This window comes from Euprymna scolopes, chromosome 27 (genome assembly GCF_053919585.1).
Source record: "Euprymna scolopes isolate OS-2025 chromosome 27, ASM5391958v1, whole genome shotgun sequence".
NCBI lineage: Eukaryota > Metazoa > Mollusca > Cephalopoda > Sepiida > Sepiolidae > Euprymna > Euprymna scolopes.
The window spans coordinates 105,951,016-106,023,104 of NC_136508.1; the positions used below are offsets into that span (position 1 = coordinate 105,951,016).

The 72,089-nt window shown below is 34.9% G+C and overlaps 1 long non-coding RNA gene across 1 annotated transcript; it reads right to left on the bottom strand.

Moving 5' to 3' along the window:
• Window positions 1-5,630: 5,630 nt before the first annotated feature.
• On the bottom strand, window positions 5,631-25,548 carry LOC145248669 (uncharacterized). Its single transcript, XR_013863387.1, has 2 exons — window positions 25,301-25,548; window positions 5,631-8,241 (listed from the first exon to the last, which is right to left on the bottom strand). It is a non-coding gene; the product is annotated as an uncharacterized LOC145248669 (long non-coding RNA).
• Window positions 25,549-72,089: the final 46,541 nt, after the last annotated feature.

The window sequence follows — 72,089 nt, forward strand, 5'->3', positions numbered from 1 at the left end:
ACATCATGTCCATCACACATCATGTCCATCACCCATCATGTTCATCACCCATCGTCCATCACACGTCCATCACATCATGTCCATCACCCATCATGTCCATCACCCATCATGTCCATCACACAACTGATGTCTGATTTCCCAATTTTCTCAGTTTTACAGGATAGAAAATTTTAGTGGGACTGCCAAACTCTTACTGAAGGAAGGTGCCGAGCCTTTCATTAATCCTCCACGGAAAAGCAGCATCCACCTCAAGGATAAAATAAAGGAGGAAATCAATAGGCTCATTGAGGAATATGTGCTCATGAAGGTCGAAGAACACACAGATTGGTACTCCAGCCTCGTGTACAGCACAAAGAAAGATGGGTTACTTCGAATATGCATGGATCCACAAACGCTTACTGCAAGTCTCAATACCTGCTTTTGTCCCGTGGGGTGTGTTGCTGTTAATTTCATTGGTTTTGCCCTCAGTCTTTGTTTCCTCTGGCTTGATCATATCATGTGGGGTATCAGGTTCAGGGATTTGAAAACGTACTTTATTAGTTGCTGGAAAAAGTTTGCCCACAGGTGGGTGCGGCTGCGACGGAGTCTTGCGCCATTAGGCGTCTCGACTATATAACTACTGGGTCCCTCATCATTTTTGAGGATGGTCCCCGGGTGCCATGTGAGATCCGTCCTGTTGAGTATCTGCACACATTGGGCTGGATATAGTGGTGGTAGTGGTCTTGCTCCGCTGTGCTGATCATGGTGGGTTTTCATGTTTGACAATGTTGCCTGTAGTTGGTCGTGGTGGTCTTCTTTGCCTGGTTCTGACCGGCTGAGTAGAGTGGTAGCTATTGGTCTGTCAAACAGCATTTTGGCTGGCGAAGGAGTTTGGTATCTATTGGTGTTGCTCTGGCTTGAAGCAAAGGTGGATATCAGTTCTCTCCCTTTTGCACTTCTTTATGATCGACTTGATATGTCTCACATGTCCTTCCACAAAGCCATTGCTTCTAGCATAGTGGGGTGAGCCTGTCACATGCCTTATTCCCCAGGATTTTATGAAGTTTTGGAAGGCCTGTCCAGAGTACTGGGGGCCATTGTCGGACATAATTTCGTCTGCACGACCAAAAAGTGAGGCATAGTATTTTATTTAGTCTGCCACTGCCTTGCTGGTTATAGGCAATGTCATTTCTTCGACGATGGGATATTTAGAGTATCTGTCGATAGTGAGTAGGTATTGTTGTCCATCAATTTTGAATATGTCAAATGCGATGAGCTTCCAAGGCTGGGATAGAATGTCGTGTAGGAGCAGTGATTCGTGCCTGTGCACGACCTGCAAATCCTTTCAATGTCCTTATTGATATTGATCAAGTACACACATTCTCTTGCAAATCGGCATGTTTTTTTCAATACCTTGATGGGTCGGTGGAGCTGGTCAAGAATGCCTTCTCTCATTGTTTCTGGGATGAGAACTTGTCTGCCTTTAAATAAAATTCCTGATTCGACAGCAAGTGCATTGTGGAAAGACCAGTATGGGCGGATCCCTGCAGGTAAATCACGGATGGTGTCAGGCCATCTTTGGTGTATGACCTGCTTGATGAGATTCATGATTGGGTCTCTGATAGTTTCCATCCGTAGCATCTTCTGCTTTTCCTGTGAGAAGTTGATGGTTGAGATCGTTTGGTTTTTGTTGACCTCTGTGTTTAGGTTGTCAACCCTAACCCCATCCAGCTCAATTGATTTGTTGTTGTCAGGGTTAGGTAGCTGGCTTAGGGTGTCAGCGAGGATCAATACACTGCTTGGTCTATAAATTATGTTGTAGCTTTACCCCTGGGTCTTTAGCAGCATGTGCTGTAACCGGTGTGGCGCTGAATGCAGTGGCTTGGCACAGATTGTTACCAGTGGCTTATGGTCAGTTGAATACCATGCACCACGGCCAACATTTCCCGTTCAATATTGCTAAACCAGGTTTGGGCATCGGTAAGCATCATGGATCAAAATGCAATTCTTGATTAGCGCTACTCCGAGACTCTTCTGCGAAGCATCAAACTCAAGCGTTATAGGTTTGGCCTGGTCGTAGTATGACAGGCATGTGTCTTGGGAAATCATCTCTTTAAGCTGGCCGTAGCACCTTTGGTGTTGAAGGTCCCAAGCCCATGGTGCTTGGGATTTAAGAAGACCGCATAGTGGGTGTGCCTTCTCAGCAGAATTGGGAATGCCTGTACATTCAACCCAAGAAGCGTTGCAGTTAGAGACGAGACTCGTTTCAGCTGTTTGCATCATGAGATGTTGTGGTCTTCGTCATTCTGGCCAAATACTGCTACGTCATCAGCAATACTGGCCACACCATCCAGAATGGACCAATTATTAAAAAAGAAAATCAACTTCTTAAAGAACAATGAATTTAAGTAATCATAAAACGGTGTATCAATTATTTCGTTCCTCGTGTAAATATGTCTGTTCATTAATTAATTGTGCCGAATTGTTTTTCGATCACGTTTTGATTATATTTGCCAATACTTACGTTTTGTTAGGATTCATTTCCTAAAATTATTTTTTATATACAATTTATAAAAAATAAAAAATATATATGAAGACATTCATTTTTTTAAAATTAACTTTTTAAATACAATTTATTAAAAAATAAAACACATATGAAGATACAAAACCAGGTTTGTTTTCTAAGATCGATCATTTCGGTGCTGATCTAGAGTTGGACCTATAAAAAAATATTTTTCAAGAAAAATCTTTTAAAATATTTATGATGTATGTACCTGCCACTACACGAAGATGTCATATTCCAAAAATCACGTAAATAAATCAAGTAGATTTTTCTATTTTAGAAAATCAAATATTATGACACATTTTATTGAAGAATCAATGACGCCATCTTCCATTTCTAATAATACGATGCTAGCGACACCTCTTGGGAATGTAGCATCAACAAGGGCAGATAATCGACTTTATACCCGCTAGAAAAAATCCTTTTAAATTAACACATTTACAGATTTTCGGGCATGGTGAAAATGAAAATAACGTTTACAATTACAACCAAGAAGTAGTTTCCTAGATATGAAATGTTAGTTTTAAAAAGTGGGGGATCACTTTTCTATAATAATTTAACATACACTGACTACTCACTTTATGGACATCTGTTTTTATGCGGGGGGGGGGGGGGCAACGTACAATGAACACCATTTTATGTAAAATGAGCACCCCCCCCCCCCCGAGAACCTTTGTGAAAAAAAAGCCTAAGTCAATATTGGATCTTTGATGTTCGGTCGTTACCATGTTGGTTTCTCGGATTTTCTTGTCAGGCAGAGTCCAACCTCACTTTAGAGGGAGAAAATAAAATACTAGCACCAAAAAGCCCAGTTTGGAAATCAAATTTAGATTCCAAATCGTCATGGCGAGAAGGTAACATTTGATAATTGATTCATCGTTCAATCCAATGTTTTGACATAAGAATATAATTTCTCTGATTTATTATCGTTTTGTCTTGTAGGCACCGCCAAAACTGGGGGGGGGGATAAGTACTTTTTGACGGACCGTCTTTTTAAAAATCTACCAAAAATCAGATAATTATCCAATCAATACGAAATTTTCAGCGATTATTAAGAGAAGAATGAACTTTATAACAGTGTACTTATTTTTCATAAACTTTATATATATATATTGCTTACAACCCCCACCCCTTGTTTTGAGGGGGATCCAAATATGCTTAAAATAATCATCTGAAACTGAACACAACATATTGTGTTGTTGTAAGAGACAGAATTATAGATTAAAAAAAAAAAAACTTGTTTGCATACCTTATTTTGACGTCTGAATATCAGAACTTCGATTGTGTTTAATTATCCCGCTTTTGAGTTTTGAAGTGTGAAATTCGGTGAATATGTTAAGTAAAATAATTAATTTAAGTTAAGCAAAACAAAAATTTTTTTTTAATATTTATACGAAAAAAAGCCATTTTAAAATCTTTGATAAATAAATTAACAATTTTTTTTTAGCGAGCCGAATAATGCCTTACCATTATTAAACAGGGCATGCTGCGCTGCATGCTCTGATAAATCGATACAAAAAAATTCGATAAATATTGTGCCCTTTGTGTTAAAAATATAATTATTTTTTCGATCCAGTTTGGAAACGTTTGCCACTTTTCGACTACGATGGACCAAACGCGCTGAAATAATTTTTTTATTCTGCTTCAAATTGCCCCCTCCCCATTTTGGAGAGCCTGGCCCCCACACACATACACATTAAAAACCAAACTCATACAAATGGTCACTCATCTGGTACTGCCTAGCCTCAGCGTTAATAATACATGGAAATTTTCGTCACTGAAAAATAAGTTTTTTTTTCTTTTTGGTCTTCCGTAATTTGCTTTTTTATCAAGTACAAATGTAAACAGTAATCAAATCGACTCGAAGTAACTGGTTGCCTATATGAAAAAGTAGAATTATTTGAAATCCAAGTACTTATATTATAATATTTTTGCATATTCTCATAGAAAATCACCCTAAATCTTAGTTAGACAAGAAATAAAAAAATTAATTATTTCAAAAACCTTCTTTTTATTTTTTTAAAACTATTTATATACGTTTTGTCTGCAAAATAAAAAAACGCTAATTGTTATATTTTGGGGAAAATTTAACATTTAAAATTTAATTAAAAATAGAAGAAAAAAGTTTTACATTATTCTGCTTTCTATATGATAAAATTAAGAGTTTTATCTTTCTGGAAATAAAGTTACTCAGAAATAATGGATTTTAATAAATGTAATTTCGTTTTAAAAAAACAGCAACTTGATTTTTCGGCCATTTCTGGCGGTGCCTAGTCTTTAGAGGTCATGTTGAATAGTGGCGTCGAACATTTATTTATACTAAGTCGAACGTCTATTTCTTATATCAAATCTAGCTTCATTAAGTCGTTAACGATAGGATGATTGTTTTGTTTGTATGGAAAGAAACTATACATGAAAATGTTGGAATGTTCAGTTTCTCGTCAAACTACAGACGTTACGTCTTCAAAGAGAAGTTACAATGGTGGTGGGAAGGTGAAATATGTGGAAGGAGTTAGCTTGGTGTGTATTGTCCTGACCGGAAAAGTGTGGAAGGCAATTTTCTAATCATTTACGTACACAGTTTGACTGAGATTGCCTCTGACTGGGCAAGCAATGAATTTCAAATGCTTGAACCAGACTTGCATTCAGACATCATATAAAGTAAACAAAAAGATAATATTCTAATTCTGTGTATGTCATTTAATGAAAGATTTTATTCGTGAGTCTCTTGATCTCACTCATTCAAACTACCTTTAAATGCACCTTAAAATATTTTTATTTTATTACATCTTACATATTTTTAAAGGGATAACTTTTTCTTCACATTATATGAATCATACAACTTATGTAAATGATAGTTAATTTAACATGTAATTATCTTTGTATTCGTTGGTATTGTAATATATCTCATTCGTAATATTTATTTTATCTTCAAATTATCTTAACATGTAATTTATTATCTTTGTATTCGTTTTGTTATTGTAATGAATCTCATTCACAATATGTTTATTTAGTAATTGAGCATAGCATCAAAATCGTAATAGTAGTTTATTGATGGAGAGACATGACTTGTAACACAACAAAGGGAAATTGCAATATTTATTTTATTTTCATATTGGGATTGATTGTAAAACGGAAAGACATGGTCACATATTACAGCTGAATCCACTTATTTCACAAATGAGTGAATCCAACGTAATGTTAAAATAATTTGGTTGATATATTTATATGCAATTTCAACAACTAGAAATATATTCTGGATGTCACTCGGGGACATTTGTACAAAAACTGGAAAACTGATGAAGCAAACAATTACCCAAGAACACCAGAGAAAAAGTATTGCTCGTTTTAAAAATGGTAGACACGTACATACGGAGTAATTACTTTATATTCGTTGATTAGCTTGTAGTGCAAATGTAGGGAAAATTTTGGTGTGACTCCAGTCATAAAGGCGAACTGCTAGGGGTGGCATGTGTAAACTTGAAACCCGACTGATGGGACACAGAAAGGCGACAAATCAGGATGTTTGTCGCTCTTAATTTGCATGTATGAGATAATATAAGGCGGACAGTGAAGAGGTTGGGATCGAGTTGAGTTCTCGAGAACTGGACTGAACGTGTTAGAGTGGAAAATGTTGCAAAGAATCTAGTCCAGGTTTTTTTCTATTAGATATATTAAGTCAGAAGTAAATTAGTCGCAAAGACATAATATATCATACTTTATTGAAAATCATCATTTTGCAAGTAAATGATACATTACAGTAATTAAATATTTATATATATATATGGATTATGAAAGTTAATATGTAAAGTATTCCGTTCAAGAAAATATGAATTCTATTAGGAGTTTAATCTCGGCGAGAAAAACGTTATTATAAATCCAACATATTTGTCTTCTGCACTTCATACACGTTTGGCTCCCGTGTGTATACCAATATGATTAATTAAAGTTAACTTTTGTATGAATGTGATTTTTCTTCAGTATGTGTTTGCATATGTTTCAACATATTTACCTTCCGTGAAAAAAAAGAACCACATTCTACGCAAGAATATTGTTTCTCTCCTGTATGTGTTCCCATATGTGTCACCAAATGTGATCTTTGTGCAAAAGAAGAACCACATACTTCACAAGAATGTGGTTTGTCTCCTGTATGTGTTCGTATATGTCGCAACAAAGACGACTTCTGTGCAAAAGAAAAACCACATACTTCACAAGAATGTGGTTTGTCTCCTGTATGTGTAAACATATGTTGCAACAAATATGATTTTTGTGCAAAAGAAGAACCACATACTTCACAAGAATGTGGTTTGTCTCCCGTATGTGTAAGCATATGTCGCAACAAATTTGACTGACATGTAAAAGAAGAACCACAAACTTCACAAGAATGTGGTTTTTCTCCTGTATGTGTTAACATATGTATCAACAAAGATGACTTTTCTGTAAAAGAACAACCACATACTTTACAAGAATGTGGTTTGTCTCCTGTATGTATTAACCTATGTCGCAGCAAATGTGACTTACATGTAAAAGAAGAACCACATACTTCACAAGAATGTGGCTTCTCCCCTGTATGTCTAAATCTATGTCGCAACAAAGTTGACTTCTGTGAAAAGGAAGAACCACATACTTCACAATAATGTGGTTTGTCTCCTGTATGTGTAAACATATGTTGCAACAAAGTAGACTTCCGTATAAAAGAAGACCCACATACTTCACAAGAATGTGGTTTGTCTCCTGTATGTGTTGACATATGTCGCAACAAATGTGACTTTTGTGAAAAAGAAGAACCGCATACTTCACAAGAATGTGGTTTTTCTCCTGTATGTGTAAACATATGTCGCAACAAATGTGACTTCTGTTTAAAAGAAGAACCACATACTTCACAAGAATGTGGTTTGTCTCCCGTGTGTATTCGCATATGTTGCAATAAATGTGACTTCTTTGTAAAACAGGAACTACATACTTTACAAGAATGTATTTTGTGTTCCATATTACTTTGCTTATAGTAAAACAAAATTTCTATGAGAAAAACACAATTTACTGAAAGTACGTGTTTCAATGTTCCACAATATAAATGATTTTCACTAATAAAAACAACCTACCTTTATTAAACAATTTTAGTTTTTTCTTTGTTTCTATTTTACTTAACCGTTGGTCTTTGATACACCAGATTTTTACCGACATATTTTTCGTGTTTCGCTTTAGACTTCAAGTTTTCTTTTATAGTAAACATATGATTTTTGCATAATTATTTTTCATGCATTTTTCGATTTAAAAAAAAAACAAACTCTAAAACATTAATATTTGTATTAATTTTGTTTGTAAAATATGTTTTCATTTATCAACTCTAATTTTTACTGATTTCAATTAAGCAGGTGGTTTCTTCTGTCTGAAATTTGTATTTTTTAAACATCATAGATGTAGGATTTTTTGCATTTTTTAATTTTCCATGTATTTTTTACATTGATGGTAATGCAATGTAAAAGAAATAATGCACGTAACAAGAACAATGTTTTGAACTTCTTTGCATCAAATTTGATGCCAAGTGTTTCATAAGATAATGATTTCTTTGCTTTCTGATATTTTCACAAAATTTATATGTGGACATTTCCAAATATGTTATGAGTTTCTTCTATCATCAGCGGAAAATGAAGATCCATTCTTATCAAATACTTGATTTCTGTTGATTGCTGCAAACTCTGAAAATATAAAATAGATTTCATGCGATAATATTTCATTTTTCAATGTATTCTTATAATACTTCTTTATGTAATACTTCTTAAAAAGTAAACAAATCTGTTATTGTTGAAAAAACAAAATATAATTTGTACTTCATGTAATACTTGTTTGTAAACAGAATATAATTTTTCATTTAATATTTGTGAGTAAACAAAATATAAGTAATAGTTTTTTGTGTAATATTTGTTTGTAAACAATATATAGTAAGTATTTCTTTTGTAATATTTGTTTATAAAAATATAATTAGTATTTCTTTATGTAATATATGTTTATAAAATATAATTAGTATTTCTTTATGTAATATTTGTTTGTAAAAATATAATTAGTATTTATTTATGTAATATTTGTTTATAAAATATAATTGGTATTTCTTTATGTAATATTTGTTTGTACAAATATAATAAGTATTTATGTAGTATTTGTTCATAGAAATATAATTAGTATTTCTTTATGTAATATTTGTTTGGAAAAATATAATTAGTATTTTTTTATGTAATATTTGGTTATAAAAATATAATTTGAATTTCTTTATGTTATATTTGTTTGTACAAATATAATTAGTACTTCTTTATGTAATATTTGTTTATAAAAATATAATTATTATTTCTTTATGTAATGTTATGTAGCGGATGTCTGGGAAAATCCGATACATAACGGTTAAAATAAACCCCCTTTAAGAAACTCGAAAGGAGGGCATCGAATATCGATTGTCCACCAGTACAAAGTGACAAAAATAATTATGGCGTAAACAGAAAAATCAGACGACGATTTTTTGTTTACAAAGTAAAGTGATTGTGGGGGAGATCGCATATTTTGCTGGAATGGCACATTCCTTTGCAAGAACAAAGAAAGCTTGCAATGTCCTGGAAAAACAATTATTGTCAAGGCTGGAAACGTGTTGTAAAGACACGTGCAATAAACAAAAACAATAGTCGCCCAGCTAAGAAAAAATGGGTTACTGGAGATCTGGGTCAAATGCAAGCAATGCATTTGTAAACAACGCTAAAACTTGCCTGGGAATTGAAGAATCAATTATCGACAATATAAATGAATTAATCAATCAGTGGCAAGCAAGCGGAGATCGTAATAGTGGAAAAATACTGGAACAAAAAATCCTGTCAATATAACTACGTGATTTTTAGAGTCAAGAGGAGAAGAAGTAGGTCTGAGGACCGCCGAAGGACGTGCGATTGTCAAAGTGAAATCGCGTTCTCCCCCCCCTCCAATCGCTCAATGAAAGGAAAGCCAAGCCACAGAGATGAACTATTTGATAACACTGTATGTACGGCTTTAGTTAAAAATACATTTTTATACGAAAAGCAATCACAACTTACATCTTTGATTTATGTTCTGAGTTACGCCTGATCGTTATGTGCATGTCAAAACTTTGTTTCAGATACTGTCGTTGTTGTGACCAGCTTGACAATTGATAAGTCAGCGCAAGTGAAAAATGCCCGGTTAAAGGGAAATCATCATGTTGTCTTAGCAGTTGCCATGACAACTGTTTAGCTTGAGTCGTAAACAAGTTAAACTAGCGGACAATCAATGAAATTAATGGCTACTTCATTTTGTTACAACCGGGGAAACCTACTAACTACTACCGTTTCCAACCTGGGGTCTGGCGCAACATAACAAAATCTAATTTGCGCCGTATGACCAGTTCACTCCTCAAGCCTGATAAGTAAGAACTTTTTTAAACAAAAAAAAAGAAAAGAACTCTTACACAAATAAAACTTGGGTACCACACAAACAAAAACAACGAGAACTATTCAATGAAGAGGAAACGCGCATGCAGGAGGAAGGGAGGAAGCAGAAAGGAAGGAAGGACACGGGACCTGAGGAAAAGGCAAGGTCAGTTGATTTTCCAATATTTTTCTAAACCTTGGCTCTAAAGAAAAGTTGTGTTGAAAAAAAAATTGGTGGGTAACAAGTGGATATAATTTTAGAAGATGGAACAGCAGTTCTTCACAGATTTCGCTCAGATCCTAGGGGCTGAACTACACAACGTAGGGAAGGCCATTTCGAACTCTCTGAGAGAGGAGGCGTTATTACCAAAGATAAGAACATTAGACTCTCGAAAATCGCACGAATATAGAAGATGGCTTAGCAATTTAGATAAATATACTAAAATAATTAGACAAACAGATGAGGAAAAATTCCAAACAGCATTAATAACGACGGCTGACCCAATAGAACAGTCTGTTTCAAGACTACTAGCCAACAATGCGAGTTTGGCATGGGTAGACTTGAAACGAGCTTTAGATAGTTATTTTGGAGTTCAGGCAGATCCTACCAAGTTTGTTAGACAGGGTAGGAGCGAAACTCTGAAGGACTACATGCAGAGGTTAGTGCACTTGGCTGAAGGTTCGTATGGTAGCTTAGATACGAACAATGTAGTAATAAAAAGCCAAGTGATAGGTTTCTTCATCGAAGGTTATATGACAGAGAAGTCAAAATCGCTGTCATGAGGGAGGAACCATCGGACCTCAAAGTAGCCTATGAAAAGGCCCTAATCGAGGAACGGTAGCAAACCCGTATAAGAGTCAATGACCAAGAAGAAGAACCTATGGAGATTAATTGTAGTAGGCGCCAGAGAAACATAGAAGCAATAAGGGAAAAGAGATTCCCAGAGCCAGATAGGGGGCATGGGAATTATAGAGGATTTAATAGGGGACCCGGCTTCAAGGCAAGAGAAACAGAGGGCCCTTGGCCAGGGATTAAGTGTTTCAATTGCAGCAGAAAAGGCCATATAGCCAGGAACTGCACCTACCCTAAGTCGGGAAACGAGCCGACCCCACTCGCAAGATGCCCAGCGAGAGGGAGAGGGGTGAACAGTCGAAGATAATAGGACATATGAGCGCCGCTAATTGCACCCCTATCAAAATAGAGAAAAACAAGTTTAGAGCATTAGTAGATACTGGCACAGAAATTTCGGTAATAAAAAGTACCGTGTTAGAAGGTCTCAGACAGAAGCCTAAGATAAAGAAAATAGAGATTAATTTAAGGACTGCAAACGGGTCACCTCTCTTAGTGCAAGGAGTGGCGGGTTTGTGGATTAAAGTAGGAAGCCAGTACATTCAACATGATTTTGTAGTGACGGAAAACCTTAATAGGAACGTCATATTGGGCCGAGACTGGCTCAAGCAAAATGGTGTTAGAATGTACTTTGATTTAGGAGCAATCCGATTAGGCAGCAAGTACATAGCACTGCAAGAAGAGGCTCATATTTCTAGTATAGTTAGATTAAGACACGATGTCACCCTGAAACTGCAGCATTTACATGAGTGCACAGCTGCTGCCGGAATGAGAAACGGTCAGGGTTTAGACTACGAATTAGTACAGATAGATAAGGGCTTCCTAAGTGATTTAACTGGTGTATCAGTAGCGAACACAGTAGTCACAATAAAACGTAGGAAAAGCTTTCCCTTGCTAATCATGAATAGTACAAATCAGACAGTAAAAATAAGGAAAAGTTACAAGATAGGTACATGTAGTAGAACAGAAGTAGTAATGGCGATATCAAAGCCAAATAAAGAAAGGAAGTCGGGAAACAAGAGAAACCTCGAGGGCATAAAGGTGCCGGAGGAATTTAGGAAAGATGTAGATAAAATCCTGCGACGAAATACGGATTTATTCGTCACAGAGGATAAATACTTAGGCCGGACTTACACAGTAGAGATGAGGATCGATACAGAAAAAAAGGATCCCATAAAGAAAAACCCTTACAAAACACCTCTCAAGCAGCGGGAAGAAGTTAATATAGCACTAGAGGAAATGCTACAGGCAGGGGTTATAGAGAGGTCAAACAGTCCATGGAGTTTCCCGATAGTATTAGTAAAAAAGAAGGACGGAACGAAGAGGTTCTGTCTGGATTTTAGGGCCCTGAACAAGATAACAAAGAAGTATGCCCGAGCGCTACCAGTAATTGATTATATACTAACCTCGCTTGGGTCAGCAAAATACTTCTCAAAGTTGGACTTGAAATCAGGGTATTGGCAGGTAAAGTTGAATGAAAAGGATAAAGAGAAAACCACGTTCACCTGTCATAGAGGACTGTTCCAATTTAATGTAATGCCATTCGGACTTGCTAACGCTCCAGGAGTGTTCCAGGAGCTAATGTCCGTAGTATTACAGGGACAGGAAGAATTCGCCGTGCCTTATTTGGATGATATTTTAATATTCTCCAAAACAAAGAAGGAACATGTTTAGCATATAGAAAAGGTGCAAGGTAGCTTACGTAAGCATAACTTAAGGTTAAAGGCGGTGAAGTGTGAGTTTTTCAGCAAGGAAGTGCAATATCTGGAATTCCGCGTGAGTGAGAAAGGTATCCAGCCGGATGGGGACAAAGTTAAAGCGATTCAAGCAATTTCGACCCCTACCACTGTGAAGCAGGTTCGATCCTTTATAGGCATGACATCCTATTACAGGCGGTTTATCAAGGATTTTTCCGTAATTGCCGAACCATTAATTCGGTTAACTAGGAAGCATGCACATTTCTTTTGGGACGATGCATGTCAGTCTGCTTTTAATCGATTGAAATCGAAGCTTGCAGAGATGGTGACGCTGGCATACCCGGACACTAGCAAAGGATACAGATTATACACAGATGCCTCAGATTATATCATCGGAGTATCCTTGTCTCAAATGGTCTACGACCCAGAGGAGGGTCGGGAGATAGAGAAACCCATTTATTTTCTATCTCAGAGGTTGTCAGATACCCAGACTAGATGGTAAACGATAGAGAAGGAAGCATATGCGATTCACTATGCCTTAAACAAGTTGAATAACTACTTGCACAGTGCTACGTTCACCATCTATGCGGATCACAGACCATTGGAGTACTTGCTGAAATCTCTGATACAGAATAGAAAAATACAGACGTGGGCTTTAAGTATGGCTGGCTACGATTGCACCATACAGTACCTGAAAGGAAAGGATAACATCTGTGCAGATCTCTTATCCTGTGCGGTAAATGCGAGTCGGGATGAAGACGATCCTCCAGTAAAGACAGACGATAGGAATTATATGGTGAGTGCGATAAACTCGAATTGTTTTGAGCCAAGAGAGTTTGTATCGCATAGGGATGATGAAGACTCACCAGTAGAAAGCGAGCGTCCTACACTATCAGGTTTGGATATGTGTAAAGAACAAGATGCCAAGAGTCAGATCATTGAATTAAAGAAATAGATGAGGAGCGGTAAAATGTCCAAGATAGAAAAGAAAAAGTACATCATAATGGACGATATCGTATATTATTCATCGCAACCCGACAACGATCCAGTAGTTAGATTATAAACGTCCAAGATGGAAAAAAGTACAACATAATGGACGATATCGTATATTATTTATCGCCACATGATGACGACCCAGTAGTTAGATTATATATCCCGTCACATTTGAGGATGAAGATATTGTAATCAATACCATGATGAGAATGGTCGTATGGGCGTGGAGAAAACATTCCACGCAATTAAACAGAAGTATTTCTGGCCTGGTTTGTTCAAGAAGGTGAACAAACACATAGGGAAATGCATCCCATGCCAGACCAGAAATTTGAGGAAGCAACAACCTCAAATGCAGGAGACCGGCATGCCTTCTTTTCCTTTTGCTAAGATTGCATTGGATATTTCCGGACCCTATCCGAGGACTTTGTCAGGCAATCAATACATGTATAGTGTTTGGCCTGAGGCTTTTGCTGTGCCTAATAAAAAGGCAGAGGCAGTGGTGCATCTCTTAATAGAGGAAATATTTCTCAGATTTCGTGCACCATTGCAGTTACTTATGGATAACGGACCGGAGAACATTAATGGAATCATGAAAAAGGCTTTAGAAGAGCTTAATGTTGATCACGTGACCACCTCATTTTACCACCTGCAAAGTAATGGGAAAATAGAAAGATTCCATAGGACGATGCATGACGTATTAGCAAAGAAAATAGGGGATAATGACCGTTCTTGGGGCATGTACTTGAACCAGATGCTGGCTGCTGTAAGGTTTCATGTCAGCGAAACAACAAAGTTCTCCCCCTATTACTTGCTTTATAATAGAGACGTTTTCTTGCCATTAGACAACATACTGACGCCTTGTAGAATTTACTACGGGGAAGAGGATCACGAGATCGCTCTGCAGGACACGCATCGGACCTTTACATTAGTCAGAAACAATGTAAAGAGAGCAAGGAAGAAAATGGTAGATAGGGCCAACGAGAAAACGAAAGCAGTCGATTTTCAAGTTGGCGATTTAGTTTATTATAGAAATCATAGGAAAAGGGGAAAGGTAGACGTAAAATGGTCTCCATATTATGTAGCAATAGAGAAGATGGGGCCAGTCTCGTATAGGATTAGAAGTAAACTGACAGCGGCAGTAACAAAAGCCCATGGGGAACACCTTCGAAAAGCAGAACTGGAGGAATGGAATATCCCCAACGAGCAAGAGGGCTGTAGAAAAAACTACCCTGTCAGCATCGGTAGAGGAAAGTAGTTCCAGTAGTGAATCCTCTAGTCGGGAGGAAGAAAATTATCCCCAACAGAGCTGTCGCCATCAACGGAAATCCCCAAGTCAGGAAAACAGGGTCCCGTTGATGGAACGGAAAATAATAACACGCAGCATGATGGCTGAAAGGGCTAAGGAAGTTAACGAAATATCTAAGGACGATATATTAAACTTAGTTCCCAGGTCATGCGGTGTTGATTATGATAATAGGGACCAGCCAACCATAGCTAGGGCTAGCACGGAGGTTGGCAACTCAGATTATAATCAATCTGCAGGTCGGGAGTGTGAAACAGGATGTTTAGACTGGGTAAGGAAGTTACTCTGTGGATTTTAGACAAAATCCTTATTATTAACTACTAATGGGGGTGTCTTCTCATTGCAGGAAAATGGAAAAAATTATATGGTGGCTGGTGTGACTTCCAATATAAACCGGGGCCATGGAAAGGTATCAGAACGTGGCCTTCCAGGAGCGTGACGAAATATCGCTCGTAAGGGCGAGATGGTTAGTCGCTTTTATGATAGACCTCACACCCTACGATCGGGCCTTCGAGTTCCTGGAAATAAGAAACGTGCAAAATAGAGCAAAAGAGGATTTTCCACAAGAATGTTAAATGAGCAATTTTTAGAAGGAAACGTGAAGAGCTGTTCCGGAAATATAAGGACTATCGCTCAATGAAGGGAAAAGTGAAAAGAGCGATTTTACCGATTATTGGAGACGCATTGAGTTTCCTTTTTGGAACAGCATCAGGAAGGGATTTAGAGGAAGTACAGAAAGCGGTAAGCAAACTAGGTAGAACTCAGGCCCTCCTGCTCCATGCGGTGAGGATAGTGTGTCAATAATAAACCTAACACGGAAGGGGGTTAAGGATAATAGGAGGAAATAAATGAGCTTATCAGGGGCCTCCGCAGCATAGAGTCTTCAGTGAGAAAGGTGACAAGGGGTACTGGCTGTATAAAATGTTGGTTGACAAGTTGTGGGATTATTTTTTTGACGTTCACTTGTCACTCAACCATCTGGAACTGCAGCTTAACCTGTTGTCGTTGGGACATCTGTCACCAAGCATAATAGCCCCACATGACTTAGGAATGATGCTGGGATAAGTACAAGCTGGCGAGCAATGCCGAAAAGGATATCTGGCATTCGACGACAAATCAATTGTGATAGTGTTGGAAGTACCGTTGTTGGATAGGGATCACTCCTACATGCAGAAATGATCACGGTGAATAGGGCTGGAATGGAGTATATTCTATTAAGCCGCGAAGAAGCAAATCTATGTGCCGAAAACACGGGAAAGGTATGCGAGGTCTCTAGTCCCCTTTACACTGCCAGCTCAGGGAGCAGTAAAAATAATGATGATGGGCAGTAAGGAAGAACAATTACAAGCTTCTAGAGGGATCGGGACAGGGTTAGGTCAGGAAGTAGAGCGGCAAATCCTAATGAGAGAAACGCTCCAAAGTCCGGTAGCAAGTAGGGGGATTGGCCGGGGGACAGTAGGGAGCGGGGATTGTAAGGAATTGTACTTATGGGAAAAACAGTTGTGTAGGGAGTTCGAAGTTGCCACCAACATTTAGGATCCTGGCGTTCTGGTCGAAATTTTGTACTATATGCTGCCCACATTTTAAACAAGTAATTAAAATGTAAGAATCACATTTAATTAATTAGTCATTATTAATTAAAGGGCCGAGGTAGTGGAGAATATTGGACAAATTGACCACTACAGTAAAATTCGTAAATTTGCAGCGTATATTTCGCTGTAAAGTGCGGCCGATGCACTTATACCGAAGAGAGACCTTATGCTTTCTTGTGTTGCTGTTTTATTATTTTTTTTCTTTTTCTTTTTTTCCGTATGGAATCAATCGGAAAAATTTGTGACATTTGTTAAAGAACGTTGTATTCGGATATCGATGGACCGACAGACAGACAGGGGAAGGAAAAAGGAAAAGGAAAGAAAAACAAAATTAAAAAAAACAATAAAAATAAATGATGATAAGGGAGGAGTGTTATGTAGCGGATGTCTGGGAAAATCCGATACATAACGGTTAAAATAAACCCCCTTTAAGAAACTCGAAAGGAGGGCATTGAATATCGATTGTCCACCAGTACAAAGTGACAAAAATAATTACGGCGTAAACAGAAAAATCGGACGACGATTTTTTGTTTACAAAGTGAAGTGATTGTGGGGGAGATCGCATATTTTGTTGGAATGGGACATTCCTTTGCGAGAACAAAGAAAGATTGATATGTCCTGGAAAAACAATCATTGTCAAGGCTGGAAACGTGTTGTAAAGGCACGTGCAATAAACAAAAACAATAGTCGCCCGACTAAGAAAAAAATGGGTTACTGGAGATCTGGGTCAAATGCAAGCAATGCATTTGTAAACAAAGCTAAAACTTGCCTGGGAATTGAAGAATTAATTATCGAAAATAGAAATGAATTAATCAATCAGCGGCAAGCAAGCGGAGATCGTAATAGTGGAAAAATACTGGAACAAAAAATCCTGTCAATATAACTACGTTATTTTTAGAGTCAAGAGGAGAAGAAGTAGGTCTGAGGTCTGCCGAAGGACGTGCAATTGTTGAAGTGAAATCGCGTTCTCCCCCCCCCTCCAATCGCTCAATGAAAGGAAAGCCAAGCCACAGAGATGAACTATTTGAGAACACTGTATTTACGGCTTTAGTTAGAAATACATTTTTATACGAAAAGCAATCACGACTTACGTCTTTGATTTACGTTCTGAGTTACGCCTGATCGTTATGTGCATGTCAAAACTTTGTTTCAGATACTGTCGTTGTTGTGACAAGCTTGACAATTGATAAGTCAGCGCGAGTGAAAAATGCCCGGTTAAAGGGAAATAACCATGCTATCTTAGCAGTTGCCATGACAACCGTTTAGCTCGAGTCGTAAACAAGTCAAACTAGTGGACAATCAATGAAATTAACGGCTACTGCATTTTGTTACAACCGGGGAAACCTACTAACTACTACCGTTCCCAACCTGGGGTCCGGTGCAACATGACAGTAATATTTGTTTTTAAAAATGTAATTAGTATTTATTTATGTAATATTTGTTTGTAAAAATATAATTAGTATTTCTTTATGTTATATCTGTTTATAAAATATAATTAGTATTTCTTTATGTAATATTTGTTTATAAAGATATAATTAGTATTTATTTATGTAATATTTGTTTATAAAATATAATTAGTATTTTTATGTAATATTTGTTTATAAAATATAATTAGTATTTCTTTATGTTATATTTGTTTATAAAATATAATTAGTATTTCTTTGCAATATTTGTGTGTAAAAATATAATTAGTATTTCTTCATGTAATATTTGTTTATAGAAATATAATTAGTATTTATTTATGTAATATTTGTTTGTAAAAATATAATTAGTATTTCTTTATGTAATATTTGTTTATAAAAATATAATTAGAACTTCTGCATGTAATATTTGTTAATAAATATAATTAGTATATCTTGATGTAATTTTTGTTTATAAAAATATAATTAGTATTTCTTTATGTAATATGTGTTTGTACAAATATAATTAGTATTTCTTTATGTAATATTTGTTTTATAAAAATATAATTAGAACTTCTGCATGTAATATTTGTTTATAAATATAATTAGTATTTCTTTATGTAATATTTGTTTGTAAAAATATAATTAGTATTTCTTTATGTAATATTTGTTTATAAAAATATAATTAGAACTTCTGCATGTAATATTTGTTTATAAATATAATTAGTATATCTTCATGTAATATTTGTTTATAAAAATATAATTAGTATTTATTTATGCAATATTTGTTTGCAAAAATATAATTAGTAGTCATTTATGTAATATTTGTTTATAAAAATATAATTGGTATTTCTGTATGTAATATTCGTTTGTAAAAATATAATTAGTATTTCTTTATGTAATATTTGTTTATAAATAAAATATAATTAGTATTTATTTATGTAATATGTGTTTATACAAATATAATTAGTATTTCTTTATGTAATATTTGTTTATAAAATATAATTAGTATTTCTTTGTAATATTTGTTTGTAAAAATATAATTAGTATTTCTTTATGTAATATTTGTTTGTAAAAATATAATTAGTATTTCTTTATGTAATATTTGTTTATAAATAAAATATAATTAGTATTTCTTTATGTAATATTTGTTTGTAAACAAAATATAATTAGTATTTCTTTATGTAATATTTGTTTGTAAAAATATAATTAGTATTTCTTTATGTAATTTTTGTTTATAAAAATATAATTAGTATTTCTGCATGTAATATTTGTGTATAAATATAATTAGTATATCTTTATGTAATATTTGTTTGTAAATAGAATTAGTATTTATTTATGCAATACTTGTTTGTAAAAATATAATTAGTATTTCTTTATGTAATATTTGTTTATAAAAATATAATTAGTATTTGTTTATGTAATATTTGTTTGTAAAGAAAATGAATAAACCATTCTGAATATTTGCTTGTGTTATTCTGATTAATTAGGCTATTATTCTCATCAGGTGTTGAAAGCTTCTTTTACTCTTTGGTCAATATTTCTAAAACAGGCAGAGGGATGAAACATTTCTTGAATGACACAGCGGTTAAAACCTAGCTGATAGATTGCCTACTTTGTTGCATCGCATTCAAGTAATATTATGTTCTATTATGTTCAAGTCATATCACGTTCTATTACGTTCACATCATATCACGTTCTATTACGTTCAAGTCATATCACATTCTATTACGTTCAAGTCATATCACGTTCTATTACGTTCAAGTCATATTAATTTCTATTACGTTCACGTCATATCACATTCTATTACGTTCACGTCATATCACATTCTATTACGTTCAAATCATATTATGTTCTATTATGTTCAAGTCATATTACGTTCTATTACGTTCAAGTCATATCACATTCTATTACATTCAAGTCATATCACGTTCTATTACATTCAAGTCATATCACGTTCTATTACATTCAAGTCATATTAATTTCTATTACGTTCACGTCATCACGTTCTATTACGTTCACGTCATATCACATTCTATTACGTTCACGTCATATCACATTCTATTACGTTCAAGTCATATCACATTCTATTACGTTCAAGTCATATTATGTTCTATTATGTTCAAGTCATATTACGTTCTATTACGTTCAAGTCATATTACGTTCTATTACGTTCAAGTCATATCACGTTCTATTACGTTCAAGTCATATCACATTCTATTACGTCCACGTCATATCACGTTCTATTACGTTCAAGTCATATTACGTTCTATTACGTTCAAGTCATATCACGTTCTATTACATTCAAGTCATATCACGTTCTATTACATTCAAGTCATATCACGTTCTATTATGTTCAAGTCATATTAATTTCTATTACGTTCACGTCATATCACGTTCTATTACGTTCACATCATATCACGTTCTATTACGTTCAAGTCATATTATGTTCTATTATGTTCAAGTCATATTATGTTCTATTACGTTCAAGTCATATTACGTTCTATTACGTTCAAGTCATATCACGTTCTATTACGTTCAAGTCATATCACGTTCTATTACGTTCAAGTCATATCACGTTCTATTACGTTCAAGTCATATCACGTTCTATTACATTCAAGTCATATCACGTTCTATTACGTTCAAGTCATACCACGTTCTATTACGTTCAAGTAATATTTAGTTCTATTACGGTCAGGTCATATTATGTTCTATTGTGTTCACGTCATATCATGTTCTATTGCGTTTAAATTATGGTATGTTCTATTAAGTTCAAGTTATATTACGTTCTAGTCATATTACATTCTACTATCTTCAAGCCAAATTATGTTAAAGTCATATTATGTTCTTTTACTTTCAAGTCATATAATATTCAAGTCATGTTATGTTCTATTATATTCAAGTTGTATTTAGTTCTTGTATGTTCAACTTAAGTTCTTTTATTTTTAAGTCATATTACGTTCAAGTTATGTTATGGTCTATTATGTTCAGGTCTCATATTATGTTTTGTTACGTTCAAGTTTATTATGTCTCATTGCATTCAAGTCATATTTCGTTATATTATGATATTATGTTCAAGTCATAAGTCATATAATATTCTTCTATGTTCAATCATAATACACTCAATTATGTTCAAGTCGTATTATGTTCTATTTTGTTCAAGTGATAATTTGTTTGATTCGTATATGTTCGAGTCATAGAATGTTCTACTATGTTCCAGTCATATTACGTTCTATTACGTTCCATTCATATTTCGTTCTATTACGTTCAAGTCATATTATGTTCTATTAAATCAAGTAAAAGGCTTTGGGAAAAAAATGTCTTCTGCTTGTTAAATTGTTACATGAAATCATGTCTATAAAATAGTTTACAATGCTCTATTGTTATAGTCAAAATAAACTAATTGGATCCAAGTAGTTTAGAATTTTACAAATTAGAAAAAGAGTTGTTGGTACGTCCCTCTAAAATAATTGTACCATCATAGAAGTAGATCAAATAAAAATTGTTTATTAAAAATACGCCCTTCACACGCATGCAGAATACATTTCTGTTATACAAAAAATCGAAATAAAAACAAAAATATTTTACTATCTAACCCAGCGTAGTTTTCCCCTAAATGTTCAATTTGTACCTTTTGGAGGCTTTTATATTTCAACAGTGGAGTAGCTAAAGTAAACGTCCCCCAGAATGGTCTGCTTAAATGTCACCCCACTGACATTGTGTCACCCCTCCTTTGCTGTCACCTGGACCCCCCTTAGATACGATATATATATATATGTATACAATAAATATATTGTCGTTGGCTTTTTTAAAATATTAATATTCAAACTCATATTTTATATTTTTAATTGTGCTATCCTATTTTTTTACATTCTATAAAAATGAAGGAAGTTTAATTTAAAATTTAATTTTTAATTCCGGGAGGAGGGGGACATTTTTTTAAAAAAGACACCTCAACTTATTTATAATAATGCCATTATTAAGAAAGCTATTCTAAACACTATAAACGTGGTACTTGTTAACTAATTTGTAATTTCACCAGACAATTTAAAAATATTAAATGGGCATTTTAGACCAAAAACAAAAAAGTGGTTAAAAATCAAATATATAACAAATGATTGTTACCAATGGCAACACCAGTAACTCTTCTACCTACTTGGATAAGCATGTTTTGTATTTTAACTTATTTTGAAGCGTTTATTTACTTTAAAATATTGTACCGAGTCTTATGTTAGACTTAGAAAAGTTGGCTGATATACAGATGTACGTCCAAGGATGGAATACTGTTGCCATATCTGGGCAGGAGCTGCTAAAAACAGCCTATCCTGCCTTGACAGAGTACAAAATAGACTTCGTGGCTTAGTGGGGGATGCCCTTTTCTCTACCCTGCAACCTCTCTCCCACAGAAGAGACGTTGCGAGCCTATCCTTGTTTTATCGTTATTTTCATGGCAGGTGCTCGTCTGAACTCCAATCTCTGGTCCCCCCTCACCAATCTTTCACGAAAAACACCCGTCTAGCTGAATCCACTGTGAAAAATTTCCCCCACTCTATATCTGTGCCTAAATCAAAACGCGGATTCCATGAACAAAGCTTCTTTGTTAGAACTGCACGCCTGTGGAACTCTGTTCCGTCTGCCTGCTTCCCTCCGGACTACAACTTGGATGTGTTCAAGTCCAATGTTAACAAATTCCTAATGAACCGCCCCCTTAAGTAAACATATCAGCAAATCTCCTCACTAACGTAATGTACTTGCAATAACCGTTATCCCTGAGTGGCTTCCGGGCCTTGATAAGTGGTGATCACTGTGTAAAAAAAACAAAAAAAAACAGCAGCCATCTAGGAAATCCCGATAATTATTTAAAACCAATTAAACAAAATACTGGTAGGAAAATAAATAAATAAATAAATGCTACGATGATATTTTGTACAGTATTTTTTGTTTATTAAATTGGTAAGTGCAATTACAGAATAGTTAACAAGACATAGGATCTAATCCCCAATCAAAAACGAAACGTAAGGAAGCAAAATTTTTTATGAGTTCAAACAAAAAATTTACAGATACTATTGACTGCTAACTGGTCATTAAGTGGGTGTTCATTTTACGTTAAATTTATATAGGAAAGTGATTCCCAACCCTTAAAACTTAAATGTTTATTTATTCTTTTTGCGGATATTTTAAAGCTCTAAAAACATAGTTGCCAAAATAAAGTCAACTTTTTTTAAAGGAGTAAACTATGCTAGGTTAGATTGTAAGATTTTACAAATATTTTTTCTATATTACGTTTCTGCTACTTGGTGATGTCGAATGACTGTGTTTATTTTATGTAAATTTGTAAAAGAAAGTGATCCCCATTCTAAAATTTAAAATATTGGAGAAAAACATCAACAAATCAAAAGAAATTCTCCAGCGAAATAATAGGTAATGTAGACAAAACAAAATGTCAAATTAAAAAGAATAAATGTCAGATTAAATAATATAATTTTAGATTCTTGGTGCTTGTATAAGATAGAGTTGATAGATGCATTTTTAAAGATATGTCGTTTTAGCAAAAATGGAGAAGTTGTCAAAAATCAAATATATAACCAATGATTGTTACCAAAGGCAACACAGGTAACACTTTTCTCCACCTGGATAGGCTTGTTCTGTGTATTTACTAATTTTGAAGCGTTTATTTACTTTAAAAGGTTAATCTTAGGTTAGAATTAGAAAAAATTGGCTGATATAAAAGTCATCTGAGTTTTATTACCCGATAATCATTCAAAAATCGATAATTAAACAAAATACTGGTAGAAAACCTGTAAACAAATTGTCGATATTTCCTACCGACGAGTGGTGGGGGGAAAGAAAAGACGTTTAGCTTGCAACGAAAAATTACCTCGTTGCTTACAAGCAAACGTATTCTTGTAAATATAACGCGCTGTTAACAGTTGTCGTACCGGTCTGATAGATCTCTAACAATTACAAGAACAAACTACAACAACAACAAGCCTACAAAGGTGACTCTTTCTATAGTCTCAATCTCTCGTTCAGCGAGATTGAAACGAGACTGGAATGTCTATTTAAGCTATAAGGAATAGACAACCTATTTTCTTCATTAACAAACACCAGGCCGGGCCGTTCACAGCCATGAGTGTCTTTCCCTTCCCACCGAGCCACCCTCTGTAAGTCAATCAATTTAATTATCACAAAATGTCACGATGGCACTTTTTTGCAAAATGCCCAAATTTTTACTGTATCTTTGGCTTATTAAATTGTTGAGTGAAAGTACAGAATACTTAACGGTAAACAGGATCTTATCCCCATCCCCAAAAATGTATGAACTAAAATATATGAGCCCCCTCCCATTTTTCCACACCAACAAAAAAATGGAAACTATGAACAATCGCAGATATTATAGACTGCTAACTGGCCATGAAGTTAGAATAGGTACAAAACACCCTCCTCTATCCTTGTTAAGAATGCCTTTTAAAATAATAACGTTATTATTTCTTTTTTTCTGATATTTTAAGGCTGTTGAAATGTATTATCCAGAATAAAATCAATTTTTCTATTATTTTTTCAGGAGTAAAAACTACGCTGGGTTAGATTGTAACGTTTTACAACTATTTTTTTCTATATAAAGTTTCTGCTAATAATAGGGGATGATGACCAATAAATATATTCATTTTATATAAATTTATAAAAGAAAGTGATCCCTATTCTAAAATTTTAATATTGGAGAAAACATAAAAAAATCAAATGGCATAATCAAGCGAGATAACGGGTAATGTAGACAGAAAACATATTTTAACAAAAATTAAAATGTCAAATTAAATGCCACTAGTGCACTTATTGATCCGTGCTGAAATAATAACGTTATTATTTAAAAAGCCATTCTTAACATGGGGAGGGGAGGGTGTTTTGTGACTATTTTATACTTTAACCTTATAATTGAGGAAAAAACATATAAAACTTTAATTAAACTTAAAAATACGATTTAAAAAATAGCGCGGATCAGTAAGTGCACTAGCACCGATTAAATAATATAATTTTAAATGTTTGGATTTTGTATAAGATAGAGTTGATAGATTCCTTCAAAATTGTTATTTTAAGCAAAAACATTACGTACTTAACTGTAATTTCGAAAATCATAATATTTTTTTTTAAATTATGAAAATTCATCGAGTAGAAATTTATTGATAGGTAAAAGTAACTTTTTTCGAAAGATTGGATAAAATTGCATTTTTCTTAGATGTCATAAAGTAGACAATGAAGATTCAACACGCACGGAGCGTAAGGTTTATATTTGTAGTTTATAGTGATAGACTTTTTTCTTTTTTTCTAAAAATACAATAGCAGTTGTTCATCTTGATGAGTTTTCGTAATTTTTGCATATTTTTTTTATTGGATTGCAATAAAAATAAATGTTTTTAATGTTTAAAATTATTTAAAAAGTTTTTGAATTTTTAAATGGTTAAAAAGCAAAAAAAAAAAAACAAAACAAAAAAAAAACTTACTTTTCATTCCAGGATTTCAACATGAAAAAAATCAGGATGAATTCGTTTTTTTCTTTTGTGTTCAAAACATAAAATTTGTTTTATTTGTTAAGATTTCTTTAGTAAATTGATACAACTTTTATTTTGTGTGTTCAATTCATTAAGAAATAAAATATATGAAAATATAAAAGAATCCAAATTAAAAGATGAAAAACATGACTTAAACGTGAAATTATTTAAAAAGAAAATCAACTGATAAAGAACAAAGGATTTAGGTCATCATGTGACGGTGTCATCATTATTTCGTTCCTCGTGTAAAAATATCCATTTATTAGTTAAGTGTGCCGAATTGTGTTTCTATCAAATTGAGATTATTTTTGTCAATATTAAAGATTTGTTTTGATTTATTTTGTAAAATTCATTTTTTTATATTTATTTTTTAAATTTATCTTTTTATATACAATTTATTAAAAAAAAAAAGTATGAAGATACAAAAACCAGGTTTGTTTTGGAAGATTGAACATTTTATTATTTTTTGGATTAGTCGAATTTGTTTACATCGAATATATTGTTTAAAATTTAAAAAAAAATAAATGTTTATTTAAAAATGATTATAATGTTTATTTTTGAAATAAAAAAAAAGTTATGCTTTAATTTGATTTTGTGAAATATTTCGTTATTTTTATATTATTATTCAGACTACTGTTCTAATCTTGGATTTAGTTTGACTAATCCACATAATAATGTTCAGTCTTAAAAATAAACATGATTTTTATGACTTCAATTTTTTTTTAATGAATTGTACAAACAAAAGAGAAATTACAAAATAAATTAATTAAAAAAAAAACTTAAGCTTGTTATTCTTTAGCAGTACATTTTCTGTTTAAATAATTTCACGTTTAAATCGTGTTTTTCATCTTTTAATTTTGATTCTTTTAACACATATTTTCTTATATTTTATTTTTTTATGATTTGAACACACAAAACAAAAATTGCATCAATTTACTAAGAAAATGCTTAAAATAAAACAAATTTTCTGTTTTTACAAAAAAAAAAAAAAAGAAGATAACTAATTCATCACGTTTTTTTTTGTTTGTTTTTTCGTATTGAATTCCTGGAATGAAAGTTAAAAGTCCGATAACTCATCTTATGATTATCTCCTTTTAATTGTAAAAAAATCCCACAATCTGTTTTTCTTTTTTTTTTTAATTACATTTTCACCCCAAACAAGGCACATTGCCACTTTGGTGTAGGGGGCTACTATCAGGGGCAGCAACTACTGGGGCACTATGTAGGGATTTGGGCAGCAAGATGCCGCTTCACGTTGCACTTGAACTTCTGCATGTCAGTACAGTTAGGGAAGCAGGATCCTGGAATGGAATTCCAGAGTCTAGCGGTTCTGGGGAAGAAACTACTGGAGTAGAAAGATCTTTTACATCTAGGGATCTCTACTGTGTGGCTGTCGGATCTAGCTGCCTGTCGGGTTTGTTGAGGGTGTCTGCGTTGTGGAGGCACAAGTGTCTGCAGTTCGTCAGAGCATTCACCATTAAAATACTTGTAGAACAAGCAGAGGGATGCAACGTTTCGTCGATGGGATAGAGGCTGAAGCTTAGATGCCAGTTCAGGGCCTATCAGATTGGCGATTCTTTTTTTAACCTTGTCTAGGAGAGAGAGTAGTAGCAGACGCACCAGCCCAGATGTGACAATACTCTATACATGGGCGAATGGTAGCCTTATGGAGATACAGGATACTTTCAGGTGTCATTAGTTTTCTACCATGGTAGAGAGAGCCTACCTTTTTCGCAGCGGCCCTGGCAATGTTTTCAATATAATTGCTCCAGCTCATGTTTCCTGTTAAAGTTAGGCCAAGCAGTTTGAAAGATGTACTCCCAGACAGAGAGTCACTGGCCATTGCTATTGGTGGCAGAGAAGGTTTCTTGTAGTTATTGAAGGAAACCAGTTTAGTCTTGGTAGCATTGAATGTGACCATCCATTTATGTCCCCATTCCACTACAGATTGGAGGTCATCCTCTAGTGTTTTTGCCATTTCTTTAGATATGTGTTCATTTGTTTTCCTTTCATGCCTGTTATAGAGTGTAGTGTAATCAGCATATATACCCATCTCAGAGGAAATTTTGTCGGGGAGGTCATTAATAAATATCAGGAACAATAGAGGTCCAAGAATAGACCCCTGGGGCACTCCCGCGTTTATATCACACTGTTTAGATGTTTGACCGTCGAGGATAACCTGGATTTTTCTCTTATCTAAGAAGGATTTAATTATGCTAACTATTCTACCAGTGATACCGTATGATTTAATTTTCCTGAGGAGACCCTTCTGCCATACCCTGTCAAAAGACTTAGATATATCTAGAGCTACCGCTCTCCCCTCCCCCACTTTGTCCAGTGAATGGTATATACGTTCAAAGATTACAGTGAGGATGTCAGCTGTAAAACGGGCTTGTCTAAATCCATATTGTTTGTCAGTCAGAAGTTTAGCATCTGTAAGGTGCCGGACTAGAGCATGGTTAATTATGGTCTCAAATATTTTGGCGAAAAGTGGAAGGAGGCTAATGGGGCGATAATTTGATGGGTCAGTTCTTTCGCCAGAATTCTTGAATTAATTTTGATTGAAAAGTAAATATGTTTGCAGTTGAGAATAGTAAATGAGCAGCAAATATTTTTTGGGTTTGAGATTAATCATGTATTTATAGTAAAAACGTTTGCAGTTGAGAACAATAGTAAATGATTAGCAAATATTATTTGGGCTTGAAATTAATTATGAATTAAAAGTAAATATGTTTGCAGTTGAGAAAAATAGTAAATGAGTAGCAAATATTGTTTGGGTTGGAGATTAATTTTGATTTAAAAGTAAATATATTTGCAAATGACAACAATAGTAAATGAGTAGCAAATATTTTTTTGGGTTTGAGATTAATCGTTAATTAATAGCAAATAAGGTTGCAGTTGAAAACAATAGTAAATGAGTAACAGATACTTTTTCGGTTTGAGATTAATAGTCAAATTATAGTAAATACGTTTGCAGATGAAAACAATAGTGAATGAGTAGCAAATGTTTTTTGGGTTCGACACTAATAGTGAATTAATGGTAAATGAGTTGCAAATTTTCTTTGGGTTTGAGATTAATCATGTATTAATAGTGACTTTGCAGTTAGAAACAATGGTAAATGAGTAGCAAATATTTGTTGCGTTTGAGATAAATAGTGAATTAATGATAAATAAGTTTGGATTTGAAATCAATAGTAAATGAGTAGCAAATATTTTTTTAGTTTTAGATTATTAGTGAATTAATAGTAAAGAAGTTTGCAGTTAAAAACAAGGGTAAATGCGTAGCAAATAATTTTTTGGGTTTGAGATTAGTAGTGAATTAATTGTAAATAAGTTTCGAGTTGAAAAAACAACGGTAAATTAGTAGCAAATATTATTTTGAGATTAATAGTGAATTAAAAGTAAATATTTTTGGGGTTACAGATTTGAGTGAATTAAGAGTATATAAGTTTGCAGGTGAGAACTATAGTAAACCCGTTTGCAGTTGAAATCAATAGTAAATGATTAGCAAATATTTTTTGTGTTTGAAGATTAATAGTGAATTAATTGTAAATAAGGTTCTAGTTTCAAACAACGGGAAATTAGTAGCAAATATTACTTTTATTTTGAGATTAATCGTTAATAATTAGTAAATAAGTTTGCAGTCGAAAACAATAGTAAATGAGTATCAAATATTTTTTGAGTTTGAGATTCATAGTGAATTAATAGTAAATAAGTTTCCAGTTGGAAACAAAGGTAAACGAGTAGCAAATATTTTTTGGGTTTCAGATTAATAGTGAAATTATAGTAAATATATTTGCCGTTGAAAACAATAGTAAATGAGTAGCAAATGTTTTTTGGGTTTGAGATTAATAGTAAATTGATTGTAAATATGTTTGCAGTTGACACCAATAGCAAATGAGTAGCAAATATTTTTTTATTTGAGATTAAAAATGAATTATAAGTAAATAAGTTTGTAGTTGAAACAATAGTAAATGAGCCGCCAATATTTTTTGGGTTTGAGATTTATTGTGTATTAATAGTAAATAAGTTTGAATTTGATCACAAGATTAAATGAGTAGCAATATTTTTGGGGTTTGAGATTAATAGTGAATGCACAGTAAACAAGATTGCAGTTGAAAACACAAGTAAATGAGTAGCAAATATTTTTTGGGTTTTTGTATTAATAGTAAATAAGTTTGAATTTGATCACAAGATTAAATGAGTAGCAATATTTTTGGGGTTTTTTGAATTATAAGTAAATAAGTTTGTAGTTGAACCAATAGAGAATGAGCCGCCAATATTTTTTGGGTTTGAGATTTATTGTGTATTAATAGTAAATAAGTTGTAAGTTGAAAACAATAGTAATGAGTAGCAAATATTTTTTGCGTTTGAGATTACTCATGTTTTAATAATAAAAAGGTAAAGTTGAAAACAATAGAAAATTCGTAGCAATAATTTGTTGCGTTTGAGATTAATAGTCAATTAATAGTAAATAGGTTTGCAGTGTAAAACAATAGTAAAAAGTAACAAATATTCTTTGGGCTTTGAGATTAATAGTGAATTAAAAGTAAACAAGTTTGAAGTTGAAAACAAAAGTGAATTAATTGTAAATAAGTTTGCATTTGAACACAAGAGTAAATGAGTAGCAAATATGTTTTGGTTTGAGATCATTAGTGAATTAGAAATAAATAAGTATGGAGTTAAAAAAAAGGTACATCAGTAGCAAAAAATTTTAGGGTTTGAGATTAATAATGAATTAATCGTCAATAAGTTATTAGTTGAAAACAATTGTAAATGAGTAGAAAGTATGTTTTGGGTTTCATATTAATAGTGGATTAATAGTAAATAAGTTTGCAGTAAAAACACAATATTAAATGGGTAGACAATATTTGTTGGGTTTGAGATTAATAGTGAATTGTTTCTAAATAAGTTTTCAGTTGAAAACAATAGAAAACCAGTAGCAAATATTTTATAGGTTTCAGATTAATAGTGAATTATTAGTAAATAAGTTTGTAGTTGAAAACAATAGTAAATGAGTAGCAAATATTTTTTGGGTTTGAGATTAATAATGAATTAATAGTCAATAAGTTTGCAGTTGAAAACAATAGTAAATGAGTAGCAAATATTTTTTGGGTTTGAAATTAATAATGAATTAATAGTCAATAAGTTTGCATTTGAAAATAATAGTAAATGAGTAGCAAATATTTTTTTGGTTTGAGATTAATAATGAATTAATAGTCAATAAGTTTGCAGTTGAAAACAATAGTAAATGAGTAGCAAATATTTTTTGGGTTTGAGATTAATAATGAATTAATAGTCAATAAGTTTCCAGTTGAAAACAATAGTAAATGAGTAGCAAATATTTTTTGGGTTTGAGATTAATAATGAATTAATAGTAAATATATTTGCCGTTGAAAACAATAGTAAATGAGTAGCAAATGTTTTTTGGGTTTGAGATTAATAATGAATTAATAGTCAATAAGTTTGCATTTGAAAACAATAGTAAATGAGTAGCAAATATTTTTTTGGTTTGAGATTAATAATGAATTAATAGTCAATAAGTTTGCAGTTGAAAACAATAGTAAATGAGTAGCAAATATTTTTTTGGTTTGAGATTAATAATGAATTAATAGTCAATAAGTTTGCATTTGAAAACAATAGTAAATGAGTAGCAAATATTTTTTTGGTTTGAGATTAATAATGAATTAATAGTCAATAAGTTTGCAGTTGAAAACAATAGTAAATGAGTAGCAAATATTTTTTGGGTTTGAGATTAATAATGAATTAATAGTCAATAAGTTTGCAGTTGAAAACAATAGTAAATGAGTAGCAAATATTTTTTGGGTTTGAGATTAATAATGAATTAATAGTCAATAAGTTTCCAGTTGAAAACAATAGTAAATGAGTAGCAAATATTTTTTGGGTTTGAGATTAATAATGAATTAATAGTCAATAAGTTTGCAGTTGAAAACAATAGTAAATGAGTAGCAAATATTTTTTGGGTTTGAGATTAATAATGAATTAATAGTCAATAAGTTTGCATTTGAAAACAATAGTAAATGAGTAGCAAATATTTTTTTGGTTTGAGATTAATAATGAATTAATAGTCAATAAGTTTGCAGTTGAAAACAATAGTAAATGAGTAGCAAATATTTTTTGGGTTTGAGATTAATAATGAATTAATAGTCAATAAGTTTCCAGTTGAAAACAATAGTAAATTAGTAGCAAATATTTTTTGGGTTTGAGATTAATAATGAATTAATAGTCAATAAGTTTGCAGTTGAAAACAATAGTAAATGAGTAGCAAATATTTTTTGGGTTTGAGATTAATAATGAATTAATAGTCAATAAGTTAGCAGTTGAAAACAATAGTAAATGAGTAGCAAATATTTTTTGGGTTTGAGATTAATAATGAATTAATAGTCAATAAGTTTGCAGTTGAAAACAATAGTAAATGAGTAGCAAATATTTTTTGGGTTTGAGATTAATAATGAATTAATAGTCAATAAGTTTGCAGTTGAAAACAATAGTAAATGAGTAGCAAATATCTTGTGGCTTTGAGATTTATAGTGAATTAATAGTAAATAAGTTTGTAGTTGAGAACAAAGGTAAATGAGTAGGACATATTTTTTGGGTTTGAGATATATAGTGAATTTATTGTAAATATGTTTGCAGTTGAAAACAATAGTAAATGAGTAGCAAATATTGTTTGGGTTTGAGTTAATAGTGAATTAAATGTAAATAAGTTTTTAGTTGAAAATAAAAGTCAATAAGTTTGTAGTTGAAAACAATGGTAAATGGGTAGTAAATATTTTTGCGTTTGAGATTAATAGGGAATTAAAAGTAAGTAAGTTTGCATTTGAAAACAAGAGTAAATGAGTAGCAAATATTTTTTTGGGTTTGAGATTAATAATGAATTAATAGTCAATAAGTTTGCATTTGAAAACAAGAGTAAATGAGTAGCAAATATTTTTTGGGTTTGAGATTAATAGTGAATTATTAGTAAATAAGTTTGCATTTGAAAACAATAGTAAATGAGTAGCAAATATTTTTTGGGTTTGAGATTAATAATGAATTAATAGTCAATAAGTTTGCATTTGAAAACAAGAGTAAATGAGTAGCAAATATTTTTTGGGTTTGAGATTAATAATGAATTAATAGTCAATAAGTTTGCATTTGAAAACAATAGTAAATGAGTAGCAAATATTTTTTGGGTTTGAGATTAATAATGAATTAATAGTCAATAAGTTTGCATTTGAAAACAATAGTAAATGAGTAGCAAATATTGTTTGGGTTTGAGATTAATAATGAATTAATAGTCAATAAGTTTGCATTTGAAAACAATAGTAAATGAGTAGCAAATATTTTTTGGGTTTGAGATTAATAATGAATTAATAGTCAATAAGTTTGCAGTTGAAAACAATAGTAAATGAGTAGCATATATTTTTTGGGTTTGAGATTAATAATGAATTAATAGTCAATAAGTTTGCAGTTGAAAACAATAGTAAATGAGTAGCAAATATTTTTTGGGTTTGAGATTAATAATGAATTAATAGTCAATAAGTTTGCAGTTGAAAACAATAGTAAATGAGTAGCAAATATTTTTTGGGTTTGAGATTAATAATGAATTAATAGTCAATAAGTTTGTATTTGAAAACAATAGTAAATGAGTAGCAAATATTTTTTGGGTTTGAGATTAATAATGAATTAATAGTCAATAAGTTTCCAGTTGAAAACAATAGTAAATGAGTAGCAAATATTTTTTGGGTTTGAGATTAATAATGAATTAATAGTCAATAAGTTTCCAGTTGAAAACAATAGTAAATGAGTAGCAAATATTTTTTGGGTTTGAGATTAATAATGAATTAATAGTCAATAAGTTTGCAGTTGAAAACAATAGTAAATGAGTAGCAAATATTTTTTGGGTTTGAGATTAATAATGAATTAATAGTCAATAAGTTTGCAGTTGAAAACAATAGTAAATGAGTAGCAAATATTTTTTGGGTTTGAGATTAATAATGAATTAATAGTCAATAAGTTTGCAGTTGAAAACAATAGTAAATGAGTAGCAAATATTTTTTGGGTTTGAGATTAATAATGAATTAATAGTCAATAAGTTTGCATTTGAAAACAATAGTAAATGAGTAGCAAATATTTTTTGGGTTTGAGATTAATAATGAATTAATAGTCAATAAGTTTGCAGTTGAAAACAATAGTAAATGAGTAGCAAATATTTTTTGGGTTTGAGATTAATAATGAATTAATAGTCAATAAGTTTGCATTTGAAAACAATAGTAAATGAGTAGCAAATATTTTTTGGGTTTGAGATTAATAATGAATTAATAGTCAATAAGTTTGCAGTTGAAAACAATAGTAAATGAGTAGCAAATATTTTTTGGGTTTGAGATTAATAATGAATTAATAGTCAATAAGTTTGCAGTTGAAAACAATAGTAAATGAGTAGCAAATATTTTTTGGGTTTGAGATTAATAATGAATTAATAGTCAATAAGTTTGCATTTGAAAACAATGGTAAATGAGTAGCAAATATTTTTTGGGTTTGAGATTAATAATGAATTAATAGTCAATAAGTTTGCAGTTGAAAACAATAGTAAATGAGTAGCAAATATTTTTTGGGTTTTGTGATAATCCTTATGGTAAGTAACCGATACTTGCTAGATATCGGTTATTACCATAGTGAGGTTGTAGGGTGGACGGAGATTGAAGAGAGAGAGAAAACGAACGAGGAATATCGTGCTCGGTGGATATCAGACTGACCACTACCCCGGATGTCGCCAGGGGCCGTAACTCCTGTGACACCTGCGGTGGTCTCCCTTTATTTGGTAAAGACATTACAATGCTCTTTTTTTTTTTTTTTTTTATATTCATCAAGGAGTTTGTTCATTCATGGTGTGACTGGAGTGTTTGCGTTGCTGGGTTGGAGGGAAGCATCTGTCAACCTAAGGGAAAGAAAATGATAATTATGCATTATTGTGTACAGGGGTATTTGTAGCATTTAGCAATCAAATCTTTTGGGTGGCCGTCTTGTGCGGCCTGAGCGTCTGAGGTTTGAAGAGTGTTGTCCCTGGTTTTCTTTAGATTTTGGTGATGCTGTCACATGCATGTGTCCCTCATCTTCAGATGAAGAGTATTCAGGTGGGTCATGTGTGAGGTTTCTTAGTGGCTTAGGGATTTTTTTGAAGAAGCTGGCATTTCTTGTAATTTGGTTGTCCTTGTGTGTGGCAGTAATCATGGATCCCTTTTTTTTTTGTTATGGTTAATGGGTTAGGTTGATAGGGGTGTGTGCCTTTGAAGTGTGATCGCTTTTTACAACGACGGTGTCACCCACACTCAGATTATTGGGCTTTACGTATACTTTTCTGTCAGCATATTTCTTTATTGTTTTCTTGGCTTGAGTGTCACGTACCCTAATGCTATGGTCTCCAGCTATAGGTGCAACTAGGTGTGGCAGGCGGTTTTTTATGGTCCGGCCAAATAGAATTGAGGCTGGGGAAACACCGGTGGTGCAGTGCGGTGTCGTTCGGTAATCTCACAGGAATTTGAATAGCTCCTGCTTCCAGCTTTGGCCTTTGATTAAGGCGGCTTTGATTGATTTTTTTACAGTGCGCATGAAGCGTTCTGTTTCAGCATTGGTCTGGGGCCATAGAGGTGTTATCTTCCTTTGTCTGAAACCGGTGACAGAGGCGTAGGTTTTGAAATCATGGCTGTTGAATGGTGGGCCATTGTCTGTTTTGAGGGATACTGGTACCCCGAATTCGGCAAATATCTTGTCTAAACGGGGTATGACCGAGTTTGTTGAGATAGAGTCCAGGATATCGACAACAACGTAGCGTGAGTACTTGTCTGTGACAACAAGAAGATATTTCCCATTCTGGAGATGTCCAAAGTCAGCACTAACCTCTGTCCATGGGGCTGCTGGTAGTGGAGACATTGTCTGCGGCTCCCTTGCCGTTTTGTGAGTGCTGATCTGACAGGTGTGACAGTTCCTGATGTTTTCTTCTACTAAAGGCTGCATGTTTTTAAACCAGACTTTTTCCCGGAGGAGAGCCATGGATTTCACGACGCCTTGATGGCCGGCATGGGCTATTTTGGCAGCTCTGTTTTGTAGGGTCTCAGGTAGCACTATCCGGCGCCCTTTCAGAATGATACTGTCCTCATGTGCTAGTGATAGTTCATCACGGTTAGCATGTAGGGTGAGAAACGTGGCTTTGTTTATGCCGTCATTGGCACCTTGCCATTTGTTGGTGATGATGGCTTGAATGACTGCAGTGAGCGTCTTGTCTTTCGCAGTTTCCATTGCAACTTCATCAATTGTCATTGCTTTGGGGGTCGACGTTGAGAGAATATAGTTTATATACCCCTCCGCTATTTTCTGCTCCCTGTTGCTTGGTGGTAGATGTACTGGATGGCGGCTGAGATAGTCGGCTGGGTTGTCATGACCTGGTCGGTATGTGACAGTCATATTGTATGGCTGTGTTCTCAAAACCCAGCGTTCAATGCGCGCAGATAGTTGGGAGCGGGTGTTATTAAAGATCGATGTTAAGGGCTTATGATCTGTGTGAACCGTGAATGGGGCCCCAAAGATATATATGTGAAAGTGTTCACATGCCCACGTGATGGCGAGGGCCTCCCGCTCTGTTTGAGAGTATCTTTGTTCCACTGTGGATAGTGCTCGGCTTGCAAATTGTACTACCCGCCCGTCTTGTGATAGTACAGCAGATATGCCTACAACACTGGCATCGGTATATATCTCAGTATGTTTGTTAGGGTCGAAGTAGGCAAGTGAGCATGCTTTACTCAAAGCCTCCTTAAGGTTTTTTAAACATTCAGTGTGGTGCTCAGTCTAGGACCACTGAGTGTTTTTTTTTTGTTAGCTGACGCAGTTCATGAGTCAGGGTTGCATAGTCTGGAATGAATTGTGCACCGCAAAAGTTGGTCATCCCCAACAAACTTCTGACTTCTGATGCGTTTTGGGGGTCTGGTAATTCGAGGATTGTTTTTATTTTACGGTTACTTGGGCTGATGCCTTCATTACTGAATGTGTGTCCGAGGAATTCCAATGACCTCTTGTTGTATTCACACTTGCTGCTATTCAGTGTTAGGCCTTTTTCGCGTAGTCGTTGAAATACTTTCTGGAGACTTCCGTCGTGGTCTTGCTGGTCCAATCCAAAGCAAAGAATGTCATCACTGATGTTGATGGCTCCCTCAATCCCTGCGAGTGCCTGGCTAATCTCTTCCTGAAATATTTCGCTGGCGGAGTTGACACCGAAAAATAGTCTTTTGTATCTATATAGGCCCAGGTGTGTTGCGAACGTGGTAATGTATCGAGATTCTTCAGCTAGTTCCAACTGGTTGTAGCCCTGATTGAGGTCTAACTTGCTAAAGACACTGGCTTCCGATAGAATGGCCTTCAGATCAAGTGTGGGGGTAGGGTGACGTTCCCTTTTGATAGCTTTGTTTGCCGCTCTCATATCAATGCAAACTCTGATTTTACTTTGGTCTTTCTTAGGTACCACCACAATAGGGGATACCCACGGGGTTGGTCCTTCTGCTTTTTCAATCACCCCCAGTTTCTCGTCTTTCTGTATTAGCTCTTCTATGTCCTTCCTTACATGAAAGGGGACTCTGCGGTATCTCTGAGCGATGGGTGGTATATTTTCATCTATGTGCAGATGGACTTTTTTCTCTTTAAGTTTACCTAAGCCATTGAATAGGTCTGCATAGTCCTCCAAAAGCTTAAGAGTTGTCTGCGGGATTTGTGTGTCAGAGTTGCTGATGTGGTTAACTGGGAGCTTTTTTGCTGATAAAAGTTTAAGCTTTTCACATGTTTCCCAGCCAATGATAGGTTTTTCTGGGCTTTTTATTACATGTATATTAGCTTGGCAGGAGATGCCCCCAAACTCTAGGAGGGTCCTAAATTGGCCTAGAACTGGAGTAGTTTGCTTGACCCCAAATCCAGATATCATAGGTTTTGTCGGTCGGAGACATGGTGTCGGTATTAAACACTTGAAATCTGCTTCAGACAAAATGTTGATAGTGGCTCCTGAGTTGGCTAACACATTGAACGTTTGGTGGCTATTGCCAAAAGATATATCAAAACAGGGAAGGTTTTTCATCTTATCTGTATGAAACACATATTCTGTGTCACTGCCGCTGGTTAAGTCCTGCTGGTTGTCCTCGATGCAGTTCACCGGTCGGCGGCTGGTTTGGACTTGTGGACGTGGAGGACGATTTGTTCTACGTTGTCTGTCCTCGTCGTTCATTTTTCTAAAACAGACAGAGGCGAAGTGCCCCCATCTCCGGCAATAAGTACATTGGCTCTGGAATGCTGGGCAAGACGTTTGTCCTCGTTCATGTGGATATTTTCCGTTGCAATTCCTGCACTGAATTTGCCGGGGACAGTCACGTGTCTGTCGCTGTCCTACGTGACTTTGTTTACTACTGCAGTAGTAGTTTGTATTGTCGTGTCCTCTAAGCGCATTTGTTGTAGGTGCGCTGTTATTGTTTCCGTCGTCCTGGCATAATTTATCAAGTCGTGTAGTGACATGTTAGAATTTATTAAACCCTTTTGCCGGACTTTTTCTGGTGAACAGCCTGTTATCAGTTGAGACTTTATCTCAGCGTTTGCGTCTGCAAAGTGACATGTAGCTGCTGCTTCTTTCAATTTCCGGTAGAAGTCCTCTACATTCAGCGTGGTTTGTTTGATGTTACAGAATACAAATCGGTTGTATTCCGTGTTATTTTGGGGGTTGAAATGAGCCTGTACAGCCGAGACGAGTTTGTCGAAGTGGGTTTCGTTTTCTCCTGGTGTGGTCTGTTCGGCTGGTAATTCGTCAATGAGGTCGTTCATCGCCTCACCAACAAACGTTAGCAAAATTGCTTTTTGTCTTTTATCGCTCTCTATGTCGTGGGCGATAAAATAGTTCCTCAATCTGCTAATGTATTTCGTCCATCTTACTGCTTTGGCTTCTGACTCGCAGTCGAATTCCGGGTAGTGAGGTAGGGCAGCCATGTTTGTTTTGCAACACGTGTGACTGTTTGTTGTTGTTTTTTTTTCGTGTTTTCTTATGTCTATTTTTGTAAATTACTCTATCCTCGTCGCCAATGTGATAATCCTTATGGTAAGTAACCGATACTTGCTAGATATTGGTTATTACCATAGTGAGGTTGTAGGGTGGACGGAGATTGAAGAGAGAGAGAAAACGAACGAGGAATATCGTGCTCGGTGGATATCAGACTGACCACTACCCCGGATGTCGCCAGGGGCCGTAACTCCTGTGACACCTGCGGTTGTCTCCATTTATTTGGTAAAGACATTACAGGTTTGAGATTAATAATGAATTAATAGTAAATAAGTTTGCATTTGAAATCAATGGTAAATGAGTAGCAAATATTTTTTGGGTTTGAGATTAATAGGGAATTAATAGTAAATAAATTTGCATTTGAAAACAATAGTAAATAAGTGTGCAGTTGAAATCAATCGTAAATGAGTAGCAAATATTTTTTAGGTTTGAAATTAATAATGAATTAATTGTTAATACGATTGTGAATTAAAACTAAATAAGTTGGCAGTTGTAAACAATAGTAAATGAGTAGCAAATATTTTTTTTTGGGGGGGGGTTGTGATTGATAGTGAATTAAAATAAAACAGGTTTGCAGTTGAAAACAAAAGTAAAGGAATAGCAAATATTGTTTGGGTTTGAGATTAATAGTGAATTAATAGTAAATAAGTTTGCATTTGAACACAATAGTAAATTAGTAGCAAATATTTTTTGGGTTTGAGATTAATAGTGAATTAAAAGTAAACAAGTTTGCAGTTGAAAACAATAGTAAATGAGTAGCAAATATTTTTAAGTTTGTGTTGAGTGGTGCATTTTAGTGGAATAGATATAAAAATGAACAGGAATTCAAAGGAGGAAAATTCTTCCATTGTCTGCAGCTTCTCTCATTATCAGGGATAAGCTTTTATCGTCTAGAAACTGTACCAGTTCGGCATACGCTTCCTCATTTTTTTCATCATCGTGTTCATTTGTAGAGTTTACGCCTAAGATGGCATCTTTTAGACTGAGCGTACGTAAATGGCCTAAGAATTTTACTTCCCAAATTTCGTATTTGGCATCATATCCGTCGAAAGATAATCTGCTTCATCTGTTTCCATTATCACTTCTGAGCCCATAACCTGTTGAGTGGTGCATTTTAGTGGAATAGAGATAAAAATGAACAGGAATTCAAAGGAGGAAAATAGACATACGTGTTGACTAATGAGAAGAACTCTTTATTAAGGGGAAGAACAAAAAAGGATTATGGGATATGTACAGGAAAAGGGAGGTAATAGAGATACAAGAGTTATCGGACTTTCAACAACAACCTATTTTTAAAAGAGAAATGGCGAGTCTTTTATATTTTATTCGCAGTTTCGTGTTAGAGGTGTCAAAAATTCCTACAAAAATTCTGATACACCTAGTGCACCACTGCACACCCTTATTTACACATTCATTTATTTTCCTTCGTCGCAATGAAACTCACCTTTAAAATATATAAATTGGACAAACAAAAGAGAAATTTATTAAAGAAATCCCAACAAGCCTTACTCATTGACAAAAATAATCTAAACTTCACAAGAAACAAATTCGTCACACTCAACTAATGAACGGGTATTTTTACACGATGAACAAAATAATGATTACACCGTTTTACGATGACTTAAATTCATTGTTCTTTAGCAGTTGATTTTCTTTTTAAATAATTTCACGTTTAAATCGTGTTTTTCATCCTTTAATTTTGATTCTTTTATATTTTCATATATCTTATTTCTTAATGAATTGAACACACAAAACAAAAGTTATATTAATCCGAAGAAAGAAAACAAATTTTCTGTTTGAATACAAAAAAAACAAAAAAAAAAAAACGAATTCATCCCGACTTTTTTTGTGTTTAATTCTGGAATGAAACGTAAGTTTTTAATTTATTTTATTTTTTTTTTTTACACACAAAAAAAAGCCATTCAATAACGCCAATCAATATATGGGAACGTAATCGTTTGCGAGAAAAATCGAAATGTTCGTGAAAAGTACTTCTTTTAAACTCCTCGGCTTAATGTTTTACAGGGAATATGAACTGGAATAGATACATTGAGAGCATTGCCAAGACTACTGCAAGGAAGGTTGGCTCCCTCTATCGTGCTAGAAAACTACTTACGCCTGAAAGTATCCTGTATCTCTAGAAGGCCACCATTTCGCCCATGTATGAAGTACTGTTGTCACATCTGGGCTGGTGCGTCTGCTGCTTGTCTCTCGCTCCTGGACAGGGTTCGAAAGAGAGTCGCCAACCTGATAGGTCCTGAACTGTCATCTAGGCTTCAGCCTCTGTCCCATCGACGAGATATTGCATCCGTCTGCCTGTTCTACAAATACTTTAATGGTGAATGCTCTGACGAACTGCAAACACTTGTACCTCCTCGACGTAACTACCCCCGACAAACCCGACAAGCTACTAAGTCTCATCCCTTTAAAGTAGAGATCCCTAGGTGCAAGAAAGCCTTTTACTCCAATAGTTTCTTCCTTAGAACTGCAGGTCTGTGGAACTCCCTTCCGGGATTCTGCTTTCCCAACTGTACTGATATGCAGAAGTTCAAGTGTAATGTGAACAAGCATCTTTCGACTCATCTCCCTTCATAATGCCCTGCAAATTAAGTTCCTGATAGTAGCCCCCTGCATCAAAATGTCACTGTGCCTTGTTTGGGGTGAAAATTTAATAAAAAAATAAAAAAAGACATTGATATCGTTGAAGCTTGTAACGGACATCGTTGTTCAAAGATACGTTTTGTAAAAATTTTGAAGGAGAGAATAAAATGTGTATATTTTTTTTTATATGCGCATAAATATTTTTTGATGAAAATATCTATATGTTTACTATATGCGTGAATATAGATAACGTTTCTTGTTCTTTCTGTTTTATTATAATTATTTAGGTTACTACGGAAAAAGGTTGTTTTTTTTTCTTTTCTTTCGAGGACGGTTTACATTTTAGCTGAAATAAAGATGGCGGGCAATAATTGACGCACGTGTGTTGGACGGTTGAGAATGCGATGATAAAGTATTTTTCTCCCTTTCTTTTTTGTGCGTATATTTCGCTGATTATTTAACGATATCGTTTCATTTGCTACAGTGAGAACGTTTTAAAATGTTTTTTTTTAACGTAGATTGTTCAGCTTTTATGAGAAATATTTGTTAAGTCACCATTCTTGAAAAAGATCACGTCGAGATCTACCACTTTGTAGGAGGACAGAATGGTCGTCTTGTGTGTTATAGACGATCCCATCCTCCATGTTAAATGAATGGTAGCGTGATAGAGAAACAAAGGGTCGCATAATGATGAGAAACCAATTTTGATGAGCAAAAAAATGCAAATTTATTTACATAAATTTACATGATAAGGATAAGAGTTTGTTGCGAAGGATTAACGTTACTGGCGCTTAGTCAGGAGAGTTAATTGATGGCCACTGAAGCATGCGTTTTGTTACATCTTTACTGGTTGAGAGTTCAGCGGAAAAGAAAAAGAGAAAAGAAAGAAACAGGAAGTCACGTGGATGTGTCGCTCCGGTTATCAGAGTTAAAGGGCGACAATCGAGTTAGCCTGGGAGTACCGTTTTGTGTCTGTTGGCTTGGAATTTGAATTCCCACAAAGGTAGCTCAATGCAGTAATTTAAAAACCCCAGGAATAGACCACATACCAAATTTCTGGCTGAAAAAAATCGAGCGGACGTAAATGTGCCAAGGCATTCTGAACGGACATCAATATGGCAAGGCATTTAATAGAATCATCAGTGATGATGAAAAGCCGCCTGAGAGGTTTACACTAGGCAGGACATCACTTATTCCCAAAAATGAGGACACCCACATGGCTAAGAAATCTCGACCAATCTGCTCTCTTACAACAACGTACAAGCTCCTAACAGGGATAATTGCTGATGCAACATACGCCCATCTGACTTCTCACGATTATCTCAAAAGTGAGCAGAAGGCGTGTACGAGGAAAAAGCTTGGCAAAAAAGACCAACTCCTTGTAAATAGAACAATACTAGAAAATTGCAGAAGATAATGAAATCTGTCAATGGCCTGGATTGATTACAAAAGGTCTTTGACAAGTATACCTCATAACTTGGTACTACACTGTTTACAGCTGTATAATGTGCGCAGTGATATTACATCATTCCTTCAGAAGCAAATGACCAAATGGTGCTCATTAATTACGCAACAGCATATAGAAAGAAGGTTACAGACCTCAAACATAAAGATCAAGCGAGGAACATTCCAGGGAGACAGCCTCTCACCGGTCTTTTTCTGCCTCACAATGGATCCACTAAGTAAGCTACTTGAACTACTGGATACAATCTCAGCATGGACAGAAGCAAGTTGGAAAATAAAAGAGTAAACCATTTACTCTTTATGGACAATCTGAAATTCTGTGGCTCTCTTGAAGACCTAGAATAATATGCTGTCTATAAATAAAAAAAACTTGACTGAACAACAAGTGTTAAAAGAAACTTGTACTTACACCTAGAAGAATATGATGTCTATAAATAAAAAAAAACTTGACCGAACAGCAAGTCTTAAAAAAAAATTGTACTTTCACCTAGAAGAATATGATGTCTATAAATAAAAACTTGGCTGAACAATGTCTTTAAAAAAACTTGTACTTACACCTAGAATAATATACTGTCTATAAATAACAAAAAAACATGACTGAACAAGTCTAAAAAAAAACTTGTACTTAAACGTAACAATTCACGGTTAAAAAAGTAAGACATTCATCTTGTCTTGATGAAAAAGTAAACAAATTTATTGATAAAAATTTTGAAAAAAAATATGATTAAAATCAATTTTTAAAAAATTCAGTCCTTTAAGGATAGGTTTTTGCTATTTTTTATTATTTGTATCTCCCCCCCCCCCGGTTTGTTTGTTTTTGATATTACTCTGTGTCTGTTACAACGCTCAGCTCAAACTGATGATTCTGGTCTCACCCAATCCATGCTTGACAGGAATTCCTGAGAATTCGGGCCAAATTATGCAAGAGTGCCCTCGTATCGTTTTGTTTTTATGGAGATGGTGCATCCTAGCATATGTGTTTGTTTCACATTCAGGATAAACTTGTAGGGACCTCTTGAATGGCGGGTGTCACAAACTTGTATTTGTGTGTGTTTGTTTCACGTTTCCGGTCATCAACTTGTAGTGGTATTCTTTATCCACCACAAATTAAAAAAAATAAAACATGTGAAAGTAACGGTGTTTATTTACACAAAAATAACAACAAACGAATCATTTTTTGTGTCCAGAAGGTGTGTCTGGATAGACAGTTTTTGCAAATTTCAAAGGTGTTGAGACTGTGCACTGTTTTTCTCGCTTATTGTTTGGATGTACTACGATAAATAAAGAAGGTAAATGTCCTTGCATGCGACCAAATGTTTGCATTATTCACCATGTGTGTGCGTGCACGTGGATGAGTGCTACTCTGTCTGTGCCTGCATGCGATAATCATGTTTTGTCATGCTGGCGAAAAAATACAGAGCAACAGAGTCATTAATACGAATAGAGAAGTGGGTGAAGAGTGAGGAACACAGAGCGCTGAGTGAGAATGCATGAATTTGTTTAAGTATTTGCCGATCTGCTCCCAGCCGGTGTGAGTAAAACGTTTTGAAAATTAAATCTTTTTTTGAGCATTGATTGGTTGAGACGTGCACTCTATTGTCACGTGGTATGCTTTTAACTACTACTTTTTAAAAAGTTTTGCACCTCTGAAATTTTTTGTTTGCTCACGTAATTGGGTTTTACTTAAATTATTTGTTATTTTTAGAACAAGAAGTGGATGCATTTTTTAGGTGTGTTTAACCACACAAGTTACAACACCATCTTGAAAATCAGTCGAGTGTCTAGAAAAAAATCAAGTGAATTTTACATTCGTCGAGTACAAAAAAAGGAAAACTGATAAAGAATAAAGCAAATAATTACCCAAGAACACTAGAGAAAAATTATTGCTCGTTTCAAAAATGGTAAACATATACACACTGATTAATTACTTGATTACTTAATATTCGTTGATTAGCTTATAGTGGAAATATATAAAATCAGAAGTAAATTGGTTGCAAAGACATAATACATTATACGTTATTGAACGTCATCATTTAACCAGTAAATGATACGTTACAGTAATTAAATATTTATATCTTTAGATTATGAAAGTTAATATTGAAAGTATTATATCCAAGAAAATACAAACTCTATTATAAGTTTAATCTGGATTATGAAAGTTAATATTAAAATTATTGTATCCAAGAAAATATAAAGCCTATTATGAGTCTAATCTAGGCGCAAAAATCGTTATAATAAGTCCAACATATTTGTCTTCTGCACTTCATACAGGTTTGTCTTCCATATGCATACGAATATGATTAATTAAAGTTAACTTTTGTATAAATGTGATTTGTCTCCCGTATGTGCTTGCGTATGTTGCAACAAAGATGATTTCCATGTAAAAGAAGTACCACATACTTCACAAGAATGTGGTTTTTCTCTTTTTTTTTTCATTTTTCTTAAACTTTTTCTTCTAGGGGGGACATCCAACCAGATGTCTGACATTTACCCCTATTTTAGTGAGTCCAACCAAGAGATCTTTTCAGAATTCTAGCCGTCCCTTTCAGTGCAATCGTTTGTATTTCACTTGCACTTGGTTCACCGGGTATGCTTGCTATGTACTTTTTAAAGTTCTTTTTCATAAGCCCAGTTGCTCCTATGATGACTGGTATAATTGAAACGTCTTTTAATTTCCAATTTCGTTTCATATCATGCATAAGTCCTTGATACTTTGTTATTTTTTCCCTCTCAGCTCTGTTAAGCCCTGTATCATTGGTTACACTGACCTCTATTATGGTCGCTTTTTTGTTTGCTCTGTCCCAAATCACTATATCTGGTTTAACAGCTGCGTTTTCAAGATATGTACCAGTCGGGATTATGTAGTCATAGTGAATAGTGTAGTTGTCATTCCCAACTGTTCGTTCGGGTATATGTTCCCAGGAGTTTTTACTACACTGAATTTGGAGTTTCTTACATATCCTCCAGTGAAGGTATTTGCAAACTCCGTTATGGCGATCTGTATAATAACCATCTCCAAGTAGGACCTTGCAACTAGAAATCAGGTGGCCCACACTCTCAACCTCAGTGCTACAGAACCTGCATTTATTATTGTTGCTTAGACCACTCATCTTTTTGAATGCGTTCGTCATGAGGCCCTGGTCTTGTTCAGCCAATATCAACCTCTCTTGGTCGTAATGGAGGGATCCTCTTTTGAGCCAGTCCAGGGAACCATCCCTATCAATATATTCTTGGGACATTTCAGTCGGTAGATATTTTGCCCGTTTATGGTTGGTCCATTCTTCTGTTTTAACACTATGGAACTGGCTAGTGTATTTTTTCCGACTTTTCTGTATGTGTTAACATATGTCGCAACAAATGTGACTTCCGTAGAAAAGAAGAACCACATACTTCACAAGAATGTGGTTTGTCTCCTATGTGTGTTCGCATATGTTGCCATAAATATGACTTCTTTGTAAAAAAAAGGAACTACATACACGTAACAAGAACTTCTTTGCGTCACATTTGATGGCACATGTTTCACACGTCTATGATTTCTTTGCTTTCTGATATTTTCACGAAATTTATATGTGGACATTTCCAAATATGTTATGAGTTTTTTATATCATCAACATAAAATGAAGATCCATTCTAATCGAATAATTGATTTCTGTTGATTGCTGCAAACCCTGAAAATATAAAATAGATTTCATGCGATAATATTTAAGTGTTAAAAAGTCAACAAATTCATTATTGTTGAAAAACAAATATAATTTGTACTTCTTCATGTAATAGTTATTAAAAAGTCCAAATTTCGTTAATTATGAATTTATTTATTGCGGACTATTATCCTTATTTTTTCTTAGATTTGCATTCACGCCATTTCAGCCAACTATTACTCTGGCCAACTTCATCAGGTTGTAACCGTGACAGGATAGGAATTCTGAATTTCCTAACTGCTTTCTCAGCATTTGCAACCATCCATAGTTGTTATCATCTCACGACATTTTGGCATAGTTAGTCACTGCTTGGCTTTGGGTAGGATTGAAGCCATTATCTTCAGACAATTCTCACTTGAACCATAAAGATTCAACATATCAATCAACTCGCAAAGGCTCTGAAGGGCGATCAATATTGAATCTGTTGGTCTTATAAATCAACATTTTTTATTATCTGATTTTCCATACCGAATGGTATATTATTTTCATTTGAATTCATTATTGAGATAAGTATTATTTATTAATTCATTTATTGCAGACTATTATCCTTATCTCTCAATGATTTCCCTTTTCCCAGAAAGTCCAATGGGGGAGAAATATACAAGAAAAATTTTCTAGATGTTTAAAAATGTGTACAAACATTTAAAGTCAATGACATTCAAATCCAATAATAGTTTTTTTTATTGCTTCAAATTCTACAAATATGAAACAAATTTAAAACGATATTTTTCATTTAGTAAAATTGGATATTTTATGTTCATTATTAAAAGTAAAAGTTCACAAATTCGTTATTGATGCAATTGAAAACATTATATTTTTATGCATTACTGGTCTGCTAAAAAGAATCAATTTTCCTTTTCGGACATTCAACTGGAAAATACCTCACTGCCTTATTCCATTTCATATTGTGTGTAAATTGATTGTTTCGTAGTTCAGCCTATTATTGCTATTAATTATTTACCTTGCAGATGTTTAGATTACACTCGAATGCTACATCATGACATGTAAATCAAGAAAATAGTGAGTTTTTTTAAAATGAGTAATTCAAAATTACCAATAGTGAACATGAATCTTGGAACATTGCTCGCAACCATCAAACTCAATTTCTAAAACTATTTTTATCTGTCAATAGAAAAATAGAATCTTTTCTTAAGACGTTCAAGCCATAGATTACCTTAATTTAATTAGGTTTGCTTAAGTAATTTTTTAAAAATTATATTTGCTAAAATAAAAAATGTAATTATATTTGGTAAAGAAAAATGTTTATAATATATTTGCTAAAGTACAAACTTTTAATTATATTTGCTAAAGAAAAAATTGAAATTATATTTTGCTAAAGTAAAAAATTTTAATTATATTTTCTAACGTAAAAAAATTTGATTATATTTGCCCAGTAAAAAAATTTAATTATATTTGCTAAAGTAATAAATTTTAATTATTTGTGCTAAAGTAAAATGTTTTAATTATATTTTCTAAAGTAAATCTTTTAATTATATTTGTTAAAGAAAATCTTTTAATGATCTTTGCTAAAGTAAAATATTTTAATTATATTTGCTAAGAAAAAGTGTAATTTGCCGAAGAAAAGAATTATTCTATATACTAAAGTAACAAATTTTAATTATATTTTCTACAAGAAAAAAATGTAATTATATTAGCTAAAGTAAAACATTTTTAATAATATTATTAAATATATTTGGTAAAATAAATTTTCAAAATTATGTTTGCTAAGGTAACAATTTTAGTTATATTTGCTAAAGTAAAAAAAAAATTAATTATATTTGCTAAAGTAAATATTTTGATTATATTGCTGAAGTAAATAAATAATTTTATTTGCTAAAGTAGATAAATTTGAATAATATTTGCAAAGGTTAAAAATAGTAATTACATTTGGTTAAGTAAAAAATTGTAATTATATTTGCTAAAGTACAAAAATTATATACACATAGGTAAAAAATTTAATTATATTTGCTAAAGTAAAAAAATAGTTATAAATATATAATAGTGCTAAAGTAAAAAAAATTTAAATTATATATATATATATATATATATATATATATATATATATATATATATATATATAAAGTAAAACATTTTAATTATATTTGCTAAAGTAACACATTTTAATTATATTTGCTAAAAGAAAAAATTGATTATATTTGCTTAAGTAAAATATTGAAAGAATGCTGAGTAAAAATTTCAATTATATTCGCTAAATAAAAAAGTTTTAATAATACTATTGAATATATTTTTGAGTTAACTTCCAAAAAAATAAAAAGTAAGAAAGTTTTCACACGTAAGGGCAAATTATATTTGCTTAAGTAAATTTTTTAAATTATATTGCTAAAGTACAAAAAATAAATTATATTTGTTTAAGTTAAACAAAATCAAATAATATTTCATAAAGTAAAATATTTTAATTATATTTGCTAAAGTACAAGATGTTAATTATATTTCCTAAAGTACAAAATGTTAATTATATATGCTTATGTAAAAAAATTAATTATATTGCTAAAGTAAAAAAATAATTTAAATTATATTTCATAAAGTAAAATTTTAAAATTATATTTCATAAAGTAAAATTTTAAAATTATATTTCATAAAGTAAAATTTTTTAAGTAAAAAAATTCAATTATATTTACTAAATAAAATAATTTATATTATATTTGCTAAAGTAAATCATACAACTATATTTGCTAAAGTAACAATGTTAATTATATTTGCTGAATAAAAGTGTTTTTATTTTATTTGCTAACGTAAAATATTTAAATTTTATTTGCTGAAGTAAAAAGTGTAATTTGCTTAAGTAAAAATGTAATTACATATGCTAAAGTAAAAAAAAATATTATATTTGCTAAAGTAAAAAATATTAATCATATTTCCTGAAGTAAAAAAAATTCAATTATATTTGCTAAAGTTAAAAAGATTTCATTTTATTTGACAAAGTACACATTTTTTTATTTACTTGCTAAAAAATTGTAATTATATTTAGTTAAGTACTAAATTGTAATTATATCTACTAAAGTAAAACATTTAATTATATTTGCTAAAGTAAAAAAATTCAATTATATTTGCTAAAGTATAAAATGTAATTATTTTCCTAATGTAATAAATTTCAATATGATCCAGTTTTCCTTAGAAGACCATTGTGCCATACCCTGTCAAAAGCCTTAGATATATCGAAGGCTACTGCATGAATGGTATATCTGTTCAGAGACTACAGTTAAGATATCTGCTGTTGAACGGGTTTGCCTAAATCCATATTGTTTGTCAGTCGCGAGTTTAGTAGCTGTTAGGTGTTGAACTAGGTTTGATTAACTAAGGACTCAAATATTTTGGCGAAAAGTGGTAGGAGCCCACTGGCGTGATAATTTAGTGGGTCAGTTCTTTCACCAGAATTCTTGAAGACTGGTACCACAGAAGCAGATTTCCAGCAGTCGGGAAAGCAAGATTCGTTAAGGCATTTATTGTAAAGTTTGGAGAAAACTGGAGCAATCTCAGCAGAGCATTTTTTTTAATAGCACAGCCGGGATGAGATCAGGTCTACATGCTTTTGAGGGGTTTACGTTTTTTATGATACTATATACCTGAGAAGGGGTGATTTTCAAATCGTTTAGTGTGGCGTGTCTGCAAAGAAACGTTGGGGAGGGAGTGGTGTGCCGGGTCCAGTATGGAGTTTGAGGCAAACCGACTGTCAAGTAGATTAGCATTGTCAGTTGCCGTGCAATCAACCTCATGATTGTTTAATAGTGGAGAAGTCGTTGCCCATTATTTACTACACTGTTGTAGATTTTTCAAAAATCACGGGTTCCTATTATCTGTGTTTCGATGTGTTTTCTGGTGGTTTCAGTGTAATCTTTCTTAGCTGTCGCTATTACTCTCTGATAATTACTTCTAGCTAAGAGTGTAAGCTCTAGCTAAGAGTGTAAGCTCTAGTCCATCACCTTATAGATACTAAACTTTTGACCGAACAATATGGATTTAGGCAAGCCCGTTCCACAGCAGACATCCTAACTGTAATCTCTGAACATATATACCATTCACTAGACAAAGCAGGAGAGGGTAGAGCGGTAGCTCTAGATATATCTAAGGCCTTTGACAGGGTATGGCATGAAGGTCTTCTCAGGAAAATCAGATCATACAGTATCACTGGTAGAATACTTAACATAATTAAATCCTTCTTAGATAAGAGAAAAATCCAGGTTGTCCTCGATGGTTGTACATCTAAACAATATGATATAAATGCAGGAATGCCTCAAGGGTCTATTTTTGGACCACTATTATTCCTAATATTCATAAATGACCTCCCTGACAATATTGTCTGTGAGATAGGTATATATGCTGATGACACATAGCTCTATAACAGACATGACAGGAAAACAAATGAACACATATCTAAGGAAATGGTAGAAACACTAGAGGATGACCTCCAATCTGTAGTAGAATGGGGACAAAAATGGATGGTCACATCAAATGCTGCCAAGAATAAACTTGTTTCCTTCAATAGCTACAAAAAACCTTCTCTACCACCATTAGCAATGGCCAAAGACTCTTTATCTGAAAGCACATCTTTTAAACTCCTCAGCCTAATGTTCACAGGAAACATGAGTTGGAACAATTAAATTGAGAGCATTGCCAGGACGGTTGTGAAGAATGTAGGCACTCTCTACCATGCTAGAAAGCTACTAACGTCCAAAAGTATCCTGTACCTCTATAAGGCCACCATTCGCTCATGTATGGAGTATTGCTGTCATATTTTGGCTAGTGCATCTACTACTAGTCTCTCACTCCTAGACAAGTTTCAAAATAGAGTCGCCAACCTGAAGGTTTCTGAACTGTCATCTAAGCTTCAGCCTCTGTCCTATCGACGAAATGTTGCATCTCTCTGCCTGTTCTACAAGTACTTTAATGGTGAATGCTCCGATGAACTGCAAGCACTTGTACCCCCTCGATGTAAATACCCCCGACAAACCTGACAATCAGCCAAATCCCACCCCTTCAGAGTAGAGATCCCTAGATATAAGAGAGCCTTCTACTTCAGCAGTTTCTTCCCGAGAACAGCTAAACTTTGGAATTCCATTCCAGGTCCCTGCTTCCCCAACTGTACTGACATGCAGAAGTTCAAGTTTGACGTGAACCGATATCTTGCTACCCAACTCCCTACATAGTACCCCTGTAGCTTAGGTCCTTGATAGTAGCCCCCTACATCAAAGTGGCAATGTGCCTTGTTTAGGGTGAAAATGTTATAAAAAATTAAAAAAAAACAAAAAAACAACAACTAATTTAATAAACAAAAGATACCGTAAAAATATTGTTGTTGGCTTTTTTAAATGTTAAAATTCAAATTCATATTTGATATTTTAAAAAGTGTCATCCTATTTATTTTTTACATTCTATGAAAATGAAGTCAAATTTAATTTTTAAATCCGGGGAGGGGACAATTTTTTACTCATACATTCTAAATTTTTTTAAAGAACACCTCTACTTAGTAATAATCAGGGTATTATTTAGAAAGCTATTCTTAACATGATAAACGGGGTCCTCATTAACTAATTTGTACTTTCATTTAACAATTTAATAAATTAAATGGGCATTTTAAACAAAAAACGGAAAAGTGGTAAAAATCAAATACATAACAAATGATTGTTACCAAAGGCAACATAACTAACTCTTCTACCTACTTGGATAAGCTTGCTTTGTGCGTTAACTTATTCGGAAGGGTTAAATAAACTTTTAAAAATTCATACCGAGTCTTATGTTAAAATTAGAAAAATTGGCTTATATAAAACAACCATCTAGGAAGTCCCGATAATTATTTAAAAATCAATAATTAAACAAAATACTGGTAGGAAACCACCAAATAAATGTCACAATGAAAGGTTATCTTTCAGATGCAAGGTTCCTTGTTTACTTGCGGTTGTAACGATGTTAGATTCCGTTGTACGGAAGACCAAATCAGCCATAATTTAAATATTTAAATTTATTTACTGAATTTAAATATTTAAATTGATATACTGTTTAAATGATAATATACGTCTACGATGTTTTTATTTGCGCTTTTCTTCGTATTTTTTAATAACATTTTTTCCACCATTTACAAGTTTTTTTTTACAAATATTTTTTTTAATGCTGTAATAGTAAAATAAAGTTACATTTATTAATTATACGAAAAAAGTATCTCGTAATGTTTTCACACGAGATTGTTTTCCTGTTGATTTCTAACTTCAGTTACAAATTTCTAATAAAGATGATTATTTTTTTATTATTAAAAATACATTTCACGAAAACACTCATTATAAAATGTTCACGTTAAAGGTTCTCAATTTTAATCTAATAGTTTTATAATTTTGTTATTTTGTTACAAATTTCTAATAAAGATTATTTTAATTTTAACGGTAATTTGGTTTTCATTGTAAACTCCGTCATGTTAAAGGTGTTAAAATCACTTTAAATAGTAAATCAATTTTAATATTTAAAAAAAAGAGAAATCAACAGGAAAAAAATCTCGTGTGAAAACATTACGAGATACTTTTTTCGTATAATTAATAAATGTATCTTTATTTTACTATTACAGTATTAAAAAAAATTATTTGTAAAAAGAACTTGTAAATGGTGCAAAAAAATGTTATTAAAAATACGAAGAAAAGCGCCAATAAAAACATCATAGACATTTTGGCCGATTTGGTCTTCCGTACAACGGAATCTTACATCGTTAAAACCGCAAGTAAACAAGGAACCTTGCATCTGAAAGATAACCCAATGAAAACTTTTTTACGGTATCTTTGGTTTATTAAATTGTTAAGAGGAAGTACAGAATAGTTAACAACATATGGGATTTAATCGCCATCGAAAAAACACGTAAGAAAGCAAAAACTGATATGAACTTCTTTTCCTCCAACAACAACAAAAAATGCAGATACAGCGAAATAATATATATTTTATAATACTAATCGTAAAAAAAAAAACACGTAAGAAAGCAAACACTGATATGAGCTCAACTCAACTCTCTTCCTCTCCAACAACAACAACAACAACAAAAATACAAATATTATTGACTGCTAATTGGTCATGAAGTGGGTGCTCATTTTACGTTAAATTTATATAGGAAATTGATCACCCTCCTTAAAAACTAAAATATTTATTATTTTAATCTTTTTGCGGATATTTTAAAGCTGTTAAAAACGTAGTCGCCAAAATAAATCAAATTTTTCAAGGAGTAAACAAGGCTGGGTTAGATTGTAAAGGTTTACAACTATTTTATATATATATATATATATATATATATATATATATATATATATATATATATATATATATATATATGTATATATATATATATGTGTGTGTGTGTATATATGTATATATATATATATATATAATATATAATATATATATATAATATATATACATATAAAGTTTTTTTCTAGTTGGTGATAGCCAATGAATGCGTTCATTTTATGTAAATTTGTAAAAGAAAGTGATCGCCATGCTAAAATTTAAAATATTGGAGAAAACATTAAAAGTCCAAAGGAATTCGCCAGCGAAATAATATTTTGATAAATATTAAATGTCAGATTAAATAATATAATTTTATGAGATTTTTGGTCGATAGAGTCGATTTTTTAAAATTATGTCATTTTAAGCAAAAACATTATTACATACTTAACTAACATTGCGAAAATAGTAATACTTTTAAAAATTACGAAAATTCACCAAGTGTAGATAGTTATTTATAGGTAAAAGTAACTTTTTCGATAAGTTAGGTAAAATTGCATTTTTCTTAGTGACAGACTTTTTTTTTTACTAAAAATACAATAGCAGTTGTTCAATTCAATGCGTTTTCGTAATTTTTTTTTTATACTTTTGATTAGGTTGCAATAAAAATGCTTTTAATGTTTGAAATTTTAAAAAAGTTATTGATTTTTTAAATTGTTAAAAAGTAAAAGAAAAAAAAGACTTCCAGGAATTCAATACAAAAAATCTGGATGAATTCATTTTTTTCTTTTGTGTTCAAGCTAGAGGATCGGAGAGGTGCGAGTCCAGCCTGGCTGATCTGATGGCTAGATGCGGTCTGGTCGACAGGTTTCGGGTCGAGCATCCAGGGCGGGAGATGTGGACGTGGACCAATAGTGTTTCCTCCTATCCAAATACTTATTTGGACAGGATGTTAGTTAGGAGAGGCGAAGTAGACTTCTTATCTTGTCCCACGTTCACTTGGCTAGGCCAGACGGACCATAAATTAGTTATGGCCCGGCTGAAGCTAGGAAATAGGCCTAAGTTAGCGGGGTACTGGAAGTTAAACACCTCCCTTCTGGAGATACAAGACTTCCAAGATCAGTTAAGAGAATTGATTAAAAAGGCACTAGTGGGGGCGGTTACCGGGAGTAAGTGGTGGTTAAGTCTCAAAGCCAAGATCAGAAGCTTCTCCGTCAAGTATGCCCAGCGCCTCGCACTAGATAAGGCCAAGACGAAGAAGAAGCTAGAGCAGAAACTAGCCCAGGCTACGGGGGAGGGTGATAGGGTTAGTCAGGAACTAGCTAAGCAGGACCTTCTACGCGAGACTAGCGAGCGTTACGAAGGCCAAGTAGTTAGAGCTAGGCTTAGAAAGATAGGCAACGAAGCAGTCAATTCTGATGCAGACGTGCGCCGTGAGGTTTCTAGGCGTGGCTCGGACAAATACATTGCAAAAATCAAACATCCGAATGGACGCACCCTGGAATCGACTCGGGAGATCTGCGAGGGGTTTCGAGAACATTTCGAGGAGCGTTTTACGCAGCAGCCCGATCTTCCGGTCCTTGAGTTTAGCGACTATTTGGCCGACTCTCCCCGCCTCGAGGCGGCTAGAGCGGCTAGTTGCGAGGGCCGGGTGACGGAGCGGGAGGTCTTTACTGCGCTGAAGCAGGTCAGCTGTGACAGATCGCCAGGACTTGATGGTCTGCCATACGAACTGTACTTGAGGCTGTCGCCCATGTTTCTGCCTCTTCTGACGGATATGTTCAACCATTGGTTTGCTCAGGGATCCATCCCAGGGCAGGTGACCAAGGGAGTGATCACATTGCTGAAGAAAGGTGACGGGCATGGAGGGGAAGAGTTAGACGACTACAGGCCCATAACTCTGCTAAACACAGAGTTGAAGATTTTGGCCAAGGTCCTGTCGAATCGGCTGCAGGTTGTTATCAACGAGTTGGTTGAACCGGAACAGAACTACGCTGTGAAGGGGAGATCGATTCAGAACAACTTGCACCTGATCCGCATGATCCTAGAGGGGGGAATAGATGATGACACGGAAGCCGCGCTGATAAACTTAGATCAGTCCAAAGCTTTCGATAGGGTCGACCATCGTTTCCTGGCATCTGTCTTAGAGGCCGCCGGTTTTAAACCGGACTTTTGCAAGTGGATCTCCATAATGTATCGACAGCCCATGGCTGTCGTGCAAGTCAACGGAAAGCGCTCGAAACCCTTTGTTATCTCTCGGTCGGTTCGTCAGGGTTGTCCGCTGTCGCCCCTGCTTTATGTCCTGGCTTTGGAGCCTCTTCTCCGCAAGCTGAGACATGGGGAGGCAAATTCGGCCCTGCGCGGAATGGCTCTGCCTGGCGGCTCAGCTGCCAAGGTATCCGCGTTCGCCGATGATGTCATGATCTTCGTGTCGGGCTTCAGAGACATTGAGGTCGTGTCGGAGGCACTCACACAGTACGAAAGAATTACAGGGGCCAAGATAAACCGCAACAAGTCGGTAGGACTGCGGTTGGGCGCATGGAGTGGCAACGCAAACCTCCCTGCGCCCTTCAGCTGGACAGATGGCCCGGTCCGGATCCTCGGCGTGTGGTTCGGACCGGGTCTCCAGCTTGACAAGAATTGGTTGGAGGTACGGTCAAAGGTGGAGGCTGCAGTCAATTCGTGGCTTCCTAGGAAACTTTCCTTAAAGGGTAGAGCTGAGGCGTGCGCCACTTACGTCTTTCCTCTCATCCTTTACCGACTGGCCGTACTTCCCCTGCCTGCACAACACCTAAAAGCTCTTGTCGAACTCTTGTCCTCGCTCCTTTGGGACAGAGGAAGACACTGGGTGAGCAGACAGGTCTGTATTCAACGTCCGTGTGAGGGAGGCTTGGGAATGCCGGACTTGAAGTGTCATCGAGATGCTGAGAGGCTGGCCTTCCTGAGCCACTATATGCAGGAGGACCAACCGTGGCACCCCGTGGTTACTGCCGCCTTCCCCGACCTCGTTCTCGACCCTTCCATCGAGAGCCGTCGCAGGCCGCGGGGAGAATCTGCCTACATGAAAGAGTGCCGAGCCGCGCTAAAACGACTACCAAGGTCCAGTGACCTTGTGACTGCTACCCGTAGGGAACTCCACAGGGATCTAGTGAAGGGGGCCGCTGACGACCCGCTATGCGCGCGTTTGGGGTGGCAGCAGAGTGAGATCCGCTCCGCGTGGAGCTGGGCGCCAGGTTCGAGTCATCTGAACAATTCGGAGTTCTCTCTGACCTGGCGATTGGCCCGAAATGCACTTCCACTCAACAACATACAATGCAGTTCTGGGTTTCTGGAGTCGCCTGATTGTCCCCGTTGTGGGACAACGGCTGTGGAAACTACGGATCACGCTTTCTTCGATTGCCGCGAACTCCGCCAGTACTGGTCGTATGTCAGTGGGGTGACGGCTCGCATCGATCCTGAGCATCCTCGCCCAATTACTGTATCCAATGTTGTGGACAACGTGAGGCCGCCGTGGGACCGGGAAAGACAAATGGTCTACGTTACGATTCTGGCCGTGGCGAGAATGGTGATTTGGACGTCGCGTCTGCAAGGTTGCCGGGGGGTGTTGTCTTTTTCTGATCAAGATCTGATCGCGTTCTTTAAACACCAACTACGGGTGAAGATCAGATGTGATAGAAGAAGGCTGCATCGCGCGGCATTTGACAGAAGATGGATACATGTGGCAAGTCTGTGTGTACGAAGAGGAGCCAAATTTGAATACGTGTTCCCCGCCTAGGTGTGGAACGCGCAGTTCTGTAAAGTTAAATTAAACAAGTAGTCTCTCAGCTAGCTGAGTGTGTGTTCCATCCCTCCCCGATTAGGAAGCCTCCAAGATCCCCATCCCCTCTTACCTGCAATTTTTGTTTTCACCCCTTCCTCTAAATTTTACCCATCTTGGAGAAAAAGAAATACAAACTAACCTCCATCCCTTACCCACAAAATTTTCTTTTCTCCATTCACCCCCATCTAGAGGGCATCCCCACCTAGAGACTGACCCGCAGAAGCGAGGTTCCTTTTACAAACCTAGTGGAACGGGCAGTCTATCAACTAGACGGGGTTGGGAGGGTCCTACTAATCACCTTTTGTTTTTTCTTCCCCCTCCCTCGACACAAATGAATTATTGTTACCATTTTATTGTTATCTTTTTTGTTTTTACACGTCAATAAAAAATGTTTTAAAAATTGGGAGTTACTAGGACGTCCCCCAATATGAAAGGGTGAATGCGGTATTATGGTGAAAGAAGATACTAGCTGGGAGAAACTTTTGACTTTGTTTAGTTCTGGAGTGACAAGGATGACCAACGACCCCCAAAATCCCCCCTTTTGAGTTGGCCATGTGCCTAAGTTTTTTGTTCATCGTTGATTTTTTTTCTGTATTTTTTTAACATGAATAAAAGATTTAATATCTCAAAGTGTAGTATCTGTTCCGGCAGATGCTGCACTTAAGATAATTTGTACCAGTCAATGGAGGGGAGACCCTCTATACTGGGACAATTATTATTTTTGGTAACCAGAGTGCCCCCTTTTTGCATACTTTTAGGGGAGCTGGTTTTTACCTCACATTAAAAACGGCCTTGTGCCTAATTTGCTCAGTGGGGGAGCAAATAAATACCATCTGTTCCGGCAGATGCTGCAAGCTATGACTAGCTATGACTAGCAAAGACCAGATGTGGGGGCAACCCCACATGCCTGACCATTAACCAGCTCCCATTTCCCACCTCTCGGGAGCTGGTCCCCTTTTTCCCTTCCCCCTCCCTTCACTCCTCACATTAAAAATCGGCCTTGTGCCTAATTTGCTCGGTGGGGGAGCAAATAAATACCATCTGTTCCGGCAGATACTGCAAGCTATGACTAGCTATGACTAGCAAAGACCAGATGTGGGGGCAATCCCACATGCCTGACCTTTAACCAGCTCCCATTTCCTACCTCTCGGGAACTGGTCCCCTTTTTCCCTTCCCCCTCCCTTCACTCCTCACATTAAAAATCGGCCTTGTGCCTAATTTGCTCGGTGGGGGAGCAAATAATTTCTTGTTCTCTTTCCGTGGAGCATTAGTCCTTCACGACTGAGACAATTTTTATTTTTGTACCTTTTCTCCACGCTAAAAAACGACCCTGGTGTCTAACTCTGTCCCGTGGGGAGGCATAGTAAATAGGTACACACACGCTAACGTGCACACATGTACTCACACACGTGCACGCATATGCACACAGATGGATGACGTCACTTCCTTTCAAAGGAAATCCACACATGCACAAAAGACCACCGGAAACACCTATAAAAGAAAGAGCAACAAGCGGCTTCTCCCTTTTCCGACCTGCCTTTTGGTCGGTGCACCAGCTGCCGCCGTTTTGGCAGGTACGCGCGTGCCTCACGCCATTTTCTACTATGTGGGACAAAAGGCCAACAGACAGTACGTACACTCTTTCTCTCTCTATCTACTTCTTGCACCAAAGAACACCACCATGTAGCTGACTGCTAACATGGCGCGCAGTTTAACTGATGTCAACCCTCTATCCTTTTCTTTGTCTACACGCTGGACTATCATTCTCATTTCTACTATATTACTCACTTCTTTTCCCATGCGTGAACAAACGATAGTGACCCGAACGTGAGATGAAAACACATTTCCTTTTTCCTTCTATAATACCAATCCCGCAACAAATGATGGTTACACCTGCGTGGACATGAACACATATTATACTTAAAACATCCATTCTATCTACGGGAAAATGGTGACCTCGTTATTTAAAATGAAATGGATGAGTTTGAACGAAGCGCTCATATACACACTCACTCTCTCTCTCTCTACGACAATACACTTTCCCTCTCACCAGCTAACAATGAGAGTCGCAAGGCAAACTATAGACTTTTTCTCACCAGTTAACAGTGAGAGACGCACGCCAAACTAAACACATGTGGTACCCTTTTCTTTCATTTGTTTCTTTCACGAACGAAATTCCTGTTCATTTAATTCAATTCGTTTGTTTCTTCCTCGAGACAATTCATTTTCCCTATTTGCACCACCACCACAAAATGGTGACAACCGAACGTGAGACAAACAAGCATTGCCTCCTATGCCACAAGTCCACAACAAACTGGCGCCCAACTGACGTTAAACGAACAAGTATCTACCGTTTTGAAATTAATTGTTTTGAGCAAGACGCGCGTTTTATTGGATAAAGAAAAAAACGAACTTTTCCACAAAGAAAGACAAGTGAACTACTACCGACAGGAATAACTACTACAAACAACAATGACGGAACCCCTCGTCAGACTTGGCAGAAAACGAACATGGAGCTGTCGACTTCATAGCGAATTTTTTAAAAAATTTGAGCTCGACAAACATTTTTCACAGTTTCCTGACATTACCCTGCAACAAACGCGAGGAGCAAAATCACATCAAATACACATTCCCTCCTGCACAGCAGACGCAACAACAAAGAAACAATTACAGGACATCCCTATCAACACATAGGAAGAAGTTGAATCAACAATACGAGTTGAGATGCACCACACACGCTGATAAACTCACAACTTGGAAGTTTCGTTGAAAGCAACAAAACTCATCATTAAACCAGAATGAATGCGCAACTAGCGCCCGTCCAAACACTGCACACACTACCGCAGACTCACATGCGAAGACAATGGCAACTGGGCACATGACGTTACCACGAAACAAAAAAAAATCCTTCCAAACAAATAATTCACTTCTCTGTCCAAGCATCTCTTTGCACATGTCAGCACACAACAAAAACCAAACAAACAAATGTCAGCCTAAAAAAAAAGAGTAAACGCTTTTCAATGCGTAAGTAAATACTTTTATTTTTTACGAACACACTCCGTTTTTGACGTTTTGTATTCAAACAACCACACCAACAGCAAAAAAAAAACAAAACAAAAACAGGACGAAAAATCAATTGTCGTAAACATTACTTACAAATATATATATATATATATATATATATATATATATATATATATATATATATATATATATATATATATACATTTATTTACATTGCAAAAAAAAAAAAAACAACAAAAAAAAACAACAATACAGATTTACTATGTTCCACATCCCTGAAGTAAAACATCGTGCCAGTGACTGCATGTCATACCATCCGACAAGTGAACATACAAAGTTCATATTACCCGGCGGCCTGGTATGCCTGTCCTCAGACCACAAATTTCTCGAACACAAGTACAATCTGACCTCAAAACCTACGACACCATTTTTTCTGTTTTTTTTTTTTTTTTTTTTTTTGTCTTCTCCTTTCTCCACGGTTATTTTTTGTCTCCACGATTATTACAGACAAGAAATGAAATCCCTCTCTTCTAGAGGGGGGCGATACTGACTATTTCCTATCTGTGTTCCTGATTTTTTTTTTTGCCTACTACATTTTGCTTAAAAAACCCACGACACCATTTAATGTGATACTGAAAAAAGTGTCATTGCAACGGCAGCCGCATCACTGAACAAAAAAACCTCAAAGCTCTCACATGGGAATACACATGGAAAGAGTACACATGGGCAGAGTGCACATGGGAAGAGTACACATGGGCACTGTGATTATCAGTGTAGTAAGTAATCGATGCTAAATATCGATTATTACTGTCGTGAGGTCGAGGGATAGCGATTAAGGAGAGAAAGAAAAACGAACACCCGAAATTGTGCTTGGGTAGGTGTATCAGAATTTTTGGGGAATTTTGACACCCATAACACAAAACTGCGAATAAAACATTTTTAAAACTCGTAATTTCTCTTTTTAAAGTGAGTTGTTTATTTTCTTTATTGAATATACTTCCAAAATAAACTATTAAATTTGTTTAAAAAATAATAGAAATATCATTTTTTTTTTTTTTTTTTAAATAGTGTTTACAAAGTGCCGGGTTGGTTATTTTTATTTTATTTTTTTTTATTACATTTTCACCCCAAACAAGGCACATTGCCACTTTGGTGTAGGGGGCTACTATCAGGGGCTACAACTACTGGGGTACTATGTAGGGATTTGGGCAGCAAGATGTCGGTTCATGTTACACTTGAAATTCTGCACGTCAGTACTGTTGGGGAAGCAGGGACCTTGAATGGAATTCCAGAGTCTAGTAGTTCTGGGGAAGAAACTATTGGAGTAAAAAGATCTTTTACATCTAGGGATCTCTACAGTGTGGGGTGGGATTTAGCAGCCTGTCGGGTTTGTTGAGGGTGCTCACGTCGTGGGGGCACAAGTGATTGTATTTCGTCAGAGCATTCACCACTAAAATACTTGTAGAAAAGGCAGAGGGATGCAACATTTCGTCGATGGGACAGAGGCTGAAGCTTAGATGCCAGTTTAGGGCCTATCAGGTTTGCGACTCTCTTTTGAACCTTGTCAAGGAGCGAGAGACTAGTAGCAGATGCACCAGCCCAGATGTGACAGCAATACTCCAGACATGGGCGAATGGTGGCCTTATAGAGGTACAGGATACTTTCGGGTGTTAGTAGTTGTCTAGCACGGTAGAGAGAGCCCACCTTTCTTGCAGCGGCCCTGGCAATGCCTTCAATATAATTGTTCCAACTCATGTTTCCTGTGAACATCAGGCCAAGGAGTTTGAAAGATGTACTCTTAGCTAAAGAGTCGTTGGCCATGGTGGTAGAGAGGGTTTCTTGTAATTATTGAATGAGACTAGTTTAGTCTTGGCAGCATTGAACGCGACCAACCACTTTTGTCCCCATTCCACTACAGATTGGAGGTCTTCCTTTAGTGTTTCTGCCATTTCCTTAGAAATGTGTTCATTCGTCTTCCTGTCGTGCCTGCCATAGAGTGTAGTGTCATCAGCATATATACCCATCTCAGAGGCAATTTTGTCGGGGAGGTCATTTATGAATATTAGGAACAATAGAGGTCAAAGGATAGAACCCTGGGGCACCCCCGCATTTATATCATATTGTTTAGATGTACGACCGTCGAGGACAACCTGGATTTTTCTCTTATCTAAGAAGGATTTAATTATGTTAAGTATTCTACCAGTGATACCGTATGATCTAATTTTCCTGAAGAGACCTTCATGCCATACGCTTTCAAAAGCCTTAGATATATCTAGAGCTACCGCTCTGCCTTCGCCCGCTTTGTCCAGTGAATGGTATATACGTTCAGAGATTACAGTTAGGATGTCTGCTGTGTTACGGGCTTGTCTAAATCCATATTGTTTGTCAGTCAGAAGTTTAGCATCTGTAAGTTGATGGACTAGAGCATAGTTAATTAAGGTGTGAAATATTTTGGCAAAAAGTGGGAGGAGGCTAATAAGGCGATAATTTGATGGGTCAGTCCTTTCGCCAGAATTCTTGAATACTGGTACAACAGAAGCAGTTTGCCAACAGCCCGGAAAGCAAGCTTCATTAAGGAATTTGTTGTAGAGTTTGGAGAGGACTGGAGCTACTTCGGCTGAGCACTTTTTTAATAGCACAGCTGGGATAAGATCGGGTCCACATGCTTTTGAAGTGTCAAGATTTTTATGATAGCATGCACCTGAGCAGGGGTGGTTTTCAGATCGTCTAGCGTGGCGTCTGTCCGCATCGGAAAGTCAGGTAGGGAGTGGTTGGAAGGGTCCAGTGTAGAGTGAGGCAAACCGATAGGCAAGCATGTTAGCCTTGTCGGTTGATGAGGAGACAACCTCGTGATTGTTGGTTAGTGGGGGAATTGTTGATTGCCCATTATTTACTACACTGTTGTAGATTTTCCAGAAGCCTCGAGTTCCTAGTTTTTGTGCTTTGATGTGCTTTTTAGTCGTTTCCGTAAATTCTCTCTTAGCTGTCGCTATTTCTTTCTTAACGTTATTTCTAGCTTCTATATACTTCAGTCTATTTGAACTGGACTTATGTCGGTTAAACCTACGTTATGCATGCTGCTTTTGAGCAATGGCAGTTGCGCAAGTCGACATAAACCACTGGGGAGAGTGGGGCTTACTATAAAATTTCCGCGTGGGAACATGCGATTCGATTGCAGTTTTGAACCAGTCAGTGGTCTCGTTTGCACACTGTTCAGCAGGGAGAGAAAAATATTTCTCCATGGGGCATCTCTGATTAGTTCCCTGATGGCTTCCCAGTCAGACTTTTTATAATATCTCGTTGCGTTGAGCACTGGCTCTTCAGTTTTTGCTCTAGAGTTTAGGGCGATTTCAAACATTATCACTGCATGATCAGCGTTCCCGAGTGGGCTGTGGACTGTAGGCCTTCGTTATGCAGTCATCGGGAACTGTGGCCAAAAACAGATCTAGAAGTGATGCGTGTTGTTCTTCCTGGTCAGGGAAATGGGTTGGAAACGTAACAATTTGTGATAGGGAGTGAGATATAGTGAAGCTATGAGTTGTGCTGCCCGCTGCATCTGTGTAAGTAGAGAATCCAAGCCAGTTTTTGTGGTGGACATTAAAGTCACCAAATACATGTATTTGTGCTCTAGTGTCGAGGGAGAGTGCCGTGTCTATACTGTCAGAGACTTTGTTTATTATGGTGCAGACCTGGTTATGTGTTGAGTTTGTTAGCGGCTTGGGGATTTTTTTTTAAGAAGCCGGCATTTCTTGTAATTTGATTGCTCTTGTGTGTGGCAGTGATTATGGGTGCCTTCTTCTTTGTTATAGTCAGCGGGTGAGGTTGGTAGGGTGTGAGTGCCTTTGAGGTGAGGTTGCTTTTTATGATGACTGTGTCACCCACACTCAGATTATTGGGTTTTACATATGCTTTTCTGTCAGTGTATTTCTTTATTGTTTCCTTGGCTTGGGTGTCACGTTCCCTAATGCTATGGTCTCCAGCTATAGGTGTAACTAAGTGTGGCAGACGGTTTTTTATGGTCCGACCAAATAGGATTGAGGCTGGGTAAACGCCTATGGTGGAGTGTGGTGTTGTCCAGTATTCTAACAGGAATTTTAATAACTCTTGCCTCCAGCTTTGACCTTTGATTAGGGCAGCTTTGATGGATTTTTTACAGTGCACATAAAGCATTCTGTTTCAGCATTAGCCTGGGGCCATAGAGGTGGCATCTTCCTATGTCTGAATCCGGTGATGGAGGCGTATGCTTTGAAATAAATGCTGTTGAAGGGTGGGCTGTTTCTGTTTTGAGAGATACTGGTACCCCAAATTCGGCAAATATCTTATCCAAACCGGGTATGGCTGAGTTTGTTGAGATAGAGTCCAAGATGTCGACAGCAACGTAGCGCGAGTACTCATCTGTGAGAACAAGAAGATATTTTCCATTCTGGAGGTATCCAAAATCAACACTGACTTCTGTCCATGGGACTGCTGGTAGCGAAGACATTTTCTGTGGCTCCGTTGCCGTTTTGTGGGTGCTGACTTGGCAGATGTGGCAGTTCCTGATATTTTCTTCTACCAAGGGCTGCATGTTTTTGAACTAGACCTTTTCCCGGAGGAGGGCCATGGATTTCACGATGCCCTGATGGCCGGTACGTGCTATTTTGGCAGCTCTGTCTTGTAGGGCTTCAGGTAGTACTATCTGGCGCCCCTTCAGAATGATGCTGTCCTTGTATGCTAATGATAATTCATCACGGTTGGCATGTAAGGTGTGAAATATTTGTTTATGCCATCAATTTCGCCAAGCCATTTGTTGGTGAGAATAGCTTGAATGACGGTTGAGTGTCTTATCTTTTATAGTTTCCACTGTAACTTAATCGATTGTCATTGCCTTGGTAGTTGAAGTTGAGAGAATGCAGTTTATATATTCCTCCGGTATTTTCTGTTCCCTGTTGGCGGTGATGCATTGGATGGCGGCTGAGATAGTCAGCTGGGTTGTCATCGCCTGGTCGGTATAGGACAGTCATATTGTATGGTTGTGTTCTTAAAGCCCAACGTTCGATGCATGCTGATAGTTGGGAACGTGTTGTTGAAGATTGATGTGTAGGGCTTATGATCCGTATGAATCGTAAATGGGTTCTAAAAATATTGAGGTCTAACTTGCTAAATATATTGGCTTTCGATAGAATGGCTTTCAGCTCATCAAGTGTGGGGGTTGGGTGGCATTCCCTTGGGTGGCGACTGGTTTAAGTTTGTGAAGTCGGGGACCATTTGTTCTCTGTTGTCTATTCTCGTCGTTTAGTTTCCTGAAACAGACAGGAGTGAAATATCCCCATCTCTGCCAGTAAGCATATTAGTTCTGGAATGGAAGGCAAGATGTCGGTCCTCGTTCGTGTGGGTATTCCCATTGCAATTCCTGCACCAAATCTGCCGGGGACGGTCACATTGCTGTTACTGTTTGTATGCGATTTTGTTTGCTACTGTGGCACTGTGGCAGTAGTTCGTGTTGTGACGTCCTCTAAGTGCATTTGTTGGAGGTGCGCTGTTATTGTTTCTGTAGTCCTGGCATAGTTCATCAGATCGTGTAGTGACATGTCTGAGTTTACTAAACCCTTTTGGCGAACCCTTTCTGATAAACAACCTGTTATCAGTTGAGATTTTATCTCAGCGTTCGTGTTTGCAAAGTGGCAGGTAGCTGTTGCTTCTTTTAATTTTCGGTAAAAATCCTCTACATTAGGTGTAGTTTGTTTGATATTACGAAATACAAACAGCTTATATTCTGTGTTATTTTGTGGGTTAAAATGATCCTGCACAGCTAAGACGAGTTTTTCAAAATATGGTTCGACTTTCTCCTGGTGTGGTCTGTTCAGCTGGCAATTCGTCAATGAGGTTGTTCATCGTCTCACCCACAAACGTTAGCAGAATTGCTTTTTGTCTTTTATCACTTTCTATGTAATGGCTGATGAAATAGTTCCTTAATCTGCTGATGTACTTTGTCCATCTTGCTGCTTTGGCTTCTGACTCGCAGTCAAATTCTGGGTAGTGTGGTAAAATAGCCATATTTGTTTTGCAACACGTGGGACACCATTTTTTGTGTTTGCTTGTCTTTTTTTTTTTGGAGTAGGTAACTCTGTCCTCGTCGCCAATGTGATGATCAGCGTATTAAGTAATCGATATATGTTAAATATCGATTATTACTGTCATGGAGATGGATAGCGATTAAGGAGAGAGAGAGAAAAACGAACACTCGAAATCGTGTTTGGTAAATATACAGACTGATCATCCCCGGGGCCGTAACTCCTGTGACACCAGATGTTATATCCCTTTATTGTTTAAGATATTACAGCACCCTTGACGAGAGGCACTCTGGCCTGTAAAAAGTACCTGTGTAGCCCCTCGGTATTGCCCAGTAAGGACGCCTCAAGCTATTAACAACAAACAAACCCCTTTCTCAAAGAGAGAAAACAAAGCCTGGCATAGTGGACCTCCTAGAACTGCACATTACACTGCAATCAACAGGGACCACATCATTAAAGGAATTATTTATTCTCTGTTGATTTTGGAGCCGAAGACAAAATAATGAAATGTTTAGTTTAAAAAAAAATATGATGTTTTATATTTTCAAATATTTTATTTTTTTAATGTATTTAATTCACAAAAGATAAAATTACAAAATAAATCACAAGTTTTAAGCATTGACAAATATCTAAACTTGATAGAAAAAGGCAGAATTGTAGTTTAATGCCCCATAGATCGCCGATTTCCAAAGTCGCATAACCAGCAAGTACACCGTCTGACCGGTGTATAGGTCAAATGTCCCCTAAAAAACATAGTAACATTTTGCGGTCGTGGTTTCAGACAACAGTCAACAAGAAAAAAAAAAATCGAAATAAATTTGCATACATTTTTTAAAATTAATTTTTTATTTTATAAAAAATAAAAGTACAAGCAATGAATAAGAAATTTAATTTATATGTATCGCAAATTCTTTTACAAAGAAAATACTTTTTTTTTAATGAATTTTTTATTTTACAAAAAATATTTAATTTATATATGTCGTAAATTGAATTTTTTTATTTTACAAAAAATATTTAATTTATATATATCGTAAATTCTTTTACTAAGAAATACTTTTTCTCAAGTAAGATAATTTAGATATTTTCCAATGAATTAAAAACGATATATTTCCGAAATACTTTTTTAAAAATGAATTTTTTATTTTACAAAAAATATTTAATTTATATATATATATCGTAAATTCTTTTACGAAGAAATACTGTTTCTCAAATAAGGTAATTTAGGGTGCTTGTGCAGTTTACACCTAGTATTAAAAAACGAAAATTTAAAAAAAAAAAAAATTATATTCTACGTACTCGTTATGGGATGAAGTTCTCATTTTTGATGAGTTTTTCGAATCTTCGAAATCGTTTTTACGGCACTAAAAAAAAAACTACTTGATGAAATCACGTGAATTTTTTTAATGAGAATTTTAACCCATAACGAGTACGTAGAATATAATTTTTTTTTTTAATTTTTGTTTTTTTAATACTAGGTGTAAACTGCACAAGCACCTAATTTAGATATTTTCCAATGAACTAAAAACGATATATTTTCGAAATACAAACAATAAAATTATTTTAAAAAATTACTTTTAAAATTCCTTCTCCACATAAATTCTTTTAAATAAGACGGTAACAGCTCATCGCGTGTCCCACACTGACGCCTAAGCTTGCGCTTAGCGTGCATCCACAGTCCTTCAATTGTTTGGGTGTGTATAGCTTGATTGACTGGATCAACAAAATGTTTTTTGTGTATAATTATTTGATGTTCATAGTCACAAGCTGCTATATTTTCAATGCCATAGTATGATATTGCACCCCATTTGTAAGACATGATTCTGCTTCCCGGCAAAATCCATTTTTGGATTAAAGGTAAAAGTGTGTTGGCACTTCGATCAGGTACTTCGACCATGAAGCAGGAACGTTGTTTCTTTGAACACCACCAAAAACCCAATGGCCTTCCTTCCAGTGGCCTCGGTGATATTTTCTGTGGAAATATTTGGTTTCGTCTATTTCAACTTCGATTCGGTTTCCTGAATCATCTCTCCCGCCTATGGGTCGTTCATTATTTATTTCAAGCCATTCCCTGTATACTTCACGAAAAAAATTACACCAATCAACAATGGGGTGTTCAGCCATGTGTACCTACCTCTTGTACCATATCTACTTGAGGGGCATCATTGGCCCACAGGTATGTTACAACAACAAGGTTCTTTAATGGCAAATGGCTTCTAACATAGAACGAATCATTTCGTACACTCTGTGATGTATTGTCTCTTCTACAACGCCAACGATAACCATCTATACCTGTTTTAAAATTATGTAATGTCGCAGGATTACTGCAGACATCACAAGAAGCTTCATTTTTTATAAGGCGACGACGAGCTAGCCATTGTAAAATAGAGTACGGTTCCTCTAATTGAGGCAATAAAGTTGTTAATATAATCACCTCTTGTGTTATTTCACTTTTAGTCATAATTTCAATGGTTGGCACAATAAAGGTTTTCGCACGTGGTCCCATTTTAATTTAATTTTTTAGATATATATCTAAAGACTTTAGGGGGAGTCAATTTCAGGGAAAATGTATTTAAAAAAAATGTTTCTATTTTATTTAGGGGACATTTGACCTATACACCGGTCAGACGGTGTACTTGCTGTTTATGCGACTTAAAAACAATTCAATACACTTAACTTATGAAGAGACATTTTTACACAAGGAACAAAATAATGATTACACCGTATTACGGTGACCTAAATTCGTTGTTGATTTTCTCTTTAAATAATTTCACGTTTAAACCGTGTTTTTCATCTTTTAATTTTGATTCTTTTATATTTTCATATATTTTATTTCCCAAAGTATTGGGCACATAAAACAAAAATTGTATCAATTTACTAAAGAAATCTTAACAAACTTTCTGTTTTGAACACAAAAGAAAAAAAACGAATTCATCCCGATTATTTTTTATATTGAAATTTTGGAATGAAAGGTAATTTTGTTTATTCTTTTATTTGTTTTACTTTTTATTTTTACTTTTAAACTTTTTTTTTTTAAATCCCATTCAATAATTGTTTAAATTATTTGCATCATTTTCCAAATAATCTTAAACATTAAAATAAGTTTCTTTTTTATTGTAATCCAAAAAAAAAAAAAAAAAAAAAATGATTCCGCCATGCTTATAACTAGGCACCGCCAAAAATGGCCGCAAAATCAAGTTGTTGTTGTTTTTTAAAACGAAATGACATTTATTAAAATCCATTATTTCTGAGAAACTTTTTTTTTCCAGAAAGATAAAACCCTGAATTTTATTATATAGAAAACAGAATAATGTAAAACTTTTTCTACTATTTTTAATTAAATTTTAAATGTTAAATTTTCCCAAAAAGTTAACAATTGACATTTTTTGTCTTGCACAAAAAACGTACATAAATATTTAAAAAAAAAAAAAAGGTTTCTGAAATAATTAATTTATTTATTTATTGTCTAATTAAGATTTAGGATTATTTTCTATAGGCACCGCAAAAACTGGATGGGGGGGGGCAGGTCAGTACTTTTTGACGGACCCTCTTTTTAAAAATCTTCCAAAAATTAGGTAATTATCCGATCAATACGAAATTTTCAGCGATTATTAGGAGAAGAATGAACTTTATAACAGTGTACTTATTTTTCATAAACGATATATATATATATATATATATATATATATATATATATATATATATATATATATTTGCTTACAACCACCCCCTTGTTTTGAAGTGGGAACAAATATGCTTAAAATAATCATCTGAAACTGAACAAAAATAATGTGTTGTTGTAAGGAACAGAATTATAGATTAAAAAGAAAAAAAAAATTGTTTGCATACCTTATTTTGATGGCTGAATATCAGAACTTCGATTGTGTTTAATTATCCCGCTTTTGAGTTTTGAAGTGTGAAATTCGGTGAATATGTTGAGTAAAATAATTAATTTAAGTTAAGCAAAACAAAAAAAAAATTTTTTAATATTTATACGAAAAAAGCCATTTTAAAATTTTTGATAAATAAATTAACAATTTTTTTTAGCGAGCCGAATAATGCATGACCATTATTAAACAGGGCATGCTTTGAATAATCGACACAAAAAAAAATTTGATAAATGTTGTGCCCTTTGTGTAAAAAATAGCATCATTTTTTTCGATCCCGTTTGAAAACTTTTGCCGCCTTTCGACTACGGTGGACCAAACGCGCTGAAATAATTTTTTTTATTCTGCTTTAAATTGCCCCCCCCCCATTTTGGGGAGTCTGGCCCCCCCACACATACACATTAAAAACCAAACTCATACAAATGGTCACGCCTCAGCTTAATAATATGTTGAAATTTTCGTCACTGAAAAATAAGTTTTTTTGGCCTGTTTGGTCTTCCATAGTTTTCTTCTTATAAAACACAAACGTAAACAAAGTCGATCTCGACTCTGCATCGACGCGAAATATCTTGTTACCTATATGAATAAGTGGAATTATTTGAAATCCAGGCACTTATATTATAATATTTTTGCATATTCTCTTAGAAAATCATCCTAAATCTTAGTTAGACAAAAAATAAATAAATTAATTATTTCAAAAACCTTTTTTTTTTTTAAATATTTAAGTACGTTTTTTGTGCAAGACAAAAAATGTCAATTGTTAACTTTTTGGGAAAATTTAACATTTAAAATTTAATTAAAAATAGTAGAAAAAGTTGTACATTATTCTGTTTCCTATATGATAAAATTCAGGGGTTTATCTTTCTGGAAAAAAAAGTTACTCAGAAATGATGGATTTTAATAAATGTAATTTAGTTTTAAAAACAACAACTTGATTTTTCGGCCATTTTTGGCGGTGCCTAATTTTCTAAGAGAATATGCAAAAATATTATAAGTACCTGAATTTCAAATAATTCCACTTATTCATATAGGTAACCAGATATTTCGCGTCGATCTAGAGTCTATATCGACACTGTTTACGTTTGCGTTTGATAAGAAGAAAACTATGGAAGACCAAACAGGCCAAAAAAACTTATTTTTCAGTGACGAAAATTTCAATGTATTATTAAGCTGAGGCTGGCCAGTACCAGATGGGTGACCATTTGTATGAGTTTGGTTTTTAATGTGTATGTGTGTGGGGGCCAGGATCCCCAAAATGGGGGGGGGCAATTTAAAGCAGAATAAAAAAAATTATTTCAGCGCGTTTGGTCCACCGTAGTCAGAAGGCGGCAAACGTTTTCAAACGGGATCGAAAAAAATGATGCTATTTTTAACACAAAGGGCACAATATTTATCGAATTTTTTTTTGTATCGATTCTTCAAAGCATGCCCTGTTTAATAATGGTCATGCATTATTCGGCTCGCTAAAAAAAAATTGTTAATTTATTTATCAAAAATTTTTAAATGGCTTTTTTCGTATAAATATTAAAAAAAATTTTTTTTGTTTTGCTTAACTTAAATTAATTATTTTACTTAACATATTAACCGAATTTCACACTTCAAAACTCAAAAGCGGGATAATTAAACACAATCGAAGTTCTGATATTCAGACGTCAAAATAAGGTATGCAAACAATTTTTTCTTTTTAATCTATAATTCTGTCCCTTACAACAACACACTATCTTGTGTTCAGTTTCAGATGATTATTTTAAGCAAGTTTATTCCCACTTCAAAACAAGGGGGGGTTTTGTAAGCAAAAAAAAAATATATATATATATATATAAATATCGTTTATGAAAAATAAGTACGCTGTTATAAAGTTCATTCTTCTCCTAATAATCGCTGAAAATTTCGTATTGATC